The following is a 72,089-nucleotide window of genomic DNA, read 5'->3' on the forward strand; positions in this document are numbered from 1 at the left end:
TTTTCATATTTGTTCTGGTAGGCAGATGTGAATTAAACATGTTACTCTGTAATTAGAAATATACCCTTTAAAAACAAAATGAACACACGTACGTATGTGATGCAAATAGAGTGAACAGAAATTGAAGTAATCTAAAATAGCATTTTGAAATGGAAAGAAGACTGTCAACGGAACAGCAGGCAGATGCAACTGTGGACAGTCACCACAAGCACACTTGCTCAGGCTCTGCAGGAGGTTTCCAGCTCGTTGCACTACAGTAACCTTCAGGGCTCTTTGCATTGGAATTTTGGCAAAACAATTCCTTTTGTACAATAATTTGAATTGTCACTACAAATTTTCACTACAGTCAAAATCCCTTTATTTTGGTGGTAATCTAAGACAGATTTACATGTAAAACATTACAATCTTTCACATATATTTGAAAAACTATGTAGTAAAATGTTCATTGTTTTTAAATTAAGGATAAGAAACAAAGAAAATATTTAAATCAGGTTAATACATATAACATGTATTTATTTATGCCCTAGGTTTTACAGCAATTTATTTGTGTGGTTTGCCTAAAATGAACAAATTTTTTTTTATTTAAATGGATTGTATGTATCTGTACACAGGAATATATATATGCACACAAAGCATATGTCTATGTTTTGTGTGCATATGTATGAATATATATACATATATGTACAGTTTATTAGTGTAAATATAAGCATTGCATCAGGAAATATTAATTTGCATACATATATAACAAATGCTAAAATAATATAATACACTTTATTACCATTATATACAATTTGAAGCCCTGGTGGCACAGGGTTTAAGCTTTGGCTGCTAACCAAAAAGGTTGACAGTTCAAATCCACTAGTCACTCCTTGCAAACCCTATGGATCAGTTCTACTCTGTCCTACAGGGTCGCCATGAGTCAGAGTCAACGCGGCAGCAGTGGGTTTTTTGGTATGAGTCTGAATAGCCTGGACGGCAATGGGTATATACAATTTGAAGTCCGGGTGGTGAAGAGCGTCGCTGCTAACCAAAATGTCGGCAGTTCAAATCCACCAGCCACTCCTTGGAAATCCTATGGGGCAGTTCTACTCTATCCTATAGGGTCACTAAGTGTTGGCATCAACTCCACAGCAACTTTTTTTTTTTAATACAATTTATTAGGATTTAAATAAACAGATATACCATAAAAAGTTAAAAAAATAAATAGTATCTGCATGAATTTGGAAAAATTCTGTAATAAAAATACTACTTTGTTATTCATGGTAAACTTATTTTTTTTTTTTCATTTTAGAACATTCTGAGTTAAAAACAACACAGAATGCTTAAATGTATGAACTACATGTTATGAGCAAGTGTTATAAAATTCAACATAAACATAATATAGCCAAGCATTGTAAAAATTAATTAGTGCTCAATACTATGTACTAACTGGTACTTACAAAAATATGTTAAATATTAAGATTTTTTGGACCTAAAACTATTCTTTAATATTAACATCCATATTCTAACAGCACGAACATACACATTAATTATAAATATAAAAATTTGTTTCTGAGAATATATTTTCAGTGACTGATTTTTATAGACTGTATTTTATGAACAGGAGCCCTGGTTGAGCAGTGGTTAAGTGCTAGCTGCCAACTGAAAGATCTAACGTTTGAACACAGCAGCTGCTCCACAGGAGAAAGATGTGGCAGTCTGCTTCTGTAAAGATCTACAGCCTTGGAAACTCTAGGGGGTAATATTACTCTGTCCTATAGGGTTGCTATAAGTTGAAATTGACTCCACCGCAATGGGTTTTATACTTTACGAGTAAAAATCGAAAATCATTTTCTAATGCCTACAAAATGCATCACATATATCTCGAAGTTAATGGAATACTCATTTGAATACAACCCACTGTTAAATAGGAATTGCTGAATCATACTAATAAATTAATCAACCAAGCAGTATAGGATTTATTGGGCAGATGGGCCTCAGCAATCCTGTTTTAATACTTATGGTCCATTAAGCAGCAGGTGAGCAAAGCATTCAAAATATTTTAATATTGCATCTAATTAGAAGTAGAAGAATATGAAATAATCTGGTGATCATCTTCAGTAATACATTGTGCTCTTGAGAAGTAAATGAACCTTATGGGATTGTCAGCTAGAGTCCAAATTCACATATAATTTTAAGCACATCAGTTAATTTCTTGAGTTTTTTTTATACCTATAAAATTAAGACTTTATCGATTTTAAAGAATCCTCCAAATCTATTATCTATGGTTATGTCATTACATGAATATAGGGGCTTTATAAATGTGAATACTTTCTTCAAAGAAAGATGGTAAATTATAAAATTATACAGTGGAGCTGACTTAATGGCAACTAAAAACAACAAAAAAAGACAAATGCCATAAAATTTGCGTTTTATATATATAATATTTTTACTCTCATATTTTGCTAGGTAATCTTTATGGTGAATTTTTTTTTATTAAAATATTTAGAATATCTTCAAAAGCGACAATACAATTTCCAACACTTTAGAATTCACCACCATTCTTTGAAGGAAGATTAGCCATAAATATTGTTGTTGTTAGTTGCCTTCCAATCGATTCTAATTCATGGCAACCCCCGTGTGTTCAGTGAAAAACTGTCCCATACAGTTTTCCAGGCTGTGACCTTTCAGAGAAGATCACTAGGTCTGTCTTCCAAAGCACCACTGGATGGATTTGAACCGCCAACCTTTTGGCTAGTAGTTGAGTGCTTAACCGTTTGCACCATCCAGAATACCTTTAGGAAGAGAAGAGAAGCAAAGGCAAATAGGGTAAAGGTAGATATCAAGTTATTGGCAAGAACCAATAAATGTCAAAGTTACAGAAGCTGAGACAAGTATCTTCCCTGAATTTGGACTTCCAACCTCCTGAATCGAGAAGATAGATTTGTGTCCTTTAAAACTACCCACCTGTGATATTTCTGTAACAACAGCACTAGATAATAAAGAAAAGCAGCATAAAATATTTCCATTCATCCACTTTGTGCTTCAACCATTCTACCATGAGGAGTACATTCTGGGTAATTGTTGGGCTCCAAGTTAAAGACATAGGGCAGAACTTCACCGAACCCCCAACTTGAAGTATAACTGCCCTTGCCAATCTGCAGATCTGTGAGCAAAACAAATGCCTGGTAAAATAAACACTGAAAAATATTCATTATATTTAGCAATATATATACCATTTGAGTGCAGTGATGGTGGAGGAATCAGATTTAAGTAGCCTGAAGAGTAAGAGATAGGCAAGGATAAGAAGACAGTATGTCTTACTTTCTTAGTGCTGCTGTAACAGAAATATGAGTCTGAGTGCCACAAGTGGGTGGCTAACAAACTGAAATGTATTTTATCACAGTTTAGGAGTTTAGAAGTCCTAACTCAGGGCACCAGCTCTAGTGAAAGCCTTTGTATCTATTTAGGATCTGGAGAAAGATCCTTGTCTCTTTTCAGCTTCTTGGCTTCCTTGGAGATCTTCGTGTGGCTTGGCATCTATCTTTTCCATCTGTGCTTCCTTACCCCGGTTCCTAGTCCGCTCTTTCATATCTCAAAAGTGATTGGCTTGAGACACACCATACACTGATATGGCCTGATTAACAAAGAAAACCGTATTCCCAAATGGGATCACATCCACAGGTATAAAACACTGATAACCAATTTCATTGCATCGAGTCTATTCTGACTCATAATGACCCTATAGATCAGAGTAGAACTGTCCCATAGGGTTTCCAAGGCTGTAAATCTTTACAGAAGCAAACTGCCCCAGCTTTCTCCCATCTTTCTTTCAGATAGCAGCTGAGTACTTTAACCACCGCACCACCAGGGCTCCTATCCACAGGTACAGTGGTTAATATTTGCAACACATATTTTGGGGGGATACAATTCAATCTATAACACAGTGATTTTAGACAGCAATTTGAATAAGCTTTCCTGTGAACAAGAGAAGGTTAATAGGAAAGCAGGGTGAGGGGGATTGCCTTTTTGTGTGTTTTTGTTGAGTTATATAATGATAGAGATTTGAGCCTGATGAAAGGATATTAGGAAGGATCAAATTGTTAGAGAAAGTCAATAATATAGAAGAGAAAATGTATTATTAATAAACAAATTTGCAGAATAAACAAATGTAACAGGATCCAAAGCCCTTGTGGAAGTTTAGACAAATGATAAGAAAGGAAGTCCCTCTAATCTAACAAGAAGGAAGCAGTACAGATGGTGGGGATGTAGGCATTCTATGGGTTGGGTGGGAAGAAGATGAAGAAGTTCAAGGCTAATGATTTATTTTATTTCTAAGATTGGGGGTGGTTGAAAGTAAGAGAAATTACAGGAAAGAGAAGAAAAAGTGAAAAAAAAAATAGTTGCACAATGTGCCTAGTAGGATATCTGGGCTGTTTGTTGGGACCATTTCAGGTCGTCAAACACGGGTTTATAGTAAAATAATTTGACTTTATTCTGAAACAATACAGTCCTTTGTAACTGCACAATTTTGAAGGCACAGAAAAATGTGGACTGTGGTTGTCTTAGCCATCTAGTGCTGCTATAACAGAAATACCACAAGTGGGTGCCTTAAACAAAGAGAAATTTATTTATTCACAGTAAAGTAGGTTAAAGGTCCAAATTCAGGGTGTCAGCTCCAGGGGAAGGCTTTCTGTCTCTGTCAGCCTTGTCATCAATCCTTCTACAGACTGGGAGCTTCTCTGCGCAGGGACCCCGAGTCCAAAGGACGCACTCTGCTACCAGCACTGCTTCCTTGGTGGTATATAAGGTCCTCTTGTCTCTCTGCTCACTTCTTTCTTTTATATCTCAAGAGATTGCCTCAAGACACAATCCAATCTTGTAGGTTGAGTTCTGCCTCACCAACACAACTGCCTCCCATCCTCCCTAACATCATAGAGGCAGGATTTACAATATATAGGAAAATCATACAATACCAGGAATCATGGCCCAGCCCAACTGATATACATATTTTTGGGGAGACATAACTCAATCCATGACAGTCATGTTCTGCAAGACATGTGTTCTACTACCAGGGAGGTTTTAGGGAAGTAGGAAGAAGATTCTTAAAATATTTGACCATGTAATATAAGTTATACGGAGAAATGAGAAGAAAGGAATTGATTGGTAGAAAATATAAGGGTCAACAAACTATAAAAAGAGAGTATTTGTAAAATAGCCGTTTGAGTAATAAAGGGTAGAATGCATCACACACTGCTTGCACTTTAAACAGCTGCTCTTCTCATAATACAAAACAAGCAAACTAAAGATAAATTAAGTGATCAAGTTCTTAACAGAATGAGTCACAGTTCTTGCCTCTGCTTTACTCTCATATAATTTTCTCCTAGTTTAATTACATTGTGTTCTCATATTATGTTCCATAATTTGACAGGTTTTAAATTCAAAATAGAGAAAATACAAATAATTGGTAACTAGCAGAGCATTAAAGTGATCTACGTAAGTTTAGCAAACATCTAGTAAGATAAATTTGTTAATGCGGTTAGTAATATTTTCTCCCAAAAGACTATTTTCAATCAGTGTCATGAGTTTTAATACTATTTTATATTTATGTGTTACTAATCCTTATCTCTTAAAAGTTGTTGAGATACTAAAGTACACTATTTTGGTTAAATGTGATTGTCAACAACGCAAAAATTAGTTTCACGTGTCTTTTTTTCAGAGTTCCCTGGATTTGAACAATGGGCCTATCTCATGTGTTTAGGGCCATTTTCCATTCTTCACACACCCTGGAGTTATTTTACATATATATATATATATACATATATATATACATTTTTTAAATTGTGCATTAAGTTTACAATTGAAGTCAATTTCTCATACGAAAACTTTTACACACATTGTTATGTGACTCTAGTTGCTCTCCCTATAATATGATAGCACACTTCTCCTCTCCACCTTATATTTCACCTGTCTATTCAGCCACCTCCTGTCGTCTTCTGCCTTCTCATCTCATCTCCGGACAGGAGCTGCTCATTTAGTCTCATGTGTCTGCTTGAGCTAAGAAGCACACTCTTCACCAGTATCATTTTATGTTTTGTATTCCAGTCTAATCTTCCTCTGAAGAGTTGGCTCCGGGAATGGTTTTAGTCTGGCTAACAGAGAGTCCAGGGCCATGTCTTCTGAGGTCCCTCCAGTCTCAGTCAGATCATCAAGTCTGGTCTTTTTACTAGAATTTGAGTTCTGCACCCCACTTTTCTCCTGATCCATCAGGGACTCCCAGAGTTATAATACTGACATGCAATTATGTTCCTTTCAAACATGTCTGTTTTCAGAAATCAAGGCTTGACTCAACTATCCATTATTGAGCAAGCAGGAACTCTAAAAACTTACAGTAGTAATATGTATGTCCAAGACATCACCATTTTAGGAAAAAACATTTAATTGTTATCCAAGTCAGTGACTTATTCTTGCTGAGTGATATTTTACTTGTGCTGGTAATGTTTACCAAAAAAAAAAAAAAGAGTATATGCTTTAAAGAAAAAGCAAAGAACATCCTCACTTCAAAAACTACATATACAGATAAAGATACAAAGAATATACACACATATATATGTATGTGTGTGTATATATATATATATATATATATATATATATATACATATATATGGAAACCCTGGTGGCTATTCTAGGTGTTTTAAATATTCTATGGATAAAAGGAGGCGATCCCTAAAAATAAAATAAAACAAGACAAAAACAATAAAATAAAAAACAAAAAACAGGTTATTTTAATGAAGCCCAATGGTTGAACAGTTAAATTCTAAAACTGGTCTGTATAAAATAAATTCCATCCTTGAGTTGTTTCTCAAATGATAGGATCATGGGGTGACTCCTTACCTGATTACTAATAAATATTTTCTTGTGTTGGCAGGGAAAATTACCATGTTAAGTTCAAATCCAGTAAAGACTATGAATATCAAAGATTTCATTTTCTACCTTGACCATAAGTATACAGGGAATGAACAGGAAAGGATGATTTTCTTTCAAGTTTGGAGAAAGTTATATGTACAGGCCAAATTTTCTACTATAGCATAGTTACATAATAATATTTAATAATAAAATATTAATTATATCTTCTCATTACTGTCTCCTCTGAGAGAGTCCGATTATGGGATATAATTCCTTGAAGTTTTTAATTACCATAGAATTTGCAATTAGTCATTAGATTTAAAGACAAAAAGCATTCTTAAATCAAGTGAAGGTGTCATAAAAGTCAAATGGAAGTATGAATAGTTTCAAAGCACTATGAGTGAAAGAATAGAAATTTTTCCTGAGAGTAAGCTGGAAAACCCATGTAGCAATTAGTAAGTCATCTACATAGCAAAGCTGAAAAAAATATTTAAGTGTTTATGTTTCTTTTTAAAATTAATTGTATTTTATCTCTCCTTCATCAATGAAATAACTAAGTGAAGAACCAGTTCTATAGAAAATATGGGGATGTGGGTGTATGGGAGCAAGACGTGGCTCAAATGCCACAGACTCTTGCTGTTCTTACTGATATTTAGTAGATTTTCTTGAATGAATGTTTCTTCTTTACCAGTTTAGCTGTTGTTTTACTAGGGACAGAGTCCACAAAGGTCCTTATTCTGCCTTTCTGAAAGTTTTGATCAAGTATTGTTTCTTTTTGCTTTTGTTTTCAAGTTTCAACTGTTCATTGCTGGGCCCAGCCTCATTTTGCACTACTCTTTCTGTTAATATTTTTGCTCTGGATACACCAACTTTTCTTCATAATTTCAGTTTCTTCCTTCTTTATGGTTTTCCGTATGCTCTTCTCTCTGACTGGAATGATCTTTATCCTTATTAACTTCTAATCATTCTTCAGATCTCCACTTAAGACAGCATTGTTTCAGGGAAGCCTGCTCTGGCCCAGGCTAGGGAAGGTGTTCACCCTCATTTTACCTTTGCAACACTTTTCTTTGAATGACAGCTCTAATTCATTTTTTGTGTTGGTATAGTTACTTCTGTTTTCTGGAAAGACCATTAGCTTCTGTAGGGTAAGATCATTTTGTTTTTTCTTGATCCTTTCTGCATTTCTACGATATTAGTTTTTCTAAATTGCCAGGATCCAGCACATACATAATAAATGCAGTGAACACTTGAACTAATGTGAGTCATTATAACATCCCAGATAATGAGATCAGCAATTGTCCCCCATTCTCCATCCAGACCTTGCTCAAAAAGGGTGAACTAAAAGATCTTATCAAAAAAGCCACGTCCAAGTGCACAAATAGAAGGGAATCTCAACTCTAGAGTGAAGGTCGAGTATGAGTCCTCATTTTCACTGTCTCTAACTTAATGTCTCTTGAAATGGTGAGAACTAACTAGGTGATTATAAAAATTACTCCTACTGAAGTGGAAGCTGCCATCAATGTAGGAGCCAAAAGTAATATACCTTTCTCACCTTAATTCAAATAGCCATAAACTCTAGAGCATTAAAACTGATTTTTCCAATTTGAATCATATTAATTAAATGTTGAATATTCATATTTAGCATCCACTTTCTACCAATCACTATGCCAGGTCTAAGAAAGATCAAGCTTATTAAGACACATTATCTTATTCAAAGGCTTTATAGTTTAATGTAGGTGATACAGATACAAATACACACACACACACATTGCCAAAGTCAATTTCAACTCATTGCTGCCTATGTGTTACACAGTAGAACAGCTCTATAGGGTTTTCTTGGCTGTGATCTTTACGGAAGCAGATTGCCAGGATGTTTCCCTGCAGCACTGCTGGGTGGGTTCGAACTGTGAAACCTTAGTTTAGAAGTCAAGCTTCAGAAAGAAATAACTACTACATAATTTATTTGCTTATTTAGTAGGGATAGATATGTACAAAATGTTGGGCTTATATGATGTTATTTTTGTGTAATTCTGGTGCCAGAAAGAAGTAAGATCATAATCTAGACTTATATGAGTTAAGAGGCATAACATAGCTGGTGACAGTTGGTATCAGTCTTAAAATTTATACAGGTAAATGGGAGTGGAGTGCCTAGGAATTCATACAGTCTTGGATATGGAATGAGCAAAGTTATAAAGGAATTTGGAGTATGGTATATTAAAATAATTAAAAGTGGCTCAGTATTATGGGAGCAAGCATTACAGGTGAGTGCGGGATAACCTAAGATGTCTTAAACCCCATCTTAGTAGGACTCAAATTGTCATAGAAACCAAGATGTATCAGCTGGAATTACAAAGAAATGTTCCTAAACTTTTACTTCAGAATATGAGTTTGAATCAGGCCTTCTGCCTTAAAGTAGTGATGGAGAATTTTGTCACGGTATTATTACAGAGGATGTCAAGATTTCATTCTTTGCATGGAAAATACTATAAAAGATTTATATTGTTCAAGTTTCTCTTAAATATGCAGAGAGGTTGTCATCCACACTCATATTGTGACTTAGCCACACTTAATTTTCTGGAAGTAAATTGAAATAAACAGAATATATACAACACTCTGAACAGTGGGAATCATGACTGTGCAATGGAAATATGTGCTTAAACTGCATAATAAGACACCATAAGGGAAGAAGTCATAAGAAGAGTAGTTGGCATGAAGGTTTGGCAATTTTTCCACTATAATTACTTCATATATTACATTTCTCTTTTATATAATTCAGAATGCCACGGGGTACAAGCTGACAGATACAGCAGAAAATTGGTCTATGAATCAGATGTGGGTTCTAATCGCAGCTCTTTCATAACAATTTTTGTCACTTTGGACAATCCCTAATACTCAGGGTTTGAGTTTCAACACTCTAAAATGGCAAAATAGTATGATTCTGGGTAATTTATATTATTGATTAGCAAAAATTTTGTTGTTGATTTTTAAATATGTGTATACTTCCTAAGTGCTAAAGCAGGGTATGTATCATAATAACATAATAAATATTATCACTATTATTATTAATTTACTTTTGACCTTATCAGCATTTTTATTGTTAAAAAATAATTTACTGAGGTGAGATTCACATAACATAAAATTAAATATTTTAAAGTGGACAAATAAGTGCATTTAGTACATTCACAATGCTGTGCAACCACCACCAATATCTAGTATTAAAATATTTCCATTATATCAAAGTAATACTCCTTACTCGTTAAGCAGCTTCTCCCCATTCTTCCCTCCCACCAGCTCCTGGCAACCACCAATCTGCTTTGTATGAATTTATCTATGATGGGTATTTCATATAAATGGAATCAAACAATACGTGACCTTCTGTGTCAGGCTTCTTTCGCTCAGCGTAATGTTTTGGATTCTCATCCATGTTGTAGCATGCATCGGTCCTTTTCATGGCCAAATAAGATTCCATTACATGGATGTATCAAAGTTTGTTTACCCATTCATCTGCTAATGTTCATTTGGGCTGTGTCAAGGATTGAAATATGTCCCCCAAAAATGTGTATATCAACTTGGTTAGGCCATGTGTGGCTGTCCTCCATTTTGTGATTGTAATTTTATGTTGAGAAGGTTAGGGTGGGATTGTAATACCACCCTCACTCAGGTCACTTCCCTGGTCCAAAGTAAAGGGAGTTTCCCTGGGGTGTGGTCTGTATCGCCTTTTATCTCTCAAGAGATAAAATGAAAGGAAAGCAAGCAGAGAATGGGAATCTCATACCACCAAGAAAGCAGCACTAGGAGTAGAGCACATCCTTTGGACACAGGATCCATGTGCCTGAGAAGCTACTTGACCGGGGGAAGATTGAGGACAAGGACCTTCCTCCAGAGACCACACAGAGCGAAAGCCTTCCCCTGGAGCTGACACCCTGAATTTGGACTTTTAACCTACTAGACTGTGAGAAAATAAATTTCTCTTTGTTAAAGCCATCCACTTCCGGTATTTGTGTTATGGCAGCACTAGATGACTAACACAGAATTTGGTACTGAAAGAGTGGGATGCTGCTCTAAGAGATACCTAAAATGTGAAAGCAGTTTCAAAATTGTGAATAGATGGAGTTGCAACAGCAGTGGAGGACCAGCGCAGCAGAGAAGTGGCAACAGCAGAGAACCAGCAGCAGCAGAACCAGGAGACCAGCACAGGACGGTGCTGGAGCTGACCCATGGAGCGAGAGAGCTGAGTGCCTTTATGGTTTCTTAATTTTGAAAAAATCTTGGGTTAAACTCACATTTTTGCTGTTGTCAGGGTTTGTTTTCATTTAATAACCTCAGGGCTAATGATGGTCAGTTTTTTTGTTTTTTATTTGTGTGTGTGTGTCCATGTCTCTGTGTGTGTGTGTGTGTGTGTGTGTGAAACTCTAGAAAAGCTATGGAATGTTTTTCAAATTTAACAATACAATTTATATTGTATCTTGAGTTCTGCAAAATATACTTTGAGTAATGCTACTGGCACAGCGGTTTAAGAGCTTGGCTGCTAACCAAAAGTCGGCAGTTCTAATCCACCAGCAGCAACTTGGAAATCTTGTGTAGCAGTTCTGCTCTGTCCTATAGGGTCACTATGAGTCAGAATTGACTCCAAGGTACCTAACAACACAACAAAAACCATTGACATAAATAAAACTATGCCCCACCAATGTATTTCTCTCTTCATTTTTCTTTTCCTTTAACTATCTGTCTAGTAGAGACTGGAGAGCTTTTAAATGTACAGGTAGCAGTATGAAAGATGTATAAGTTAATTTCCATTATCCTAATTATTACTATTTTATCCATATTATTTATCCTCATTTCTACAGTTCATATTATAGGATGATAGCTAACACTGAGTGTTTCCTGTGTGCTAAGAAGTATTGAAAGCCTATGAACAGATTATACCATTAACTCCTAAAGTAACCCTATGGGGTAAGTAGTAGTAGTATTCTTATTTGGCAGTTGACGAAACTGAATCATAGAGAGTACATGTGAACTTCCCAAGCCTATATAACAACAAAAACAAAAAAAAAAACAGGTATTGAATCCAGTATGCTATACATAAATAAGAATGGGTGCTCGATAATTTGTTGAATAAAAGAAAAATGAAACTGTTATTTTGTGGCATTATTCTATTTTTCATGTTTAATGACATGTCAGATGATAAAATCAGTGCAACCAGGAGGAATTCATGTGACTATGGATTTTAATTTTCCATCAACTATTACAATTATATCCATAGTGAGCCAATCTGTTTAACGGAAGATTGGTAGTCACGGGAAAAATGGCCCCATCAGTAATAATTTTTAAGCGTGTTCTCTCTTCCACCTACTCCCAATATAGTCAGTCATTCCCTCGTATTGTCTTTCCTGAATGCAGCTGAAACAAGATAAAAGAATGTTTTAGGGTTGTCTTCCAGCATCTGTAGTAGATGTGTGCACGCATACACACACACAGTCCTCAATCAAAAAACTTTTAAACATCAAAGAACAATGGTAAGCAGATAATCCACTTTCTGGCCATCTTCAAATAACTACTATTTCAGTTCTCCCTGCTTCTTCATTCACTGTGTCCTTGTGACAAGCATATTTTCTAATGCACTTCTAAAGTTATAAACACAAAGCCAAATAAAAAGCCTAGAATAAATTCTGAAATGAACAGAACTTCAGATCTGCACTATCTCAGGTATTATGTTCTCAATGACTGGCTTCATGGAAGAACAATACAAAGTGATGGAATGGAAAACAGAAAAATAGTTCACAGGATGATTTTATATTTTAAAAATAAGTATTCAAAACCAGATTCATTGTTCTCGTAACTGAAACGTGTCAGAAGGCTGGAGACAGGGGCAAATAAATAAGCCTTCCCACATTTCAAATAGAGAAAATGGTATGTATTAACAAGAGCGTTTGGCACGACTGCCTCCTGCCTTTCTAGCACCCTTTGAACAAGTTCTTAAAATGATGAAGCATTTACTAATGAAAGTCTTCATAATATTTCAATGCTGGAATATTTTAAACTTCAGGTAGTACAGTCAATATATACATTTTCTAGTGATTCTGCTAATAATTTATACAAATAAAAGTAGGGAAAATGTCATATTTTGGAATCAAGTGACTTTTTTGTCATTATTAGTGAATAATTTTAAAATATGCATTTTAAAAGATAAAAGTAGATGAACTAGCATACATTTTTAAACATCAGTTTGATTCACATTCTTAAATATTAGAGAAAGTCTTAATAGACTAACCTATCCAACTCCAATTTTTTTTATTGGTATAATAGTGAATGGGGTAAACAAATTTACTAGACTAGATTTATCTAAGCTCATTTTCATTGCTAATTTAAGGGCTGAAATCTAGTATTTATCACCATTGTCTTTTAATGACACTGGGTCATTAGGTTACTATGTCATTTCATTAGGGTCAATAAATCATTTTTTACTTTGACAGAAGAACGACTGATGTGCATTGTATATTTCAGGTCTTGCTTTTCTCACATCCTTACTGTGTGGAAAATTGTGTGACTGAGAGTTTTACTTCCATCAATACCTACAATCAATATTGCTGTTTACTTGAACCAGTTTTACAATTTTGATTTGCAGTGTCTAATTTCTCTTCATATTATTAAGACTGCACTAATCATATTTAATAGTAACATTTTTTGACATTACCTTGAATTTAAATGATTATTTTGTACTTAAATTTTAATTTAAAATTCCTATGCCAAATCCTATTGGGTCAGTGGGCCACCTGGTTCTTGTAGGTTTTATCAAGTAATTGATACCAACATAGAAGATAAGCTTTGCAATTTAGGAGCATATGCTCTCAAAGGATAAAGAAAAATAGGTTATTTATAAAAGCCTACCTTGGGACAACTCATTATATTAAAGTAGTCTGGCGTCTAGCTCTTAGACTATAATCTTAAATACCTGGTTTTATCAGCACAATAAGCATAACAACAACGATAATAAAAGCAAAGCACACAGCAACAATTATTATCATTTATTACTAATTATAAACCCTGGTGGCATAGTGGTTAAGTGCTACGGCTGCTAACCAAAGGGCTGGCAGTTCGAATCTGCCAGGTGCTCCTTGGAAACTCTATGGGGCAGTTCTACTCTGTCCTATAGGGTCGCTATGAGTCGGAATCAACTCGACGGCACTGGGTTTGGTTTTTGGTTTATTACGAATTATGCACCCTTTACAGACATCAGCTCTGTAACTCAAGGAGGTGAAACAACTGTCCCAAGACACTTTACTTTCATCAACTAAGCAGTAAAATAAGCCTCAGGATGTTTTGTTTTTTGTCTCCATCTCTATTCACTTTCTGTGATGATGAACTGGACGTAAAAAGGGTCATTTCCTACTTCTATTTCTAATCCAATAATCATCAAAGAATAAACTATCCCGTGTTGAAACAACAGACTCAGTCTCCTTCACTCCAGACTTCAGGGAACTCAAGGTACACACCTCAGTTTGTGTCACAGCATATTTGTGACCATTTTCTCATTTCACTGGAGATGAATATTGTCTTTAAGGTCCAAATCAGATCATTTCTAATGGTTTCCCATTTCATGTTTCCCATCTCACAATGGCCTACAGAAGCCTAATCAATCCCTTCATCCTACTTTATTTTTCTTAGTAACATGTACTTCCTAACTTATGATATTCTTATTTTGTTTACTGTCTCCTTCACTAGATTACTACCTGTATACCATCATGAACTGTAACTGTATCATCTACTGTTACATTTAACCTGTAGAGAAAGCTGCCTAGAACATGGTAAGCACGCAATAATTATTTGAAGGAACAATAAACCAACTAGGGAAGACAATACTTTTCCCTTCAATAATCATATTAAGCTTTCCAATCCAATTGCAATAAACTATCATAAATTCGTAATGCACGGAATAAAATAGGAAGATTAGAATGCACTACATGCCCTTTCATTTGCTGCCTCATTTTGTCTAAAATCATTCCAAATCACTTATGTCTACAGCCCTCCCGTCAATTTTTTTTTTTGTTGTTAACATGGTTAAACAGTCATTAATATTTTACAAACTTGGAAAGGAATTTATATTAAAATAATGTCTGTATCAGAAAAAAAAAAGCTGGACAAAAGTAATTTTTATACTTTATCACAAAATTTGTTTGAGTGAACTTTTTGATCATGTTTATTTTGAAAAAGGTGTTATATGTATTATAGAATTTGTATAAACACCAAATATAAATGGGTGATTCTAAATTGCTTAGGATCTCTCTAATAATTTACTCTATAAAAAGAAAAAAAAGAACCTTATATATTTTTTTAAGCTGGTTTGTCAACTCAATTTTAACACTACACAGAGAGTTCTCAGACATTTATGTAATTTAATGGCCTGCTATTATTAAGTCAGAGATGTTTTATTTTATGTTGTGATTGCCATAACCATTGCATTAACATTTTGATAACAGGCAATCCCACTGAGAATATGATCAATATAACTTGAGTACATTAATCTATACCTCTCTCCTAGAAATTGGTTATTGATGCATGATAAATATAATAACTATAAAAAAATAACTATAAGAAGTCATTAAACATTTGGCGGAATTGCCGTGAAACGGAGATGGGGACACATGGAATTGAGCTTGTTGAGGGATACTTCAATGCAGGAGAAATGACATGTGTCATTTTGTTCCACAGTAAAATGATACAGTACATGGAAATGGCCTAGTGAGCAGCATGTGTGCAGATATGACACGATCAGACCCTCTGGTTGTGTTCCTTGTTACTATATGTAACACAATAATAATAGGTTTATTAACATGCAATCAACTGTTACAGGGGATACATCATCTGGAATAAAAGAAAGAAAACAATATGAAAAAAAACCAGAAATCACATTTGCTGGTAAACTGTATTTTCCAACAGTCTAAAGCAGCAATCTGCAAGTTAGAGCAATACATACCTGAGGCAGACAAAAACAAAAAAGAAAATAAACAAACAAAAATCACAGAAACATGCAGAAAGAAAATATTAGAACCTCCATGAATATGCATGTTTATCTATACATTAAAAAAAAATACCCTAAAAATATTTCCTATTCTGATTGGCACAGGCATGTTCGTTCATTCCATAGGTTATTTATGCGTCATGTATCATGTACAAAATATCCTGAGGGAAGAGTGGGAGTTCCACAATAAGGAAGGTTGTCCATGGTACCCAGACTTCTTTGTGGTACCCAGATTGGTTTGTTACATTTCAATATACTTTGAAGTTTTTCACTGTGTGTACAACTAAGTTCATTTAAGAATATATTCTGGATTTAATAAAATTAAGCCTAAAGAAATTAACAAAAAAAAAAAAAACATTTGAGTGGAATTAACAGTAATGAGGAAAAGAAAAATGAGAAGAAAAATGACAGAGCTGATATTTTCCACTTATGACTTCATCAATCACATTTGAGGTAAAAATGATGATAGTCTTATTTGATTAAAAGTAAGCGCAAAAAACTCAAAAACAATCACGACAATTTGAAATATAGATGTATGTATATATACCTTATCATTACTGATTAAATTATGCCTTATACACTGTGCTTTGGGATATTAATTAATCACTATCTATAGCCATGTAAATTAGGAAAACATTACTAGGAAAACATTAAACAATAACTATTCTAAAAATGAAGATAAACACCTACAATTTTTCAGCAATACTTAAGGTGCTGCAAAGCTCAATCCAGTGTATTACACATTCTCAAAAATAATTTCCAAACACAATTATCTTCCACAAATAACTGGATAAATATCTATTTCTTTTGCTATTGTAAACATGGTCAAAATAATATTAAGAACACAATATGGCAACAAATTAAAATTTTGTTCTTTGTAAATACTGGCAAAAGATGATGCCTAAGAAATATTGATAAAAATTGCAAAATAAGCATTAAAACAAATTACTCAGTATATACATATATATATATATATGTATTCAACTTAAATTTAAAGCACAGTTACTTTTAACATTGAAAAAGGAAAACAGAAGAAGAATTGATGCGTTTAAATTTACGGGTTGGTGAAGCATACTAACTATACCATGGATCTCCAGAAGAACAAACAAATCTGTCTTGGAATAAGTACAGCCAGAATGCTCCTTAGAACCAAGGATGGTGAGACTTCATCTCACCTACTTTCGACATGTTATCAGGAAGGACAAGTCCCTGCAAAAGGACATCATGCTTGGTAAAGTAGAAGGTCATCGAAAAAGAGGAAGACCCTCAATGAAATGGATTAACAGTGGCTGCAACAATGGGCTCAAACATAGCAACAATTGTGAGGATGACGCAGGACCAGGCAGTGTTTGTTCTGTTGTACGTAAGGTCACTATGAGTTGGAACGGACTCAACAGCTCCTAAAAACAACTTTTAATGTGTTCTGCTCCTGGCATAACATATACAAAACTACTAAAGGAAGATGCGCTGGAGAATTATTCACAGTAAATGACTGGCTACTAATAGTGTGGCTATTTTGACTGGGATGGAAAGGAAGTGTACAATCTCTGAGGTAGGGCATATATTAAAGACATTCACTGTCAATAATAAGCAAGCTAAATAAGCTACTACACCAACGGAGTTGATAACTAAAGGGCACGATTGCTGATACATAATTTCAAGATTTGTATTATTGATAAAGAGCTTATTGGAAGGCTGTTGCAGGAGTCCACTAGGGAGATGTCTCTGAATTGGGCCAAAGTTTAACAGCGGTGATGGAGATGTCAGTTGTGAAATAGATTAGACAACAAAGCTCTAAGAGATGCTGACAGACTGGATCTAGAGTTGTGCAAAACATTGGAATCAAGGATGACTCCTTAACTGAAATGCTAGTTTTCATAACTTCAGTGGATGATGATGCCTCCAAGGATTTTAATTAAGGGTGATCAATCATATGGAAATTATGTCTCATTACCAACACAATGGATAGTGGAGCGATCTCTGGAAAATCCAGCAAAGTAGAAATAAGTATTCTCTCAAATTCCCTACATTTTTGTTTTCTTAAAAGTTTGGCTTCTCCCAAGAGACAAAAGGGCCACATAAACCAGAGACTCCATCAGCCTGAGACCAGAAGAACTAGAGGGTGCCCGGCTACCACCAATGACTGTTCTGACAGGGAACATAACAGAGAGTCCCTGATGGAGTGGGAGAAAAGTATGGAACAGAACACCAACTCACATAAAAAGACCAGACGTACTGGTCTGACTGAGTCTGGAGGAACCCCCAAAGCCATGGCTCCCGGACCCTATGCTAACCCAGAACTAAAACCATTCCCGAAGCCCACTCTTCAGACAAAGATTAGACTGGACTACAAAACATAAAATAATACTCGTGAAGAGTGTGCTTCTTAGTTAAAGCAGATACACGAGACCAAATGGGCGGCTCCTGTCTGGAGGTAGGATGAGAAGGCAGGAAGGGGCAGGAACTGGTTGGATGGACAAAGGAAACCCAGGGTGGAAAGGGGGAGTGTGCTGTCACATTGTAGGGATAGCAAATATTGTCGCATCAAAATATGTGTATAAAATTTTATATGCATGATTAACTTGGGCTGTAAACTTTCACCTAAAGTACAGTAAAAAAAAAAAAGTTTGACTTCAAAATTAAGGCTAGGGTGAACACACGAAGTGGCTATCTGTCTCAGACAAGGAGAAGAGCATCTATCATTTGATCATACTTATACATTTTTGGGACAGCTCCTACAATACAAACCACTGATTATTTATGGATCTTTTTGAGGTTACCAGTAAGCAGCATAGATTACATTCACCAAAAGCTCAGAAAAGGAACATTACAGTGCATTAATATAGCCTACTCTAAGGTTGCCATGACCCGAAGGCTGAAAACTTATTCTCTATTCTGTTTTTTATCCCAATATATTACCAATCATACTTCCCAATTTGTCCTAACAAACATTTACAAAGAGATAAAATGACATCATATGAAAACTGTTATAATAAAATTCCAAAAATATATACATGACCAAATCTGAATATAAATCTACTCACGTTATTTAAAATTATAGGTAGATATTTAAATCCCAAGAACAAATCCTCTTGGATGTTCAAGTACAAAATATGGACATCCAAAGAAATTAGAGCATATCAAAACAACACACACCATGTTTCTATATGGACAGGCTTTTTTAACACCAGTCTTTACACAGTTAATGTAAAATTTAATGCAACTTAAATTGTAATCACAACAAATACTTTGGAGAGAAATTTGCCACCAATATTTCAAAATGCATAAGACAAAAAATTTCAGAAGATGGACTAGAAGAATGTGAACACTAATAGAGACTAATATGTATATGGAAACTCTGGTGGTGTAGTGGTTAAGAGCTACGGCTGCTAACCAAAAGCTCGGCAGTTTGAACCCACCAGGTGCTCCTTGGAAACCCTATGGGGCAGTTCTACTCTGTCCTACAGGGTCGCTATGGGTCAGAATCAACTGGATGACAATGGGTTTGGTTTTATATATAAATATATATATATATATATATATATATATACACACACACTATTATAGCAATGAAAATCCAGATAGATAGTGCTATTAAGTGGGACTAATTATGAGTACTTAATAAGTCGAACAGACAAAATTCAATATCCAAATTAAACAACACACAAAATGAATGAACAAATAAATATCTAAATCAATGATATCCATTGCCATTTGAGTCAGTTTAGACTGATAGCGACCCTATAGCACAGAGTAGAACTGCCTCATAGAGTTTCCAAGGAGCACCTGGTGAATTCGAACTGCCGACCTTTTGGTTAACAGATGTAGTTCTTAACCATTATGCCACCAGGGTTTCCACAATGAATGATAGATAGCTATTTTATAAAATAAAATGAAATAAAAGCATATAAAATAATTTTGAAATAAAGATTGCATTAGAAAGAAAAATGCGTGATCACATTTAAGTAAACAGTCTGTGAAAGTGTCACATTATGAACATAATAGAATTTTTTTATTTTAAAGAGTTAAACTTATTTACAGTCTTTTGAAAATTCTATAACTTCTAGGATCTCAAAAGCAAAAAAAAAAACAAAAACAAAAAATTAACTGCTTGTGGAAAATATAAAAATAAAGAAGTTGGAGAAACTTTTATTAAGAAGATGACAACAGGCCAACTTTGATTCTGGGGAAGATCAAATAATCACATCCATCCTACATTTCTTATTGGATACAGCTTTATAAAACCTAGAAAGAAGGCATGGAGCTTTCAGACATAAGTTAACAACAGGTACAATGGGAAGAAGACCACAGTTCAAAATAATACCAAACTGACAGTGAGTTTACCACTTTTCCTCTCTGGTAGCTTGCCTGAATGAATGCATCAGCTTCAGGCACTGGGATGCAGCAGAGAAAGTTACTGGAGAAGTCCTCTGGTTCTAGCTTAAGGAGTGGGAAAGGATACTCTTAATTCTCAGAGAGAATGCAGAAATCTCATTCTCCCTCTCTCTGTCTCTTTTGCCTCTGTTTTTCCCTGCTCTAGCCCTTGGGCAACTCAAATAGTGGTGGTAGTAGCTGATGATAAAGCAGTCTCCAGGAGTCAAAACCAGGGCTTCAAACTGGTCAGTTCCAGTTTGAACCCCTGCTGAACTTTGCATTTCTAACAAGTTCCCAGGTGATGCTAATGCTGCTGGTTAGGGACCAATTCTGAGAACCACTAGTAGAGCAAAACCAACCCAAACCTGTTGCTGTCGAGTCGATTCACTAGTACAGCAGCGGTTCTCAAAGTTTATAATACATAAGAATCACCCGGGGATGTTGTTAAACTATAGGTTCTAACTCAGCACATCTGAGGTGGAAACTGAAGCTCCGGTGGCACACTGGTCAAGAGCTCTGCTGCTAACCTAAAGGCCACAGTTCAAACCTACCAGCCACTCCCCAGGAGAAAGAATGGCAATCTTGCTTCCATAAGGATTTCAGCCTTGGAAACTCTATGGGGCAGTTCTACTCTGTCTTATATGGTGGCTAAGATTGGGAATAAGCTCCAAGGCAGTGAGTATGGTTGTTTTGGTTGGAGTGGAAATGCAAATTCTTGCAGGGGTTCAAACCAAAACAAACCTGTTCAAAGCCTTGGTCAAAACCGAGTGAGCAGGTCCTTCTTTTCTATTTGGTAGAACTGTGCTACCAAAAGGGTGGTGCCAAATTCTGTTGCTTTTTTTCTTTCTCTATCCTTTCACTGCTTGGCTTCAAAAGTGGGTAAAACCCCCAAAAACCAAACCCATTGCTGTCAAGTTGAATTCCGACTCATAACAACCCTAAAGTACAGGGCAGAACTGCCCTATATATGGGGTTTCCAAGGCTGTAAATCTTTGCAGAAGTATACTGCCACATTTTTCTCCTGCAGTGCGGTTGGCGAGTTTGAACCACTGGCCTTTCAGTTAGCAGCCGAGCACTTAATCCCTGTGCCACCAGGAGTCCTCATAGAGCAGAGCAGAATAACTAAACCCCAGCTTTCTGGCCAGAGGACTGAAAGAGAACCCTGAGGGAACTAGAATGCACGTGATGATTGCAGACAGGGAAGAGATGAGTAAAGCTGCTGCATAAAACTTTTAATAAACTCCTGTGTTCACCCTAGCCTGCACATATGTGCATCTGATCCTATTCAGCATATCAAAGACTTTCAGATCTAAATTAACATATAGACGACCATCCAGATCCCAGACTGGTCACTAGTGGTAGACACCCGGAACAGTGTTGGAATATTATAATGAAGGCTGAAAATTGAACTAACTTTGGTACCATAGCCCACAGAAGACAGGTTAGAACTTGTGTCCTGCATCAAATTAGGTCAACTGCTCCTAAAAAAAAAAAAAAAAAAAAAAAAAAATCCAATATTCTCCACTAGATTTAAAAATATCCAAAGTTCTATGATGTATTACTTAAAATGCCCAGGATACACTCCATCTTAATGTTATGAATTGAAATGCTGTCCCCCATAAATGTATGTTGAAAACCTAAATTCTCTACGTGTGAATGTGATTCTGTTTGTAAGTAAGAATTTTTGTTGTTAATAAGATCATACCAGAGTAGAGTGGGTCCTAAATGTAATCTCTTCAGAGCAGTTTCTTATAAAAAGGGAAAACAGGCACAGACAGAGACATGGGCAGGGGGAGATAGATGACATGTGAAGGCATATTTACAAGCAGCTAAGAAAGGCTAAGAAATGACAAGAGATAAGGATCTTCCCCCAGAGCCCTTAGAGAGAGAGAAAGAGAGGCTTGTCTTGCTGATGCCCTGAATGTAGACTCCTAGCCTCCAAAATTCTAAGACAACAAATTTATGGTCTTTAAAGCCACCCACCTGTGATATCTTTGGTTACAACAGCACTAGGTAACTAAGACAATCACGGTTCCCTAGAGAAACAGAACTTTAAAAAATTAACTTACGTGATTGTGGAGGCTGATAAGTCCCAAATCTGTAGGTCAGATGACAAACTGGTTATTCTGACAGTCTTGCGTCCCAAAATCCACAGGTAATGAGGAAGAGATTCCTACCATCTTATCCCAAAATCCACAGGTCAGAGGACAGCAAGAGAGAAGTTCTGACAAGATGTCTATTTACAGTCTAGGGCAGAATACCAGAATCCATTACCATGAAGTCCATTTCAACTCATAGTGACCCTACAGAACAGAGTAGAACTGCCCATAGGATTTCCAAGGAGCAGTTGGTAGATTCAAACTGCTGACTTTTTGGCTAGCTGCCAAGCTCTCGGCAACTATGCTACCAGGGCTTCACGGCAGAATGCTCCCTGGGAAAACTTTCTTTTTGCTCTTAAGGCTTTCAACTGATTGGATGAGGCCATCCCACTTTATGGATTTACTTAATGCCAACAGATTTAATCATATGTCACTAATTTATAATAGCATCTAGACTAGTGTTTGATCATACAACTGGGCACTCTTGCCTAGCCAGGTTCACACATAAAATTAAAAATCATACATTCTACAATTAATCAGCATATGAAAAAATAGGAAAATCTGAACTCCCATTAGAAAAGCCAATCACGATATACCAATGCCAAGATGACATAGATGTTGGGTTAAATGACAAAGACATAAAAAAAAAAAAAAAAAAAAAATTGCCATTGAGTCGATTTCGACTCATAGTGACTCTACAGGACAGGGTAGAACTGCCTCACAGAGTTTCCAAGGAGTGCCTGGTGGATTTGAATTTCCAACCTTTTGGTTAGCAGCCATAGCACTTAACCACTTTGCCACCAGATTTTCCAAAGACATTAAAGCAACTATGAAAACAATGTTCTAGCAAGTAATTAAGCACACTATTGAGACTAACAGAAAAAAAAATAAAGTCTCAGCAAAGAAATAGAAAATACAAACAATAACCCAATGGAAATCTTACAACTTAAAGATGAAATAATTGAAATAAAAATTGTCTGTGGTTTGGCTAAAATTAGAATGAGATAATAGGAAATAGTGAGCTTGACGATAAATCAATAGAAATTATCTATTTCTATTTAGAGCCACAGGCCTAAAAGACAGTAACAAAGGTTCTAACATTTTTGTCATCAGAGTCCCAGAAAGAGAGGAAAAAGTAAAATAGTGAAAAAATATTTAAAGAAATAATGACTGAAAAATTCCCAAATATGCTAAAAGACAAACCTGTAGACTCAAGAAGCTCAGTGGACTCTAAACAGGAGAAACAAACAAAAAATTCACACTGAGACAAATCAGATTGGAATTACTGACAACTAAAGACAAAGATGATAATAGAGTAGGGGATATATTTGTGCCAAAGCTCCTACTATTGAATTCCTGTAAAATACATCCTTACTCTAATCTAACTTAATCTGGCAGAAGGGCTGTGAAGTAATTTTCTTATCCTGTTCCATTAATTCCAGATTATTTATTCTGCCTTCTCTTCTTTGATTCTAAGAAGCTATATATATGTATATACATATTTTAACTGAACTGTATGCAAGGATAAAGCTTCAACTGCACTTATTTTACTCCTATTTATCTGAAGTTATTTTTCCTTATACATCCTACAATCTAGTAAACAAATGATGATTTATTGTAATTTTCTATGTATTTAAAATATTAAAAATGCAGTGCTCTGGTTTATCATGAGTGAGTTACTGTTTAAGTCATAAACCCTTTACTATGAATGACATCTTTATGGAAATTTCTCTAAAAACAATGTATTCATTTGTCATAATTGAGGAGAGTCTTCAGAATAAGAGTAATTTTGAAACAGTTATATTTATAAAATAGATTCATTAAGTGTACAAAATGTTCTGGTTAGTATAACGCTAGTCTAGAAGGCTATACCAAACAAAAAAACCAAACTCGTTGCTGTTGAGTCAATTCTGACTCATAGTGACCCTATAAGACAGAAGAGAACTGCCCATAGGGTTTCTATGAAGTGCGTGGTGAATTCAAACTGCTCATCTTTTGGTTAGCAGCCATAGCTCTTAGCCACTATGCCACCAGGGTTTCCAAGAAGGCTATACTCAGGTTTTAAAAAAAAAAAAAAAGTCCACACTGTAAATTCTTTTTGTGACTTAAGATGTTATTACTGAAAATTCAAATATCTCATTTTCCTCTGATTTTCTGGGCATCTCCCCCAGTGCAATATAAATGCTTCTGGCCCAGGCACATCTCAGTAAAGCTTAATCCCATTGAAAAGATTAAGTGGATTTAAAAGAAATCTTAAGGTAGGAAGCGTAAAAGCTCTTCATATCTATAAGCCACCTAAGAATGTCCAAAGTTATATGAAGGACTGCAGAAATGTGGCCCTTATAATATACACAGAGGTAGTATTTCTTCTGACAGAAATAGACTGACTTTTGCTTCTTCGAACGCTCATCAAATCGTCTAAGCGGTTAAGCATTGCTCTTTTTTAACCAATCTCCATAACATAAACATACACACATGCGCGCGCGCACACACACACACACACACACATAGTCGCTTATTGATTTAATGATGAGGTGTGTTTAGGGGTGCAATAAATGTGGCTAAACACATCTTATGAGACCATGAACACTTTTATCTCTTCATGAATAAAGCATTCAATTTATGCAGGATGGAGTGCAAGTAGTTCCAAATGACACCTGGCATCCTGTGATGTAGAAAGACTACTGGTTGAATGGAATGGAATATTAATAATAATTAAAGAAATTCCTATCTTTGGGTTCAAAGAGTAATGGATAAAAGTAAAACTACCAGTATCAGATTTCTAAGTTCTTGTGTAAAGAATTATTAATTCTCTAACATATACTTTAAAACAAGGCTATAATGGAAGATTTAATTTAGTATAGAATTTTCATATTTTAAGGATCCTCCCAGATTATTAGTGTTGAAAATATTCAAAAGTTATGAAGTACTTTTAACCTAAGGAGATAGTTGGTGCCATGTACAATGATCCATTTATTGTAATATTGCTTTTCTTCTCTCATGCTAATTTTTATAGCATGAAGTAATATTTTGGCAAAGGTAATTTCAGTCCCACTTTTAAAAAGAAAAAAATATTAATTAGTAAGTTTTTAATATGTAATAGGCCTATAATGTTGAAAAAGTAGGTGAATATATTCCTTGAATTTCTTTGAGCACAATAACTTTCAAGTTAAAAACAAGCAGCTAACTTTTTTTTTTTTTTACGTGGATATAATTTTGAAAGAAGTTACAGGAAGAAAAACATGACTAGAGTTTAACAATGAAAGAGAAATAATTAGAATGGAAAAAAAGCAATGAAGAACAGTTTGTGTATTAAAAGAGGAACTAACACTTTCAAATCAATAGTTATTTAGTTCATAATTTTAAAATTCCCTGGAATGTAGGTGACGGTCTGTTGAAAATTTGTATTACTTTTTATGGTAATAAAAAGTTTTATTTCCTTCATCTACTATTATAATGAAAATCTGTATTTTTCCATTGTGTGGGGGATATTTCTTTATTACTCTTGAAAGAGAAAAAAATGGTTCCCTTTAAATGATAGTGTACTGCATGTTACAAGTGAGAATAGATATGTACTCTAAACATTAAGTAATTTTAAGGATTATGAAAAATTTCTTTCTTGAATAGGTCAAGAAGTAACAGAACACCTATCAGGTATTGTGAAATCAACATGCTCTGGATCTCCTGATACCACCAGAAAGTCTTTGTGGCAGATTATGATAGATGAATGTTAATTTCAGTGTGCCCTCATTGATATGTATGCTGAGAGTTTTTCAAAACTTGAAAAACCATACGCTTGAGGCCAAATGTTAAAGGAACATTGGCTCTCTCTCTATATATATTTTTTACCATGTGAAATTAGCTTAAATTGCCAAATCGTTTATAAAATTATATAATTATGGAAATCTCCTACAAAGAAATATCTTTAAAACTTGGAGGTTAAAAAACAGTGATTGACAGAAGTACGAAAATTTTACATAGAAAGATGCAAGCAGAAGAACACAGAAATAATCAACTTTTATTATTTCTTGGGCCTGATAATTGGTATCATACATCTTTGAAAGATAATGAAGAGTGATTAGAGTAATTTAAATTTTATCCACAAATAAAAACTCATAGGTCAAAGTCATTACTGAAAATTTACTTGTTTCCTCTTCTATGCATATACCTTTTTGAAATACAATGCTATCACTTAAGACTTGCTTTGATTAAGGAAAAGTGAGAGGCAATCACGAAGCATAATATTAGGGTTGAAATATTTAAGAGTCATTGCTTGATACCTGCCCTCTTCTTCCCCACCTTTTGGCTGCTGGAAACTATTTTTTTTTTTTTTTTTTAGTATAAGTGCTATAAATTGGAGCATCTAGTAAAGCTCAGCCATCATGTAGGGAAAGGCTGCCCTACAGCATCCCCCAGATTTGCAGCAAATTTTCCATGAGTAACAACTCAATGTCTGTGGTGTTAATCTTCTGAGATTTTTGTCTTTGTGCACCACATAATATATCCTATCCTGAGAGATACATTCAATAAATTATTAAGTTAGCTGATGTGTTTTTGTACTTAAATGCAAACTTAGACAGTAAAATATCCACATAGGAATTCTAATATCAAGTAGTACTGTGGAAAAATGAAAAATTAATTTTGAATGTTTAAAAAAATCATACAAAAAGCCAAAGTTGTTGGTAATTCAAAATCTCCATTGGCTCCATATGACAGATCAGTAAAAATAATACACCTTTGCATGGAATTTAAGAACCTGCTCAACATAACTTCCCTTTTTTTTTTTTTTGTTATTATTTAGAATGAAACCCACCAATCTTGATGCGCTTTAACATTTAACCAAAAGTGAAGAAAAACAAATGCTACCACAGAACTGGGTGGAGGCGTGGTGGGACTCTATATCTGCCTCGAATAGAGTCTGAGACAATTCCTCATCTGTAAGTTAAGTGGGAGGACAGTAGGATTTTTACCATTCACTCAATTTAAAAATCTGCTTGCAGGTATCTGTATACGTGCTCTATTTTACCACATCAAAACCAAAAACTACTGCTGTTTAGTCAAAATTCTGACTCATTGTCATGGATTGAATTGTGTTTCCCAAAAATATATGTATCAATTTGGCTAGGCCATGATTCCCAGTATTGTGTGATTGTCCACCATTTTGTCATCTGATGTAATTTTACTCTGTGTTATAAATCCTCTATGATGTTAATGAGGTGTGATAAATGGCAGTTATGTTAATGAAGCAGGACTCGATCTACAAGATTGAATTGTGTCTTGAGCAAATCTCTTTTGAGATATAAAAGATAGAAGTGAACAGAGAGACAGGGGACCTCTTACCACCAAGAAAGCAGTGTTGGGAGCAAAGTGCATGCTTTGGACCTGGGGTTACTATGCGGAGAAGTTCCTATCTAGGGGAATAATGATGAGAAGGACCCTCCTCCAGAGCCAACAGAAAGATAAAGCCTTCTCCTGGAGGTGACGCCCTGAATTTGTACTTCTAAACTACTAGACTCTAAGAAAATAAATTTTTCTTTGTTAAATCCATCCACTTGTGGTATTTATGTTATAGCAGCACTAGATAACTAAACACTTATAGTGACCCTATAGGACAGAGTAGAACTGCTCCACAGGGTTTCCAATGTTGTAATGTTTACAGAAACAGACTGCCACATCTTTCTCCTGAGGAGCACCTGGTGGGTTTAAACTGCTGGCCTTTCGGTTAGCTTAACCATTATACCACCAAGGCTTCTCACTTTATTGCACAGTGGTCTTTATTTCTGTTGCTTTGTTTTCCTGACCTATTCTTTTCTTCCATCTCAACGTTTCTAGGACTTATCAATATTTCAAGTCTCCATCAAAAAATGACAATTTCTGATTGGGGGGCAAAGATAGCTACTAGGTGGATGCTACCTCAGATCCCTGTTGCAACAAAGACTCGGAAAAACAACTGAATCGATCACATACATGACAATCTACGAACCCTGACCAACAAACACAGATTTAAAGAGTTGATCAGAGTGACAGAGACTGAGAACTAACAACCACGGGGAAGGAGCGACTGTTTTCGGAGGCTGGAGCCAGCGTCCCGGTCAGGGAACCTTGGTGACGGGTTTTGGACTGGGCACAGGGGAGCTGAGCATGGCATCCTGAGACGGCGCAAAAACGGGGTGCAGCCCTAGCCCCCTGAACTGACCTCGGGGGAAGCACAGACAGTGCATACAGGCAGAACAGCGACGTGGCTGACACGAGGAGAGGTCACCGGGAGACAGCGACTGGTTTTGGAGCCAGGAGTGCAGCGTCCCAGCCGGGGAACCTTGGCACTGGGCTTTGGACTGGGAGCAGAGGAACTAACCGCAGCTTCTGAGACAGCGTAAGCACGGGATGTGGGCCTGACCATCGGGGATAATCTCTACCCAGCCAGCACACACAGTCGATGTGCCCCTCGGGAATCTCAGATAAAACAGTCATCCCAAGCAAGATAAGTAACTTTGTCTATATTCTGGGGTGCTACTCTCTCCTGTTTATATGAACCCTCCCCTCCCCTTCCCAGGCACCTTCATTAACATTGGAATTTCCTAAGCCAGAGGGAAAACTGGTCCACGGTTTTTCTGTTTTCCTTTTCTGGTCTTTTCCTAACCCATTCTGCTGGCCTGAGAGAAGCAACTACAAAAAACCCAGGGACCAAAAATCCTTCCCTAATTGGACTAAAAACACAGAACCAGCTCCAGCCAAGCATATGTGATCCACAGTCTTGGGCTTTCATCCCTACAGGGAACAAGGTGGCTATTATAATGCAAAGGCATTTCTGATAGGGATCTGACTGCAATTGTTTTAGCGGATTTACTAGAAAGACAAGTTTCCCAGGTCTGATATCTCTGCGTGTTCAACAGAGCCCTCACTGACCCACAACAGAGAACTGAGGGCTGAAGCTCCCACCAGACCACCTAGCCTCCTGCCTTAGGGGTCTAAGGAGGGTGACACCTACCAATCTGTAAAGGTATTTGCATTGGGGGCCTAAGGTCTGGTGCACACAACTATCACCACCACTTCTCTAGGTGGATCCAAAATCAGATTCTACTCAAGAATAGTGAATGAACTCAGGCTTATATATCTGGTAACAGCCCAAACCAGCTGGTAATAGGACATAAGTGACTCAAGGGCTACAACAATCAAGACAGCTCAATCTAGTAGGCCAACTACATATATTGAAAGAAAACAAAACAAAATAAAACTCAGTGAGCAAATATAGAATAAATCACTACAATATCTTAGTGATGGCTGGGAGTCAGCAGTCGATATCAAACCACATAAAGAAGCAGACCATGATTGCTTCTACAACTCCCCAAACTAAAGAATCAAAATCTTTCCCAAATGAAGATACAATCCTGGAATTGCCAGATGCAGAATATAAAAAAATAATTTACAGAATGCTTCAAGACATCAGGGATGACCTCAGAAATGAAATAAGGCAATCTACAGAAAAAGCCAAGGAACACACTGATAAAGCAGTTAAAGAACTCAAAAAGATTATTCAAGAACATAATGGAAAAATTAATAAGTTGCAAGAATCCATAGAGAGACAGCATTCAGAAATCCAAAAGATTAACAAAAAAATTACAGAATTAGACAATGCAATAGGAAGTCAGAGGAGCAGACTCGAGCAATTAGAATGCAGAGTGGGAAATCTGGAGGACCAGGGAATTAACACCAATATAGCTGAAAAAAAAATCAGATAAAAGAATTCAAAAAAATGAAGAAACCCTAAGAATCATGTGGGACTCTATCAAGAAGAATAACTTGCGTGTGATTGTAATCCCAGAACAGGGAGGGAGGACAGAAACACAGAGAGAATAGTTGAAGATTTGTTGGCAGAAAACTTCCCTGACATCATGAAAGACAAAAGGATATCTATCCAAGATGCTCATCGAACCCCATTTAAGATTGATCCAAAAAGAAAATCACCAAGACATATTATCATCAAACTTGCCAAAACCAAAGATAAAGAGAAAATTTTAAAAGCAGCCAGGGATAAAAGAAAGGTCTCCAATAAAGGAGAATCAATAAGAATAAATTCAGACTACTCAGCAGAAACCATACAGGCAAGAAGGCAATGGGATGACATATATAGAGCACTGAAGGAGAAAAACTGCCAGCCAAGGATCATATATCCAGCAAAACTCTCTCTGAAATATGAAGGTGAAATTAAGACATTTACAGATAAACACAAGCTTAGAGAACTTGCAAAAAACCAAACCAAAGCTACAAGAAATACTAAAGGAAATTGTTTGGCCAGAAAACCAACAATATTAGATACCAGCACAACACAAGGTCACAGAACAGAGCATCCTGATATCAACTCAAATAGGGAAATCACAAAAACGAATTAAGATTAATTAAAAAAAAAAAAAAACGCTCCAAACAGGGAATCATTGAAGTCAATATGTAAAAGATCACAATAATCAAAAAGAGGGACTAAATACAGGTGGCATAGAACTGCCATATGGAGAGGGATACAAGGCGATATAGGACAATACGACTTAGGTATTTACTTAGAAAAATAGGGGTAAATATTAAGGTAACCACAAAGAGGTACAACAACTCCATAACTCAAAATAAAAACCAAGAAAAACGTAATGACTCAGCAAACATAAAGTAAAATACTATGAAAATGACGAACACACAATTTACAAAGAAAAATGTCTCAGCACAAAAAAGTACATGGGAAAATGAAATTGTCAACACGCGTAAAACGGTATCAAAATGACGGCACTAAACACATACTGATCTATAATTATGCTGAACGTAAATGGACTAAACTCACCAATAAAGAGACAGAGAGTCTCAGACTGGATAAAGAAACACGATCCGTCTATATGCTGCCTACAAGAGACACGCCTTAGACTTAGAGACACTAACAAACTAAAACTCAAAGGATGGAAAAAAATATATCAAGCAAACAATAAGCAAAAAAGAGCTGGAGCAGCAATATTAATTTCTGACAAAATAGACTTTAAAGTTAAATCCACCACAAAGGATAAAGAAGGACACTACATAATGATAAAAGGGACAATTGACCAGGAAGATATAACCATATTAAATATTTATGCACCCAATGACAGGGCTGCAAGATACATAAAACAAATTTTAACAGAACTGAAAAGTGAGATAGACATCTCCACAATTATAGTAGGAGACTTCAACACATCACTTTCGGAAAAGGACAGGACATCCAGTAAGAAGCTCAAGAGAGACACGGAAGACCTAATTACTACAATCAACCAAGTTGACTTCATTGACTTACACAGAACTCTCCACCCAACTGCTGAAAAGTATACTTTTTTCCTAGCGCATATGGAACATTCTCTAGAATAGACCACATATTAGGTCATACAACAAACCTTTGCAGAATCCAAAACTTCGAAATATTACAAAGCATCTTCTCAGACCGCAAGGCCATAAAACTGGAAATCAGTAACAGAAAAATTAGGGAAAAGAAATCAAATACTTGGAAACAGAACAATACCCTCCTGTAAAAAGACTGGGTTATAGAAGACATCAAGGAGGGAATAAAGAAATTCACAGAATGCAACAAAAATGAGAATACTTCTTATCAAAACCTCTGGGACACAGCAAAAGCAGTGCTCAGAGGACAATTTATATCGATAAATGCACACATACAAAAAGAAGAAAGAGACAAAATCAGAGAACCGTCCCTACAACTTGAACAAATAGAAAGTGAGCAACAAAAGAATCCATCAGGCACCAGAAGAAAACAAATAATAAAAATTAGAGCTGAACTAAATGAATTAGAGAACAGAAAAACAATTGAAAGAATTAACAAAGTCGAAAGCTGGTTCTTTGAAAAAATTAACAAAATTGATAAACCATTGGCCAGACTGACTAAAGAAATACAGGAAAGGAAACAAATAACCCAGCGAAGAAACGAGATGGGCCACATCACAACAGACCCAACTGAAATTAAAAGAATCATATCAGATTATTACGAAAAATTGTACTCTAACAAATTTGCAAACCTAGAAGAAATGGATGAATTCCTGGAAAAACACTACCTACCTAAACTAAACTAACACAATCAGAAGTAGAACAACTAAATAGACCCATAACAAAAACAGAGATTGAAACGGTAATCAAAAAACTTCCCCCCCCAAAAAAAGCCCTGGCCCGGATGGCTTTACTGCAGAGTTCTGCCAAACCTTCAGAGAAGAGTTAACACCACTACTACTAAAGGTATTTCAAAGCATAGAAAATGACGGAATACTACCTAACTCATTCTATAAAGCTACCATATCCCTGATACCAAAACCAGGTAAAGACATTACAAAAAAAGAAAATTACAGACCTATATCCCTCACGAACATAGATGCAAAAATCTTCAACAAAATTCTAGCCAATAGAATTCAACAACATATCAAAAAAATAATCCACTACGAGCAAGTAGGATTTACACCAGGTATGCAAGGCTGGTTTAATATTAGAAAAATCATTAATGTAATACACCATATAAATAAAACAAAAGACAAAAACCACATGATCATCTTATCAATTGATGCAGAAGAGGCATTTGACAAAGTCCAACACCCATTTATGATAAAAACTCTCAGCAAAATAGGAATTGAAGGAAAATTCCTCAACATAATAAAGGGCATCTATGCAAAGCCAACAGCCAACATCACCCTAAATGGAGAGAGCCTGAAAGCATTTCCCTTGAGAACGGAAACCAGACAAGGATGCCCTTTATCACCGCTCTTATTCAACATTGTGCTAGAGGTCCTAGCCAGAGCAATTAGGCTAGACAAAGAAATAAAGGGCATCCGGATTGGCAAGGAGGAAGTAAAATTATCTCCATTTGCAGATGACATGATCTTATACACAGAAAACCCTCAGGAATCCTCCAGAAAACTACTGAAACTAATGGAAGAGTTTGGCAGAGTCTCAGGTTATAAGATAAACATACAAAAATCACTTGGATTTCTCTACATCAACAAAAAGAACATCGAAGAGGAAATCACCAAATCAATACCATTCACAGTAGCCCCCCAGAAGATAAAATACTTAGGAATAATTCTTACCAAAGATGTAAAAGACCTATACAAAGAAAACCACAAAGTACTACGACAAGAAACTAAAAAGGACCTACATAAGTGGAAAAACATACCTTGCTCATGGATAGGAAGACTTAACATAGTAAAAATGTCTATTCTACCAAAAGCCATCTATACATACAATGCACTTCCGATCCAAATTCTAATGACATTTTTTAATGTGATGGAGAAACAAATCACCAACTTCATATGGAAGGGAAAGAAGCCTCGGATAAGTAAAGCATTACTGAAAAAGAAGAAGAAAGTGGGAGGCCTCACTGTACCTGATTTTAGAACCTATTATACATCCACAGTAGTCAAAACAGCCTGGTACTGGTACAACAACAGGCACATAGACCAATGGAACAGAATTGAGAACCCAGATATAAATCCATCCATATATATGAGCAGCTGATATTTGACAAAGGCCCAGTGTCAGCTAATTGGCCAAAAGATAGTCTTTTTAACAAACGGTGCTGGCATAACTGGATATCCATCTGCAAGAAAATGAAACAGGACCCATACCTCACACCATGCACAAAAACTAACTCCAAGTGGATCAAAGACCTAAACATAAAGACTAAAACGATAAAGATCATGGAAGAAAAAATAGGGAGAACGTTAGGAGCCCTAATACAAGGCATAAACAGAATACAAAACATTACCAAAAGTGACGAAGAGAAACCAGATAACTGGGAGCTCCTAAAAATCAAACACCTATGCTCATCTAAAGACTTCACCAAAAGAGTAAAAAGATCACCTACAGATTGGGAAAGAATTTTCAGCTATGACATCTCCGACCAGCGCTTGATCGCTAAAATCTATATGATTCTGTCAAAACTCAACCACAAAAAGACAACCCAATCAAGAAGTGGGCAAAGGATATGAACACACACTTCACTAAAGAAGATATTCAGGCAGCTAACAGATACATGAGAAAATGCTCTCGATCATCACCTATTAGAGAAATGCAAATTAAAACTACCATGAGATTCCATCTCACTCCAAGAAGGCTCGCATTAATCCAAAAAGCACAAAATAATAAATGTTGGAGAGGCTGCGGAGAGATTGGAACTCTCATCCACTGCTGGTGGGAATTTAAAATGGTACAACCACTTTGGAAATCTATCTGGCGTTTTCTTAAAAAGTTAGAAATAGAACTACCATACAATCCAGAAATCCCACTCCTTGGAATATACCCCAGAGAAATAGGAGCCTTCACACGAACAGATATATGCACACCCATGTTTATTGCAGCTCTGTTTACAATAGCAAAAAGCGGAAGCAACCAAGGTGTCCATCAACGGATGAATGGTTAAATAAATTGTGGTATATTCACACAACGGAATACTACGCATCGATAAAGAACAGTGACAAATCTGTGAAACGTTTCATGACATGGAGGAACCTGGAAGGCATTATGCTGAGCGAAATTAGTCAGAGGCAAAAGGACAAATATTGTATAAGACCACTATTATAAGATCTTGAGAAATAGTATAAACTGAGAAGAACACATACTTTTGTGGTTACGAGGGGGGTAGGGAGGAAGGGTGGGAGAAGGTTATTTACTGATTAGTTAGTAGGTAAGAACTACTTTAGGTGAAGGGAAGGATAATACTCAATACACGGAAGGTCAGCTCAACTGGACTGGACCAAAAGCAAAGAAGTTTCCAGGATAAACTGAATGCTTCAAAGGTCAGTGGAGCAAGGGCAGGGGTTTGGGGACTGTGGCTTAAGAGGACTTCTAAGTCAATTGGCAAAATAATTCTAGTATGAAAACATTCTGCATCCCACTTTGAAATGTGGCGTCTGGGGTCTTAAATGCTAACAAGCGGCCATCTAAGATGCATAAATTGGTCTCAACCCACCTGAAGCAAAGGAGAATGAAGAACACCAAGGTCACACGATAACTATGAGCCCAAGAGACAGAAAGGTCCACATGAACCAGAGACTTACATCATCCTGAGACCAGAAGGACTAGATGGTGCCCAGCCACAACCAATGACTGCCCTGACAGGGAACACAACAGAGAACCCCTGAGGGAGCAGGAGATCAGTGGGATGCAGACCCCAAATTCTCATAAAGAGACCAGACTTAATGGTCTGACTGAGACTAGAGGAATCCCGGCGGTCATGGTCCCCAAACCTTCTGTTGGCCCAGGACAGGAACCATTTCTGAAGAAAAGTCATCAGACATGGAAGGGACTGGACAATGGGTAGGAGAGAGATGATGATGAAGAGTGAGCTACTTGTATCTGGTGGACACTTGAGACTGTGTTGGCACCTCCTGTCTGGAGGGGAGATAGGAGGGTAGAGAGGGTTAGAAACTGGCAAAATTGTCATGAAAGGAGAGACTGGAATGGCTGACTCATTAGGGGGAGAGTAAGTGGGAGTAAGGAGTAAGGTGTATATAAGCTTATATGCCACAGACTGACCTGATTTGTAAACGTTCACTTAAAGCTCAATAAAAATTATTATAAAAAAAATAAGATGGATTAATAGGTGGATAAGGGGATGGTGAACAGACATGTGATAAAGCAAATACAGTAGATGCTAGAATTTCGGTGGTGGGTAGAAAAAAAAAAAAGGCAATTTCTCCCTAAAAATTTTCTTCTTCTCTCCCATTCAAATCTTCTGATTTCCAATAGCACATTATCTCTGTTCATGTCATTTATTCTTTTCTAAGTCATTGATTATTTATGCCTACAGTCTGTTGTTGCTTTTTGTTGATAGCTAACATCAAGTCATTTCTGACTAACAGCAACCCTAAGTACAATAGAACAAAACTCTGCTCGGTCCTATGCCATCCTCACAATGGTCACTATGTTTGAGCACATTGTTGCATCCACTATATCATTCCATCTTCTTTAGGGTCTTCCTCTTTTTCATTGACCCACTAAATTACCAAGCATGATTTTCTTTTCCAAAGATTGGTCCCTGCTGATAACATGTCCAAAGCAAGTGAGATGATGTCTCGCCATCCTCTTTTTTTTTTTTTTTTATAATAACTTTTATTAAGCTTCAAGTGAACGTTTACAAATCCAATCAGTCTGTCACATATAAGTTTACATACATCTCACTCCCTACTCCCACTTACTCTCCCCGTCTTGAGTCAGCCCTTTCAGTCTCTCCTTTCTTGACAATTTTGCCGGCTTCCCACTCTCTCTATCCTCCCATCCCCCCTCCAGACAAGAGTTGCCAACACAATCTCAAGTGTCCACCTGATATAATTAGCTCACTCTTCATCAGCATCTCTCTCCCACCCGCTGACCAGTCCCTTTCATTTCTGATGAGTTGTCTTCGGGGATGGTTCCTGTCCTGTGTCAACTGAAGGTCTGGGGAGCATGGCCGCCGGGATTCCTCCAGTCTCAGTCAGACCATTAAGTTTGGTCTTCTTATGAGAATTTGGGGTCTGCATCCCACTGATCTCCTGCTCCCTCAGGGGTCCTCTGCTGAGCTCCCTGTCAGGGCAGTCATCAATTGTGGCCGGGCACCAACTAGTTCTTCTGGTCTCAGGATGATGTAGGTCTCTGGTTCATGCGGCCCTTTCTGTCTCTTCGGCTCTTAGTTGTCATGTGGGCTTGGTGTTCTTCATTTTTCTTTGCTCCAGGTGGGTTGAGACCAATTGCTGCATCTTAGATGGCTGCTTGTTAGCATTTAAGACCCCAGACGCCACATTTCAAAGTGGGATGCAGAATGATTTCATAATAGAATTATTTTGCCAATTGACTTAGAAGTCCCCGCAAACCATGCTCCCCAGACCCCCGCGCTTGCTCCGCTGACCTTTGAAGCATTCATTTTATCCCGGAAACTTCTTTGCTTTTGGTCCAGTCCAATTGAGCTGACCTTCCATGTATTGAGTGTTGTCTTTCCCTTCACCTAAAGCAGTTCTTATCTACTGATTAATCAATAAAAAAACCCTCTCCCACCCTCCCTCCCTCCCCCCCTCGTAACCACAAAAGTATGTGTTCTTCTCAGGTTTACTGTTTCTCAAGATCTTATAATAGTGGTCTTATACAATATTTGTCCTTTTGCCTCTGACTAATTTCGCTCAGCATAATGCCTTCCAGGTTCCTCCATGTTATGAAATGTTTCAGAGACTCGTCACTGTTCTTTATCGATGCGTAGTATTCCATTGTGTGAATATACCACAATTTATTTAACCATTCATCCGTTGATGGACACCTTGGTTGCTTCCAACTTTTTGCTATTGTAAACAGAGCTGCAATAAACATGGGTGTGCATATATCTGTTTGTATGAAGGCTCTTGTATCTCTAGGGTATATTCCTAGGAGTGGGATTTCTGGGTTGTATGGTAGTTCTATTTCTAACTGTTTAAGATAACGCCAGATAGATTTCCAAAGTGGTTGTACCATTTTACATTCCCACCAGCAGTGTATGAGAGTTCCAATCTCTCCGCAGCCTCTCCAACATTTATTATTTTGTGTTTTTTGGATTAATGCCAGCCTTGCTGGTGTGAGATGGAATCTCATCGTAGTTTTAATTTGCATTTCTCTAATGGCTAATGATCAGGAGCATTTTCTCATGTATCTGTTGGCTGCCTGAATATCTTCTTTAGAGAAAAGTGTGTTCATATCCTTTGCCCACTTCTTGATTGGGTTGTTTGTCTTTTTGTGGTTGAGTTTTGACAGAATCATGTAGATTTTAGAGATCAGGCGCTGGTCGGAGATGTCATAGCTGAAAATTCTTTCCCAATCTGTAGGTTGTCTTTTTACTCTTTTGGTGAAGTCTTTAGATGAGCATAGGTGTTTGATTTTTAGGAGCTCCCAGTTATCGGGTTTCTCTTCATCATTTTTGGTAATGTTTTGTATTCTGTTTATACCTTGTATTAGGGCTCCTAGGGTTGTCCCAATTTTTTCTTCCATGATCTTTATCGTTTTAGTCTTTATGTTTAGGTCTTTGATCCACTTGGAGTTAGTTTTTGTGCATGGTGTGAGGTATGGGTCCTGTTTCATTTTTTTGCAGATGGATATCCAGTTATGCCAGCACCATTTGTTAAAAAGGCTGTCTTTTCCCCAGTTAATTGACACAGGTCCTTTGTCAAATATCAGCTGCTCATACGTGGATGGATCTATGTCTGGGTTCTCAATTCTGTTCCATTGGTCTATGTGTCTGTTGTTGTACCAATACCAGGCTGTTTTGACTACTGTGGCTGTATAATAGGTTCTGAAGTCAGGTAAGGTGAGGCCTCCCACTTTCTTCTTCTTTTTCAGTAGTGCTTTGCTTATCCGGGGCTTCTTTCCCTTCCATATGAAATTGGTGATTTGTTTCTCTATCCCCTTAAAATATGACATTAGAATTTGGATCGGAAGTGCGTTAAATGTATAGATGGCTTTTGGTAGAATAGACATTTTTACTATGTTAAGTCTTCCTATCCATGAGCAAGGTATGTTTTTCCACTTAAGTATGTCCTTTTGAATTTCTTGTAGTAGAGCTTTGTAGTTTTCTTTGTATAGGTCTTTTACATCCTTGGTAAGATTTATTCCTAAGTATCTTATCTTCTTGGGGGCTACTGTGAATGGTATTGATTTGGTTATTTCCTCTTCGGTGTTCTTTTTGTTGATGTAGAGGAATCCAAGTGATTTTTGTATGTTTATTTTATAACCTGAGACTCTGCCAAACTCTTCTATTAGTTTCAGTAGTTTTCTGGAGGATTCCTTAGGGTTTTCTGTGTATATAATCATGTCATCTGCAAATAGTGATAACTTTACTTCTTCCTTGCCAATCTGGATACCTTTTATTTCTTTGTCTAGCCTGATTGCCCTGGCTAAGACTTCCAACACGATGTTGAATAAGAGTGGTGATAAAGGGCATCCTTGTCTGGTTCCCGTTCTCCAGGGAAATGCTTTCAGGTTCTCTCCATTTAGAGTGATATTGGCTGTTGGCTTTGCATAGATGTCCTTTATTATGTTGAGGAATTTTCCTTCAATTCCTATTTTGGTAAGAGTTTTTATCATGAATGGGTGTTGGACTTTGTCAAATGCCTTTTCTGCATCAATTGATAAGATCATGTGGTTTTTGTCTTTTGTTTTATTTATGTGATGGATTACATTAATGGTTTTTCTGATATTAAACCAGCCTTGCATACCTGGTATAAATCCCACTTGATCAGGGTGAATTATTTTTTTGATGTGTCGTTGGATTCTATTGGCTAGAATTTTGTTGAGGATTTTTGCATCAATGTTCATGAGGGATATAGGTCTATAATTTTCTTTTTTTGTAATGTCTTTACCTGGTTTTGGTATCAGGGAGATGGTGGCTTCATAGAATGAGTTGGGTAGTATTCCGTCATTTTCTATGCTTTGGAATACCTTTAGTAGTAGTGGTGTTAACTCTTCTCTGAAAATTTGGTAGAACTCTGTAGTGAAGCCGTCCGGGCCAGGACTTTTTTTTGTTGGGAGTTTTTTGATTACCGTTTCAATCTCTTTTTTTGTTATGGGTCTATTTAGTTGTTCTACTTCTGAATGTGTTAGTTTAGGTAGGTAGTGTTTTTCCAGGAATTCATCCATTTCTTCTAGGTTTTCAAATTTGTTAGAGTACAATTTTTCATAATAATCTGATATGATTCTTTTAATTTCATTTGGTTCTGTTGTGATGAGGTCCTTCTCATTTCTTATTCGGGTTATTTGTTTCCTTTCCTGTATTTCTTTAGTCAGTCTAGCCAATAGTTTATCAATTTTGTTAATTTTTTCAAAGAACCAGCTTTTGGCTTTGTTAATTCTTTCAATTGTTTTTCTGTTCTCTAATTCATTTAGTTCAGCTCTAATTTTTATTATTTGTTTTCTTCTGGAGCCTGATGGATTCTTTTGTTGCTCACTTTCTATTTGTTCAAGTTGTAGGGACAGTTCTCTGATTTTGGCTCTTTCTTCTTTTTGTATGTGTGCATTTATTGATATAAATTGGCCTCTGAGCACTGCTTTTGCTGTGTCCCAGAGGTTTTGATAGGAAGTATTTTCATTCTCGTTGCTTTCTATGAATTTCCTTATTCCCTCCTTGATGTCTTCTATAACCCAGTCTTTTTTCAGGAGGGTATTGTTCATTTTCCAAGTATTTGATTTCTTTTCCCTCGTTTTTCTGTTATTGATCTCTAGTTTTATTGCCTTGTGGTCTGAGAAGATGCTTTGTAATATTTCGATGTTTTGGACTCTGCAAAGGTTTGTTTTATGACCTAATATGTGGTCTATTCTAGAGAATGTTCCATGTGCGCTGGAAAAAAAAGTATATTTTGCAGCAGTTGGGTGGAGAGTTCTGTATAAGTCAATGAGGTCAAGTTGGTTGATTGTTGTAATTAGATCTTCCGTGTCTCTGTTTAGCTTCTTACTGGATGTCCTGTCCTTCTCCGAAAGTGGTGTGTTGAAGTCTCCTACTATAATTGTGGAGGTATCTATCTCGCTTTTCAGTTCTGTTAAAATTTGATTTATGTATCTTGCAGCCCTGTCATTGGGTGCATAAATATTTAATATGGTTATGTCTCCCTGATCAATTGTCCCTTTTATCATTATATAATGTCCTTCTTTATCCTTTGTGGTGGATTTAAGTCTAAAGTCTATTTTGTCAGAAATTAATATTGCTACTCCTCTTCTCTTTTGCTTATTGTTTGCTTGATATACTTTTTTCCATCCTTTGAGTTTTAGTTTGTTTGTGTCTCTAAGTCTAAGGTGTGTCTCTTGTAGGCAGCATATAGATGGATCGTGTTTCTTTATCCAGTCTGTGACTCTCTGTCTCTTTATTGGTGCATTTAGTCCATTTACATTCAGGGTAATTATAGATAAATAAGTTTTTAGTGCTGTCATTTTGATGCCTTTTTATGTGTGTTGTTGACAATTTCATTTTTCCACACACTTTTTTGTGCTGAGGCGTTTTTCTTAGTAAATTGTGAGATCCTCATTTTCATAGTGTTTGACTTTATGTTAGTTGAGTCGTTACGTTTTTCTTGGTTTTTGTCTTGAGTTATAGAGTTGTTATGCCTTTTTGTGGTTACCTCATTATATACCCCTATTTTTCTAAGTAAAAACCTAACTTGTATTGTTCTATATCGCCTTGTATCACTCTCCATATGGCAGTTCAATGCCTCCTGTATTTAGTCCCTCTTTTCCCTCTTTTTGATTATTGTGATCTTTTACCTATTGACTTCCATAATTCCCTGTTATGTGTATTTTTTTTTTTTTAATTAATCTTAATTTGTTTGTTTTTGTGATTTCCCTATTTGAGTTGATATCAGGACGTTCTGTTTTGTGACCTTGTGTTGTGCTGATATCTGATATTATTGGTTCTGTGACCAAACAATATCCTTTAGTATTTCTTGTAGCTTTGGTTTGGTTTTTGCAAATTCTCTAAACTTGTGTTTGTCTGTAAATATCTTAATTTCGCCTTCATATTTCAGAGAGAGTTTTGCTGGATATATGATCCTTGGTTGGCAGTTTTTCTCCTTCAGTGTTCTGTATATGTCGTCCCATTCCCTTCTTGCCTGCATGGTTTCAGCTGAGTAGTCAGAACATATTCTTATTGATTCTCCCTTGAAGGAAACCTTTCTTTTCTCCCTGGCTGCTTTTAAAATTTTCTCTTTATCTTTGGTTTTGGTGAGTTTGATGATAATATGTCTTGGTGTTTTTCTTTTTGTATCAATCTTAAATGGGGTTCGATGAGCATCTTGGATAGATATCCTTTCGTCTTTCATGATGTCAGGGAAGTTTTCTGTCAGAAGTTCTTCAACTATTTTCTCTGTGTTTTCTGTCCCCCCTCCCTGTTCTGGGACTCCAATCACCCGCAGGTTATCCTTCTTGATAGAGTCCCACATAATTCTTAGGGTTTCTTCATTTTTTTTAATTCTTTTATCTGATTTTTTTTCAGCTATGTTGGAGTTGATTCCCTGGTCCTCCAGATGTCCCAGTCTGCATTCTAATTGCTCGAGTCTGCTCCTCTGACTTCCTAGTGTGTTGTCTAATTCTGTTATTTTATTGTTAATCTTTTGGATTTCTACATGTTGTCTCTCTATGGATTCTTGCAACTTATTAATTTTTCCAGTATGTTCTTGAATAATCTTTTTGAGTTCTTCAACAGTTTTATCAGTGTGTTCCTTGGCTTTTTCTGCAGATATCCTAATTTCATTTGTGATATCATTAAGCATTCTGTAAATTAGTTTTTTATATTCTGTATCTGATAATTCCAAAATTGTATCTTCATTTGGGAAAGATTTTGATTCTTTTGTTTGGGGGGTTGGAGAAGCTGTCACGGTCTGCTTCTTTAAGTGGTTTGATATGGATTGTTGTCTCCGAGCCATCACTGGGAAACTAGTTTTTCCAGAAAATCCGCTAAAAAAAAACTGCAGTCAGATCCCTATCAGAGTTCTCCCTCTGGCTCAGGCTATTCAGATGTTAATGAAGCCGCCTGGGGAGGGTGGGGGAGGGAACAGAGAGATAGGAGAGTAGCACCTCAGAATATAGCCAGAGTTGCTTATCTTGCTTGGAATGACTGTTATATCTGAGATTCCCGCGGGCGCGTCGCCTATGTGTGCTGGCTGTGTGGAGATTGCCCCCAGGGGGTCTGGCCCGCTGGAGTCACGGTCAGATCCTCCGCTTCCAGCCCCACGCCCAGCGTCAAGGCTCCCCTACTGGGACGGTGCACTCTCAACTCCAAAATCAGTCGCTGCCTCCCGGGGACTTCTCGTCCCACCAGCCGCGTGGCCGTGCCGCCCCCGTGAACCAGGTAGGCCCCCTCCCGGGGTTAGTTCAGATGGGTGGAGTAGCTCCCCGTGCTTGTGCCGCGACCAAGTGTCCCGGCTGGAACGCTGTTCTCCCCACTCCAATACCAGTCGCTGCCTCCCGGGGACTTCTCCTACCGGCTGCGTCCCACGCCGCCCGCGCGACCCGGCTGGTCCCCTTCCCGGGGTTAGTTCAGGGGGTGGAGCAACTCTCCGTGTTTATGGCGTACCTGCGAGCAGTCCAAATCCCTGCGGGACGGTTCCCCGGCTCGGATGCTGCTCTTTCTGCTCCAAGATCAGTCACTGCCTCCCGGGGACTTCTCCTACCGGCTGCGTCCCACGCCGCCCGTGGAACCGGCTGGTCCCCCTCCCGGGGTTAGTTCAGGGGGGTGGAGCAGGTCTCTGTGCTTGTGCCGTACCTGACTGGTACGCTGGCTCCAGGCTCTGGAAACTATCGCTGCTTCCCCGTATTAGTTCGTTCTCCGTCTCTAAATCCGTGTTTGTTGTTCAGGGTTCGTAGATTGTTATGTATGTGATCGATTCACTTGTTTTTCCGTGTCTTTGTTGTAAGAGGGATCCGAGGTAACGTCTGCCTAGTCCCCCATCTTGGCTCCCCGTCGCCATCCTCTTTCTAAGGAGCATTCTGGTTGTACTTTTTCTAAGACAGATTTATTCGTTCTTCTCGCAGTTTATAATATATTCAATATTTTTTGCCAACACCATACTTCAAATGCATCAGTTCTTCTTCAGTCTTCCTTATCCATTGTCCAGCTTTCACATGCATAGTCCAAAAACCCATTGCCATCGAGTCGATTCTGACTCAAAGCTACCCTATAGGACAGAGCTGAACTTCCCCACGGGAGCAGCTGGTGGATTTGAACTGCGACCTTTTGGTTGGCAGCCAAGCTCATAACTACTGCACTCCCAGGCTCTGCACACATATTAAGCAATTGAAAATACCATGGTTTGGGTCAGACGCACCTTAGTCCTTAAGGTGACATCTTTGCTTTTCTACACTTTGAAGAGGTCTTTTGCAGGTTTGCCAAAGCAATATGTTGTGTGATTTCTTGAATGTTGCTTCCATGAGTGGTGATTGTAGATCCAAGTAAAATGAAATTCTTGACAATTTCAATCTTTTCTCAATTTATCATGATGCTGCTTATTGGTCTAGTTGTGAGTTTTTTTTTTTTTTTTAATGTTGAGATGTAATCCATTCAAAAGGCTATATATTCAGAGTTTACCTACTTAATATATTATACATTCCTAAAGTGTGCAAGGAAACCCTGGTGGTGTAGTGGCTAAGAGCTACGGCTGCTAACCAAAAGGTCGGCAGTTTGAATCCACCAGGTGCTCCTTGGAAACTCTACAGGGTAGAACTGTCCTCTAGGGTTGCTATGAGTCGGAATTGACTTGGCGGCAGTGGGTTTCATTTTGGTAAACTCTGCAAACATGTATAAGATTATCTGTACACCATACTACTCACTAAGCCTTTGACACTGTATGTGTTCTAAATGTACTTTTTAAGAACAATGAATAAAAGAACAAAAGGACTCATGGCAAAGTAATGAAAGGAAAAGCAGAAGCAGGGTTTCTGTAGAATTATTTTCTATAAGAATTTATTAGAAATGGGTCACTACTTCTATCAAATCGATAGATATACTTCTTTCTCCTACATAAACCAAGTATACTAGTAGTGGTAACTAATACTTCTGTTGCCAGACACCCAACTTATTCCTTCTCTTCAAAACCACAGCTATACTTCAGTGTTCCACTGTTCTCACTACTCTGAAACTGTAAAATGGCCAAATTTTTGATACATATAAAACACTCACTTAAAACTAAGACATAAAAAGTTTAGAAAATAAACCTCAAAATACAGGTATTTCATTGTCTTTCCTTAAGTATCTTAAATGTAATCTGTGCTTCTAATCGTTTTATTTTGAAATGACCCTTTCATTGCTGTTAATGAAATCATTGGGGTAATATAGCAGATATTTAATGGCAATCTAATTTTTACAAAAATCTAGTCCAAAATTAGTTCATAAAATACAGTTTATTCCAATTATTATTAACTGAGTAACTGAGTACTTTATATATTTCCATTATTTATCAACTTTTTTTGCCCTGGCCTACACGTAAAAACTTTCATTGTATTCAAAATTATCATATTAATAACAATAAAAGAATCTCTCATGGACTTAAGTTTGACATAATTTTGCCCATTGTTAAGTTTGATATAATATAAAATATTCTTCCACTGTAATTCTGAAATAAAATTATTTGGGATTTTTTAAAATTTGCCACATTAATGTTGATAAATCTATATAAATATGTGCAGTTAATATAAGCAACAATATTATTCTACTGCATTACTATTCAATGCAATACAGATTGCATTGAATTGTTCAGAAAAGTTCAGAAAAGATAAAAAATTAAGTAGTTTAGTCAAATTTTAGATCTATAAATATAAAAATAATTTGTCTTTTTTATACTACCATATTGTATAAACTATCTAAATCTATTTTAGTCATGTCATGTGCTCAGAGCAAGAAAGGAATATAAAAAATTTCCTCAGTAAATTACCTCCTTCTTAAGCTACACTATAATAAAAAAAAAATTAATACCTATTTAAAATTAAACATTGAAACATTTCCATTTATTAAATTTTAAAATTGTTATATATAGTTACACACACGCAAATATATGTACCCCTCCTTGTTGTTGTTAGGTACTGTCCTGTCAGTTCTGACTCATAATGACCCTATGTACAACAGAACGAAATACTGCCTGGTTCTGTGCCATCCTCACAGTCGTTGCTATGCCACAGATTTATAGATTGCCTCCTTAGTCACAGACATACAGATCAACCATGTAAAAATGTGAATAACAAAAAAATAACCACATTATATTTTAGATGTTACACTTAACCTACCCATTGCCCTCGCCCTGATGCCAACTCAAAGAGGCTCTGTATTACAGAATAGAACTGCCAGATAGGTTTTCCAAAGCTAGGGTCGCTATGAGTTAGAACTGACTGACAGCAACAGAATTTCTCATCTTTACAGAAGCAGACTGTCACATCTTTTCCCTCAGAGTAGGTGGTAAGTTCAAACTGCCAGCCTTTTGGTTAGCAGCTAGCTGAATGCTTAACCACTATGCAACCAGGGCTCCTTTGCACTTAACTAGCTTTCAAAAATCTAAGCAATTGTAAATTGTCCCAGTGCCAGACAAGACTGAACAGCTTCAGTGAAAGAAAGTGGAATTCATAGTTTTTGTTGTCAGGTGTCTTCCAGTCAGTTCGAATTCACACCAAACCTATGTACAACAGTACAAAACACTGACCGGTCTTATGCCATCTTCACAATTGCTGCTATGCTTGAGCCCATTGTTATAGCCACTGTGTCAATCAATCTCATTGAAGGTATTCCTCTTTTTTGCTAACCTTGATTCCTCCTGATAGCACATGCAAAGTACTTAAGAGGAAGTCTAACCATCCTCCTTCTAAGGAGCATTCCAGCTGTACTTTTTCAGAGACAGATTTGTTCGTTCTTCTGGAAGTCCATGCTATATTCGATATTCTTCACCAACACCATAATTCGAATGCATCAATCCTCCTTCAATCTTCCTTATTTATTTTCCAGCCCTCACATGCATATAGGGTGATTTAAAATACGATGGCTTGGGTCAGGCACATCTTAGTCCTCAAAGTGACATCTTTGCTTTTTAACACTGTAAAGAGTTCTTTTGCAGCAGACTTGGCCAATGCAATAAGTCATTTAACTTCTTGCCTGCTCATTTTATGAGCATTGCTTAATGGTCCAGTCGTGAGGATTTTTGTTTTATTTATGTTGAGGTGTAATCTATACTGTAGACTGCAGTCTTTGATCTTCATTGGTAAGTGCTTCAAATCCTCTGCACTTCCAGCAAGGAAGGCTGGGTCATCTGCGTTATCGCAGGTTGTTAATGAGTCTTCCCACAGTCCTGATGCCCCGTTCTTCTTCACGTAGCCCAGTTTCTCGGATTATGTGCTCAGCATACAGAATAATTAAGTATGGTGAAAGGGTACAACCCTGACGCACACCTTTCCTGATTTTAAACCATGCAGTATTCCCTTGTTCTTCACCTTTTAAAGTTAAATTTAGCCCTTTTTTTTCTTTTTTCCAAAAAGTCTTGCTTCTTCCAGGATATTTCTATACTTGACTCAAGGCTACATCTCTCCTACCTTGGTTTTTCAGAGGCACTTGTTACCTGCAGTGGCAGTTTGGAAACACTGCCTACTTGTGCTTTAAGCAAGACATAAAGGGTCCAATTTCTAATTATGACTGAGCAAAATATTTCTCAAAAGTATGTAGTCCTAAAATACTCTTTCTGAATTATTTAGATTACAGTATTTTACCACTGGGAAGTAATACATATCTCTACTTAGGGAAAAAAAAAAAGATTAATAACATAAAAATGAAAGAATCTTAAGAGACCATCACTTGCCAGTGGAATCAACCAGAGACTACATCAAATTGAGAGATTTAATTTTTGCAAAGTATTTAATTTTGCAAAATATCTGGAGGACAGTTGCCCTGTAGAATAACGAGTGTTTTCCAATTGGGCTTCTCCGCAGACAAAATAACTCAGTTTAACTGGATAGAGGACAGAAACCTGATTTTTTAACAGTCCCCTTAGGTACATAAGCTGTATTTCAATCCAGGGCTAGCATGTAAGAATGTGAATACACAATCTCTTAAAACAAACAAAAAACATATATATATATATATATACCCTGCTTTAGTGTTTTTTTTTTTTCCTCCCATATTTCAATTTTTCTATCCAAATTCTTCAATAAAGTAGGAATGGGTTTCCTCTCAAACACTTGTCCCTTCAAATGCAGGTTTCGAGACTGAAACTGAGCAAACTGAAAGAGTTAAACACACACACACACGCAAACACACACATGCACGATGGTTGTACCTTATTATGCACAGGATATTGCCTAATGCGCATGCGTACCTGCTTTTCATAAGCAGCCTTTTATGTGTTTTTGAAATGTCTCCCAAGTGAAATAAGACCCCTACATATTTTAATGATACCTGGGGTAGAGCACTGAATATAATGCAAATTCACATGAATTGCATTGGTTATTTCCATGAAATTAATTTCAAATATTCCTTGTCAGCAGCTCATAAACTCTTACATTTCTGGAATGATGTCTTGTATATTTCAAAAACTGCAAGTTCCATCTATACTGTGGAAGTTCAATGCATAGTTAATATGGAATAATTTTTAAACAAATACCTATGAAAACACTTACTGGTATTTAATAATAATCACAACAGAATGTCTGTAAACAGATGTATGAAATAGATTGTAATTAAATCAACAAAACTGATTCTGCATACTTACGATAGTAGACTCCTACCTACCAAATTATTAAAAGGATAAATCTCACTACGTAAACCATGGTTTTGGATATGAACTGCATAATAAAAAGGATAGATTATTCAGAGATTTGGAAAAGATCATGAATATTATGTATTACAATATCCTAGTTTGCGCTGGAGAAATTCTAACAGTTATGCTATTTACGTATAATATATATCCTCCAATTTACCCTACTCCTTAAAAAATGTATTTGAGGAAACTTACAATAAAGATTAATACAAAATAAAGTCATCATGAAAGGAAAGGAGAAAATCACAAAAGCAATGCACTCAATGCCGGGGAGGAGTGGAAATAGTTATGAAAACATACAAATCAAGTTAGGACAGTTATTGAGTCAGGAAACGCATGTCTGACTTTCAAGTTACTGGCAACTAAATTATTCTTGAAAATATGAGGGTATTATGTCCTTGTCAGTACCTGGAAAGAGAAAGGATATCAGTTTATGTGGACAGAGAAATCGGTAAACCTGAACTCAAAGAGGATTTTTTTTTCCATAATATAACATGTACTATTTTCAAATACAATGTTTTTTTAAAAGATGTCAATATCTCTTTATATAATTGTATCTTATATTTACAATATTCCATTAATTGCCAGCTTTAATTATAATAAATTGTTTTAAAACAAAGTCCTATCAATAAACTTTATTACAGTTCTGGCTTCAGAATTTATAATCAATCACCGTAATCTCCCATATCACAGTTTAAAAATTAAAAAAAAAAAAAAAAGTGAAGGAAGATACATCTTCCTCTTAGTCACTGTTCAGCCTCATCATAACCCTGCTCATTCTCTCCTAACTCCAAAGGCTCTGTGTGCAGCAATATCAGCTGTAAAATGTGGCAACTAGGTTCTTCTCAATAATCCACAGTCTCTAGGTCACCTTTGTCCTTCAGGTCTTTGAATACTATACATTTCAAAACCTCACCTATTACATGCTATCACATGTTCTACTTCCCAATATAGAAAAAAAAAAGTCATACACAAAGGAACACACACACACACGTATAAATAAAACCAAAACCAAAAACCTTGCTTCTCTGGCCTACCTTGCAGTTAGGGTACATGTACGTGACTCAGGTTCTACCAATCAGATGTCCTAGTGGGAAACTGGGATTCGGAAGTGAGTAACCTGAGGAGGCAACGAATGTGGAGGACACAAGTGGCAGGTAAAGTTGTTTGCTTCTATAATTTCCAAGAAGCAGTGACAGAGTTTCTGACATCCATTTTAGACTCTTAAAGGCTAGGTGGTTTTGGAGTTTCTGCTAGAGCAACCACCGAGGTGTGGTTAGTCATAATTTCTGTCTATAGACCTACAGAATCTGACTCCTGGCCTTCATAGAGACCACATGCTATACCTTAATATTTTTTAAATAAACTGTTTTTCTTCTTAAGCCACCCAGAATCAATTCCCCTTTCTTGTAAATAAGTATTCTGATGGATACATGGTTATAGCAGATTACAATAAAATTATTACCAGCTTTGATGAGTATGCTACGTTGTAGCTAAATTCCCCCACCTCTTATAAACATGTTCATGGAAGGCCATATCATTCTAATCATAATCCTACACACCTGTTGTAGATTTAGTTGGCTCACATCAGTATTTCACATTTATCCATATCCATAATTTTTTTTTCCCTAGTTATGCCACCTTTATATCTTAAGATATTTTGGAGACTGACTCTCCTTCTTACATTTGATGGTCAAGTTCAAGTTTGTTCACATGACATTAATATATACTTCACCAAATCACTGATTTTTTTTTCCTTTGTTTTGTTTGAAGACCAGGTTATGATCATGGCAATTCACTTTGCACAGTGCACTACTTTGTGTATAATTTACAACTAGCTGTTGACCTAGTCAAAACACATTTACTACCCTTCAGTTGTACTATATTTTTAAACAATATTTTATTGTGTTTTAGGTGAAAGTTTACATAGCAAATTAGGTTTGCCTTTAAAATTTTTTATACAAATTGTTCCCATGCCTTTCGTTACAATTTTTATAATGTTGTCAGCATTCTCATTATTCCCATTCTGTTTATTTCCATTGATCTAGCTTCCCTTCCCCTCCTTGCAGTCTCATCTTTTTTTTTTTTTGGGTAATCATTGAATATTTGGTCTCGTATAGTTAATTATTTAAGGGAGCACATTACTCATGGGTGAAATTGTTCATTTTATAACACGATCTTTTATTTGGCAGAAAGGTAACTTGCAGAAATTACTTCAACTGCAATTGTATCTTAGGGCGACACTCTCAGAGGTTCCTCTAATCTCTATCGGTTCTGATCTTTTTTAGGAATTTGAGTTTTGTTCTATATTTTTCTCCCATTCTATCCAGGACCTTCTATTGTGTCCCTGGTCAAAACAGTTGGTTCTGACCCCTAGGTGGGGTTCAGGCACCAACTAGTTCTTCTGGTCTCAGGTATGAAGAGTTTGTGGTTTGCATAGGCTATTAGTCTCATGGACTAGTTTCTTCTTTGAGCTTTTGATTTCCTTCATTCTATTTTGCTCCCATGAGACCAACAGTTGAGTTGTATCTTAAATGGGTATGTACAAGCTTTTAAGAATCCAACTGCTACTCACCAAACTCAGATGTAAAACATTATCTTTGTGGACTATGATAAGCCAATTACTTGTCGTAAATTTTATTCAAATAATGTATGAGTCTGAAATGACAATATTAACTTTTGGTAATGCCTGGTTCTATGGTCCATGAGGCCTTACATGATATGGTTCCTGCCTACTTCAGGATCTCAATGATCAGGGATCTTTTTTCTGGAAGATTCTTCCCTCATATCTTCACATAGTTATCTCCCTCATTTTTCTTGCTCTCTGATTATGGTCACTTCCTCAGAGTTCTTCCTTATTAACCAATCTAAATTAGTTATCAACCACCACTTCATTCTCTTCCTTTTATTCTGCTTTATTTTTCTTCACATCATGTGATAAAACCAGGTGTTATACTAGACCGAACTTTATTTTTATAATAGTATCCTCCAGTAAAATTTTACCCTGAAGTAAAATGAAGACAGAGACTATTTTCTGTTCATTTTGACCACCCCACCCCCTGCAAAAACAAACAAAACAAACACAACCTAGAACCACATCTGACATACTTATCTGTTGTATGAACAAATGATTAAATGAATAAAATTCTATTTTAAATATGTATCAATCATCCTTTAAATAATTCAAGCATTGGTGTTAAAATCAAGGAATACCCTTTCCATTTTTAAATGCAGGATTCCACTTACTTTTTTCCAGTTATGTGGAATCTTGATTATTTACGATGTCTCAAAGATTTTATAACAAGAGACTTAGTTACCATTCTCTTACTAATACAAATTCAGTTTTTATAATTTTGAAGTTCAGTAACCTAAGGAATAGAGAAGAGTTCTTCCAATCATCTTATCTTTCCTAGCATGAAATCCCATAAATAATGATTACCTGAGGCAAGAAGGCTTTCCTAGAACATCTTCAGTGTGACTTAGAAACAGACCCAGGACAGTAAAAAAAAATCACTTTTTGTAGTATTCTAAAGAATCACTTAAAAAATACTAAATAAAACAACTTGATTTGTGTCTGTATCTCCTGTTCTTAGAGCATCTTAGTTTTAGGTAGACACTCTTAGCATGCCACACCTATTAAATACCAGCCTTTAAAGGAATGTTAGAAACTTCCAAATTCATAATCACTCTTCCAATTCACAAATAACAATCCATTGATCAACAAAATGTCCCCCCAGTCAGCCTCTCCCTTCACCCTGCCGCCACCCCAAACACTCTACTTTTGCTGTGCGTATTCTCATTAGGAAACATGCGTTTGCTCTCAAAAACAACGTCAGTACATAGTAGAGGTGTTGGTGCATTATAACTTTAATTGCGATTAAGGGCCTACATTCTCCAGTTATGTTAGGGAAATAGAGGCTGCTGAAACTTAATGATACTGAAGGTACCCGTTTTGGGGCAACCTGATTTCCAAATAGAATGCTAGGTTCAAGCTCTAAACTCATTAACTATTCCTGTAAAATCTGTATTTGGATATCTACAACTGCTTTTTCTAATGTATTTATTTGCATTCAATACTTGGAAATTATTTTTACTTGATTTTATTAATATTCTTATTATTTATTATCAAAATTAGTAGGACTTTTAGAGAAGTGATGTTTTGATTATTGTTATAAAATTATAATCTCTAGTATTAGAATATTTTGAAGTATTGATTAATCTGATATTTTATTAGTGAGGTTGTATTATTTCTACATGTTATTTTATAGGAAAAAAGTAAGAGATGCTTGGAAAATCTGGAATGGTATCTATACAATTTTCACATATATATATAGCAGTTGTTTAATTTTAAATAAATTTATTTTACATTGAACCACTCTTATTAGCAGTAATATTCATAAGAAAGGTAGCAAAATTTAAAGTAAATGTTAACATCCAACAGAATATTTCAAACGTGTGTTCATTACAAAAAAAAAAATTTTTTTTTTTTTTTTTTTATAAAATGGCTTCCTTTTATAGATCACCACGTATGTAGATCTGATTGCAGAATAAAGTGTCTGCTTTGTGGCTGGAAGCAGGCTTTAAAATAAAGTTGGAAGAGTTGAAAATAGTGTCCTGAGCATGTGTACGATGTTATTTTCTTGTGTTTCAGAAAGAGCAATCTCAATATAACTCTGTGAATGCTTGCAGCTGCGTATTTTTGAAAGACCGCATAAATGTGCACTTGAATGTGTAATCATTCTTGCATATGCCAGTATTTTATTTGAAGTTCTAACTGAGACAGGGCTAGAACTTGATCTTACATATCATCAGAGCGCAAATGACACTGCGTGGCTTCTTCCTTTTAATGCCCATATCTGCTAAGTAGGCTCTATAGATTCTACAGGAGAGAACTCCATCCTTAGATAAATAACATTAACTTTTACCTGTAATTTTGTATTTCTAATTTCATGCAGTATGCAAGTAATCAAATATTTTTATACGAAATGTTAAACTTTCCAACAAACTATTTTCAGAATATCAAAATGAAATAAAATTATATAAAATTAACTAAAAAGACATTAAACTGAATAGTCCTTGTAAAATTTCTTAAAAGTGAAGGAAAAAGCAAATTAAAAAAAAGAAAAAGAAGTTGATTCTATGTAAGTAAATTTTAAGTAAGTTCCTATATATAATTTTAATTTAACCAATTAACTAGAGAGTGGGAAACTTTGTCTCAGGGCATTTTAATTATATAAACACTGTAAATCTATAATTTCTGGAGCTGAACAAGATAATAAAATTTTAGTATTAATAAGTGATGGCACAGACAAGAACAAAACAGTTCATTAAAAATGAATTTTCATGAAGATATCTGCACAATTCAGTTTTACATTCTAGGTACAAGGTCTTGTTAATACTTCATTACCCTATACCTGGTAGATTTTCATTAATGACTTTAATGGTGCTTGTATATTACTAATTCTTGGACCTATTTGTATAGTTACATGAGTTGATTTGGCTAATTTCTTAAACTACTGCATTGATCAGTAAGTGTTATGCAATTTAGTTTATTCTCCTGTGTCATTTATTTTAGAGTCCAAATGTGCTAAGATTTAACAGTATTATCATTTGTCATTACTTTTGTTCATATTTTCGCCTCTTAATATCAGTACTTTGGTTTCTTCTGACATTCAAAATTTTAACTACTCAATAAAATATAGTCTGCTATATGTCCCTTTTATACCTTATAAAGGATCCTAAGCTTACATTATTATGTGTATATTATGTTGTGTATACTAAGTTGTGTATACTATCCTGTTACCTAAAAGTGATGGGATGCAGAAAACTCAGTACAATGATAATTTAAAATTTTTTCTCAGAAATAATGTGTATAAACTGCTCAATATTGCATGCATCATTAGTAGTATATTTCTTATCCTAAATATTTTCCAGTGCAACATCTAAATACTGCAAGTATTATTTGTAATTTAAATAAAATCTAGTAGATATGCTATATCATTTTTGTCACTCATAACTATAAATATGTTATAACTTTTTTATAATTATAATACTTTATCCATCTGTATAGGAACTACATATGGAATAAACATTTCACACAAATATATGTATATATATACATATATTTTTTATATTTTTATATACTGAATAATTTACTTAGGCTTCTTGAGCTGCGCTTTGAAATCTTCTGTTCGGCCCCTTTACCTCGTCATTTCTTCCATTCACTTTAGCTACTCTATGTTCAAGAGCAAGTTTCAAGTCTCTTCTTATATCCATTTTGGTCTTTTGTTTCTTTCCTGTGTTGTTAATGACCTTCTGTTTTATTCATGTATGATGTCCTTGATGTCATTCCACAAATCATCTGGTCTTCAGTCATTAGTGTTCAATGTCTCAAGTCTGTTCTTCTGGTGGTCTCTTAATTCCTGTGGAGTATACTCAAGTTTGTACTCTGGCTCTCATGGAATTGTTTTATTTTTCATCTGTTTCAACTTGAACTTGCTTAGAATCAATTTACTGTCCTGCAGTCAGCCCCTGGCCTTGCTCTGACCTGATGATATTGAGCTACTCCATGATATCATCGATTTGACTCCTGTGTTTTCCATTCAGTGAGGTCCACACGTATAGTCCTTGTTTATGGTTTTGGAAAAAAAGCATTTCCGATGAATATGTCCTTGGTCTTGGAAAACTGTATCATGTGATCTCAGGCATAATTTCTATCACCAAGGCCATATTTTCCAACTAGTGATCCTTCTTCTTTTTTTCCAACTTTTGCTTTCCAATCACTAGTAATTTCACGTTACATTAAGGTACACATTATCATTTCAATAAAAGAATATTACATTTATCCATAAAAAATAATAACCCAAGAGAAATGAGATAACCAATATTTCGCATCCACACTAAACTTCCAAAGTAATATGCCTCATTATTAGGGGCTGTAAATTTATTCAGGGAACCAGTATCACACTGCATAAACATAATTAATTTCCTTACTTGTTATTCATTTCATCTGCTATGTATAGATAAAAGACCTATATACACACAATTGCATATAGTTAAATAAAGGTTTCATATTATAGCATAACTGTTTTCAACCAAAAATATCTACTTTGTTTAACAGGCCTTTATAACTAATTTTATTTACCTTACTAACTTATATGGTTATTGTTACCTAGTCAATTCAACCAGTCTGTAAGGAAACTCATTTGTGAAATTATTGTGAAGACACTAGTGAAATCATTGCAAAAACCAAAAAAAAAAAAGCAGCCTTAAAAAATTTTACTTGTGAATGCAAATGTTTCCCGTGTGGTATTATTGCTAGTAGATTACCAACCATAAAGAATAGTTTGCTATTTATTATGCAAAAAAAGTAAAGCAAGCACAAATTGCTTCCAGAGAAATTAATGAATACGTATTTCCTTCTGATGAAGCTAAAATATATATTTAAACTTATAACTGTTAAATGTCATTCTTACCCCCTGAGCAGATGAATGTAGATCCACTCATATGACCTTCACATGACCTACCATTTTGACATGGTCTGTCCCAGCATTTGCTGATACCTTCACATTCTTCAGTTTAAGTAAAGAAAATTGAAAGATTATAAAGGTCAATATGCAAAATACACAGAAAAAAGTAGTAAAAAAATGAATATATACAAATATAAATATATGTTCATTTGTTCATTTTAATGACATGTATGTATATGAACAAATATATATAAAGTCTTGTCATTTTGATGACTATAAATTATTGAACATGGTCAATCATCTTATAAAACCTATGTCAAAAAATTCAGTTTTGTTAATTACTACATTATCAACATCCCAAAGAGATATGATTTTGTTTTTTCTCTCTTTTTCCCAACGCTTCTGGAAAAGGTCTCCAACTGGCTACAATTGGTACTGGGAGACAGTATGAGTTCTCAGAAAAGGGTGATAATTCACAAAAAATAAGGAGTCTTTAAAATATTTATAAGTGTATACTATTAGTTTCTTGCCTTTATATGTGTAAAATAATATGTCTCACCATTAATTCTTTTCATTTTTCTGTCAATACTCTGTAGATACTGTTCTACTGGCTGTTTTTGGCATTAGACTTTAAAGAGAGAAAGTTTTATTCTGTAATAATCCCTATTTTATTTTTACAAATATTTTAACCTCAGGATATTCAACTGCATATATCAATGTTGATCTCACAATTTCATTTCTTGTACAGGTTAAAAATTGATTATATTTTAACTTAGATTATTGTTCTTAATTTTAGTTTATTTTAATAATACTATCAGTATGTTGGCAGTTCACTGTGTCTTATCTCTTAATTACAACTTTTTTTTTTTATTTCCTATATGTTCAGTAAAAATCTTACAAATGTATTCCTCACATATGGATCTGCATTTTGTAATACTGATTCCACCTTTTACTGCTTTTAATGGAGATTGCATTTCCTCCACTGTATTAATATTTAACTTACTTCCTATTTCATTCATATACCACTTTGTTTTTACTTTTCTCTAATTCCCCATATATTTTTTAAATAATGTACACGCTTTTTTAAGGGAAGAAAAAAATTGTGGTGACATGCCAGCTTCTTAATTTCTTCTGGATATTATACAAAATTATACTTCTCTGATTTATTACTAGAATTGCTACCTTTGTTTATGTGCAGAATTTTGTATGTTCCTCACATTGAATTTTTATATTAAATAAAATAATTGTTGAGGCGGGGCCAAGATGGCGGACTAGGTGGACGCTACCGCGGATCCCTCTTGCAACAAACACTCAGAAAAACAAGTGAATCGATCACATACATAACAATCTACGAACTCTGAACAACAAACACAGACTTAGAGACGGAGAACGAACAAATACGGGCAGACAGCGATCATTTTCAGAACCAGGAGCCAGCGTACCAGGCAGGTGACCTTCGGAGCCCAATTTGGGGCAGAGCCCAGGGGGGCAGACGGCACAGACAAGGCGCCCAGCCCTAGCCCCTGAACTCATCCCGGGAGGGAGGCTAGCCGGTTGGCGCCGGCGGCGTAGCGGCGCAGCCGGTGGGAGAAGTCCCCCAGAGGCAGTCACTGATCTTGGAGCGGGCAGAGCAGAGTCCCAGCCGGGGAGCCGTCCCGCCGGGAGTTTGGCGGGGAGCGGGCGTGGCGCGAGAGTGGGGATCAGCTATATTTCCCTAAAGGGACCGTGGGGGGGGGGCCAGACGTTCATGTGGGCGACGCCCACCCAGTTCGCGCGTGTGGAACGGCACACAGGAGGGAGAAGTCCCCGGGAGGAAGTGACTGGTCTCGGAGCGGGGAGAGCAGCATCCCAGCCGGGGAGCCGTCCCACTGGGATTTTGGCGGGCGCGGGCGGGGCGTGAGCGCAGGGACCAGTTATATTCCCCTGAATTGACCCCGGGGGCGGGCCCAGCTGTTCGTGCAGGAGACGCCCACCAAGCTCACGTAAGCAGAGCGGCGCGCCGGAGGGAGAAGTCCCCGAGAGGAAGTGACAGGTCTTGGAGCGGGGAGAGCAGCGTCCCAGCCAGGGAGCCATCCCGCCGGGATTTTGGCGGGCGTGGGCGGAGTGTGAATGCGGAGATCAGCTCTATATTCTGAGGTGCTACACTCCTAGCTCTCTGATCCCCCCCACCCTCCCCAGGCGGCTCCCTTAACATCCGAATACCCTGAGCCAGAGGGAGAATTCAGATAGGGATCTGACTGCATTTTTTTTTAGCTGATTACCTGGAAAAACTAGTTTCCCAGTGATGGCTCGGAGACAGCAGTCCATATCAAACCACATAAAGAAACAGACCATGACAGGTTCTCCAAACCCTCAAACAAAAGAATCAAAATCTTTCCCAAATGAAGATACAATCCTGGAATTATCAGATACAGAATATAAAAAACTAATTTACAGAATGCTTAAAGACATCACCAATGAAATTAGTCTAACTGCAGAAAAAGCCAAGGAACACACTGATAAAACTGTTGAAGAACTCAAAAAGATTATTCAAGAACATAGTGGAAAAATTAACAAGTTGCAAGAATCCATAGAGAGACAGCATTCAGAAATCCAAAAGATTAACAATAAAATTACAGAATTAGACAACGCAATAGGAAGTCAGAGGAGCAGACTCGAGCAATTAGAATGTAGACTGGGAATTCTGGAGGACCAGGGAATCAACACCAACATAGCTGAAAAAAAATCAGATAAAAGAATTTAAAAAAATGAAGAAACCCTAACAATCATGTGGGACTCTATCAAGAAGGATAACTTGCAAGCGATTGGAGTCCCAGAACAGGGAGGGGGGACAGAAAACACAGAGAAAATAGTTGAAGAACTCCTGACACAAAACTTCCCTGACATCATGAAAGACGAAAGGATATCTATCCAAGATGCTCATCGAACCCCATTTAAGATTGATCCAAAAAGAAAAACACCAAGACATATCATCATCAAACTTGCCAAAACCAGACAAACAGAAAATTTTAAAAGCAGCCAGGGAGAAAAGAAAGGTTTCCTTCAAGGGAGAATCAATAAGTTCAGACTACTCAGCAGAAACCATGCAGGCAAGAAGGGAATGGGATGACGTATACAGAGCACTGAACGAGAAAAACTGCCAACCAAGGATCATTTATCCAGCAAAACTCTCTCTGAAATATGAAGGAGAAATTAAGATATTTACAGATAAACACAAGTTTAGAGAATTTGCAAAAACTAAACCAAGACTGCAAGAAATGCTAAAGGAGATCGTTTGGCCTGATGACCAATAATATCAGGTACCAGCACAATACAAGGTCACAAAACAGAACGTCCTGATATCAACGCAACTCAAATAGGGAAAGCACAAAAACAAACAAATTAAGACTAATTCTAAAAAATAAATAAATAAACAAACTAATACACATAACAGGGAATCATGGAAATCAATAGATAAACGATCACAATAATCAAAAAGAGGGACTAAATATAGGAGGCATTGAACTGCCAGATGGAGAGTGATACAAGGCGATATAGAAAGATACAAGTTAGGCTTTTACTTAGAAAAATAGGGGTAAATAAAAAGGTAACCACAAAAAGGAATATGAATTCCATAACTCAAGAAAAAAGCCAAGAAAAACGTAACGACTCAACAAACATAAAGTTAAACATTCTGAAAATGAGGATCTCACAATCTACTAAGAAAAACGTCTCAGCACAAAAAAGTATGTGGAAAAATGAAATGGCCAAGAACCCACATGAAAAGGCATCAAAATGACAGCACTAAAAACTTATTTATCTACAATTACGCTGAATGTAAATGGACTAAATGCACCAATAAAGAGAGAGTCACGGACTGGATAAAGAAACACGATCCATCTATATGCTGCCTACAAGAGACACACCTTAGACTTAGAGACACTAACAAACTAAAACTCAAAGGATGGAAAAAATATATCAAGCAAACAATAAGCAAAAAAGAAGAGGAGTAGCAATATTAATTTCTGACAAAATAGACTTTAGACTTAAATCCACCACAAAGGATAAAGGAGGACACTACATAATGATAAAAGGGACAATTGATCAGGAAGACATAACCATATTAAATATTTATGCACCCAATGACAGGGCTGCAAGATACATACATCAAATTTTAACAGAATTGAAAAGTGAGATAGACACCTCCACATTTATAGTAGGAGACTTCAACACACCACTTTCGGAGAAGGACAGGACATCCAGTAAGAAACTCAATAGAGACACGGAAGACCTACTTACAACAATCAATCAACTTGACCTCATTGACTTATACAGAACTCTCCACCCAACTGCTACAAAATATACTTTTTTTTCTAGTGCACATGGAACATTCTCTAGAATACACCACATATTAGGTCATAAAACAAATCTTTGCAGAGTCCAAAACATCGAAATATTACAAAGCATCTTCTCAGACCACAAGGCAATAAAACTAGAAATCAATAACAGAAAAACTAGGGAAAAGAAATCAAATACTTGGAAAATGAACAATACCCTCCTGAAAAAAGACTGGGTTATAGAAGACATCAAGGAGGGAATAAGGAAATTCATAGAAAGCAACGAGAATGAAAATACTTCCTATCAAAACCTCTGGGACACAGCAAAAGCAGTGCTCAGAGGCCAATTTATATCAATAAATGCACACATACAAAAAGAAGAAAGAGCCAAAATCAGAGAACTGTCCCGACAACTTGAACAAATAGAAAGTGAGCAACAAAAGAATCCATCAGGCACCAGAAGAAAACAAATAATAAAAATTAGAGCTGAACTCAATGAATTAGAGAACAGAAAAACAATTGAAAGAATTAACAAAGCCAAAAGCTGGTTCTTTGAAAAAATTAACAAAATTGATAAACCATTGGCTAGACTGACTAAAGAAAAACAGGAAAGGAAACAAATAACCCGAATAAGAAACGAGAAGGACCACATCACAACAGAGCCAAATGAAATTAAAACAATCATTTCAGATTACTACCAAAAATTGTACTCTAACAAATTTGAAAACCTAGAAGAAATGGATAAATTCTTGGAAAAATACTACCTACCTAAACTAACACATTCAGAAGTAGAACAACTAAATAGACCCATAACAAAAAAAGAGATTGAAACGGTAATCAAAAAACTCCCCCCCAAAAAAAGCCCTAGCCCGGACGGCTTCACTGCAGAGTTCTACCAAACCTTCAGAGAAGACTTAACACCACTACTACTGAAGGTATTTCAAAGCATAGGAAAAGACGGAATACGACCCAACTCATTCTATGAAGCTACCATCTCCCTGATACCAAAACCAGCTAAAGACATTACAAAAAAAGAAAATTTTAGACCTATATCCCTCATGAACATAGATGCAAAAATCCTCAACAAAATTCTAGCCAATAGAATCCAACAACACATCAAAAAAATAATTCACCCTGATCAAGTGGGATTTATACCAGGTATGCAAGGCTGGTTTAAAATCAGAAAAACCATTAATGTAATCCATCACATAAATAAAACAAAAGATAAAAACCACATGATCTTATCAATAGATGCAGAAAAGGCATTTGACAAAGTTCAACACCCATTTATGATAAAAACTCTCACCAAAATAGGAATTGAAGGAAAATTCCTCAACATAATAAAGGGCATCTATGCAAAGCCAACAGCCAATATCACTCTAAATGGAGAGAATCTGAAAGCATTTCCCTTGAGAACAGGAACCAGACAAGGATGCCCCTTATCACCGCTCTTATTCAACATTGTACTTGAAGTCCTAGCCAGGGTAATTAGGCTAGACAAAGAAATAAAGGGCATTCAGATTGGCAAGGAGGAAGTAAAGCTATCACTATTTGCAGATGACATGATCGTATACACAGAAAACCCTAAAGAATCCTCCAGAAAACTACTGAAACTAATAGAAGAGTTTGGCAGAGTCTCAGGTTATAAAATAAACATACAAAAATCACTTGGATTCCTATACGTCAACAAAAAGAACACCGAAGAGGAAATAACCAAATCAATACCATTCACAGTAGCCCCCAAGAAGATAAAATACTTAGGAATAAATCTTACCAAGGATGTAAAAGACCTATACAAAGAAAACTACAAAGCTCTGCTACAAGAAATTCAAAAGGACATACTTAAGTGGAAAAACATACCCTGCTCATGGATAGGAAGACTTAACATAGTAAAAATATCTATTCTACCAAAAGCCATCTATACATATAACGCACTTCCAATCCAAATTCCAATGTCATATTTTAAGGCGATAGAGAAACAAATCACCAATTTCATATGGAAGGGAAAGAACCCCCAGATAAACAAAGCTTTACTGAAAAAGAAGAAGAAAGTGGGAGGCCTCACTCTACCTGATTTCAGAACCTATTATACAGCTACAGTAGTCAAAACAGCCTGGTACTGGTACAACAGGCACATAGACCAATGGAACAGAATTGAGAACCCAGATATAAATCCATCCATGTATGAGCAGCTGATATTTGGCAAAGGACCAGTGTCAGTCAATTGGGGAAATAATAGTCTTTTTAACAAATGGTGCTGGCATACCTGGATATCCATTTGCAAAAGAATGAAACAGGACCCATACCTCACACCATGCACAAAAACTAACTCCAAGTGGATCAAAGACCTAAACATAAAGACTAAAACGATAAAGATCATGGAAGAAAAAATAGGGACAACCCTAGGAGCCCTAATACAGGACATAAACAGAATACAAAACATTACCAAAAATGATGAAGAGAAACCCGATAACTGGGAGCTCCTAAAAATCAAACACCTATGCTCATCTAAAGACTTCACCAAAAGAGTAAAAAGACCACCTACAGACTGGGAAAGAATTTTCAGCTATGACATCTCCGACCAGCGCCTGATCTCTAAAATGTACATGATTCTGTCAAAACTCAACCACAAAAAGACAAACAACCCAATCAAGAAGTGGGCAAAGGATATGAACACACATTTCACTAAAGAAGATATTCAGGCAGCCAACAGATACATGAGAAAATGCTCTCGATCATTAGCCATTAGAGAAATGCAAATTAAAACTACGATGAGATTCCATCTCACACCAACTAGACTGGCATTAATCCAAAAAACACAAAATAATAAACGTTGGAGAGGCTGCGGAGAGATTGGAACTCTCATACTCTGCTGGTGGGATTGTAAAATGGTACAACCACTTTGGAAATCCATCTGGCGTTATCTTAAACAGTTAGAAACAGAATTACCATACAACTCGGAAATCCCACTCCTCGGAATATACCCTGGAGATACAGGAGCCTTCACACAAACAGATATATGCACACCCATGTTTATTGCAGCTCTGTTTACAATAGCAAAAAGCTGGAAGCAACCAAGGTGTCCGTCAACGGATGAATGGGTAAATAAATTGTGGTATATTCACACAATGGAATACTACGCATCAATAAAGAACAGTGACAAATCTCTGAAACATTTCATAACATGGAGGAATCTGGAAGGCATTATGCTGAGTGAAATTAGTCAGAGGCAAAAGGACAAATATTGTATAAGACCACTATTATAAGATCTTGAGAAATAGAAAAAACGGAGAACACATACTTTTGTGGTTACAAATGGGGGAGGGAGGGAAGGAGGGAGAGGGTTTTTTATTGATCAGTCAGTAGATAAGAACTGCTTTGGGTGAAGGGAAAGACAACACTCAATACAAGGAAGGTCAGCCTAATTGGACTGGACTAAAAGCAAAGAGGTTTCCGGGATAAAATGAATGCTTCAAAGGTCAGCGGAGCAGGGGCTGGGGTCTGGGGAACATGGTTTGAGGGGACTTCTAAGTCAATGGGCAAAATAATTCTATTATGAAAACATTCTGCATCCCACTTTGAAATGTGGCGTCTGGGGTCCTAAATGCCAACAAGCGGCCCTCTAAGATACATCAGTTGGTCTCAACCCACCTGGAGCAAAGGCAAAGGAAGAACACCAAGGTCACACAACAACTAAGAACCCAAGAGACAGAAAGGGCCACATGAACCAGAGACCTACATTATCCTGAGACCAGAAGAACTAGTTGGTGCCCGGCCACAATCGATGTCTGCCCTGTCAGGGAGCACAACAGACAACTCCTGAGGGAGCAGGAGACCAATGGGATGCAGACCCCAAATTCTCATAAAAAGACCATACTTAATGGTATGACTGCGACTAGAGGAATCCCGGAGGCAATGCTCCCCAGACCTTCTGATGGCACAGGACAGGAACCATCCCCGAAGACAACTCATCAGACATGAAAAGGACTGGTCAGCGGGGGGGAGAGAGATGCTAGAGTGAGCTAATTAAATCAGGTGGACACTGGAGAGTGTGTTGGCAACTCTTGACTGGAGGGGGGATGGGAAGATAGAGAGAGAGGGAAGATGGCAAAATTGGCAGGAAACGAGAGACTGAAAGGGCTGACTCAATAGGGGGAGAGCAAGTGGGAGAAGGGAGTAAGATGTATGTAAACCTACATGTGACAGACTGATTGGAATGGTAAATGTTCACTTGAAGCTTAATAAAAATTAATTAAAAAAAATAATAATTGTTATGGGTAAAAAAAAATCTTAATATTTGCTTACAAATATTGTAGATTAATTATATGTTTGTCTTCTTGCCATTTCCTTGGCCACTATTAAAATCTGCTTCCCAGACCTTCACTTGATAGGGTGAATGCCACAAGTTTTGTACCAATACACCAATATTCTAAGAAGAGTGGAGCAATAAAAAGAGCCATTAGTATTCCCATCTAAAAAATAATATATAGTGCATTTCCTGTGTGGTTGTGGACTCTGTTTGGCCTCTGTGTTCATTCCAGGTTCATACTGTGGGATGTCCCTTGCTGTAGCCACTTATTTTCTGAAGGATAAAGCCTTTCAGGTAATGAAAAATCCACATGGTCAAAGAGAAAGCTATTCATATTTTACGATTTTCATTCTGTTAATTATAGCTTCTGTGGAAATCCTGGCTCCTGTCCTTTTGTTTTCAACAGTATGTTCTAATTGTTTTCACTTACAACATAACAAAGCTACTTTTCTTGCAGTTGATAAGATAAAGTCAGCAGGTGTCACTTAAACAGGCTCAAGAATATGTAACATTTTGAAAATGAAAATTTTACCACAGATGCTTATAACTATTAAAATAGATAAGACTCATTTAATTAAAAAAAAAAAAATAGCATCATAAAATTATGTGTAATGAGTACCCGTCTATGCTTCTTTGGAAATATCTGGGCTTAGATACATTCAGCTTGCACTTTTGCTGATGTCACTCAATTATTCATTCATTTTTTGGCACATACACATGAACACTTAAACCATTATAACAAATGATTTTAAATGTATAATTAATTCTTATGATCTTATTATGTTTGATAACTTGATTTAGGTTAACTCAGTGAATACATGCATACATGCATGAATAGATAGGTTGGTAGATTAGCTAGATAGAAAGAAAGACAGATGGATAGATTAATGGATTGATAGGTTTGTTAGGGTATGTTTATAAAACGTCTGAGTGACAGGTTATGTAGCAGTAAGTCTGAAAACCTCACATGGTAACATGTTTGATTAATTCATATTTGTGTAGTGTTCTCACAGTAAATGTTACTCCATTCCTAATTAAATTTAAAAAATAAAATAAACTGTGAAATATTATCTTAGAAGCAGGCTAAACTTTCCCACCTCTCTTTTTTAATATGCATGAACTCAACCCTATGGAGCAGTTCTACTCTGCACACAAGTAGTCGTTGTGAGTCAGAATCAACTCAATGGCAACAAACAACATACTCATTGTAGGTGATTTGCTATTTTATGACTACATTAATCTCCATAATATGTAGATATGTCTTACTCTCACTGCTTCTTACTAATGGTACCTTGCATTTTACACAGCCTTTTAGGACTTATTTTTATCCCAATCACCTTTCAAGGCTCAGTTCAAATATTACATGCTCTAATCTTAGAGGCAAAAACTACCTACCAGTGTCTTACTCATCTTTGTTTTTGCAATCTTGGGTATAAATGATTTTTAACTGAATTAAAAAGGGGGGAGTTATACATGTTTTGAGTTTAAAATCAAGATACAATAACCCACAGAAATATGCATATGTCTTCAAAACTTAGCATATTATGTATTTAATATTGTGAAAACTATATGATCCATGGGAACCCTGGTGGCGTAGTGGTTAAGTGCTATGGCTGCTAACCAAGAGGTCAGCAGTTCGATTTCGCCAGATGCTCCTTGGAAACTCTATCAGGGGCAGTTCTACTCTGTCCTATAGGGTCGCTATGAGTCAGAATCAACTCGATGGCAGTGTGTTTGGGTTTTTTTGGTTATGTGATCTATGTATTTAAGATATATAGAGATGAAAACGAACAAAATATCCTATCTAATGAGTAATACTACTTTTTCTTTGAAAGCATTAAATATATTTTGGATGGACAAGCAAAAAGAATACCAGAAAAAAAAAATCATGAATAAGATGCTACTTATATTTATTGTGCAGCTTCACATTAAACTTGAGCCCCACATTTTTAAAGTATTTGTGGTCTTGGGTTGCTTGATATTTGATGTAATTAAAAAGTAGATAATGGAGTTTTGCAGTTTTGTGTTGGTTTGTTTGTTTGGCTAGCTGGCTGGTTTGCTGGTTGATTTATTGTTGGTTTTTAACTTCAGTGGGTAAGTGCAAGAAAATGAAATTAAATAAAGCCTGGAGCAGCAAATGGAGTCTTATGCTCTGGTAATATTACCACCTTATATTAATATAGGATATCTCCTGGGAAGCTCAAGATCCTTTCAATATTTCTTCTAACATTAATGTTGGGCAAGTAGACAAAGTGGAAATAGAATGTCAACCTATATAACTGGAAAATTGAAAAAGAAGGTGCTTTACAGAGATTACCATCTCCAGCTGAAACAGGACTAGGAACCAGGTCTCCTTTAGCTACACTGGCAAAGGGTAGGCAATGTTCACATTTATATTGTTACTGCAATTTACCTTGAAATATTCAAGGTACATGAGCTCAGCATAAAGATATCAATGCCAGTATCTCATATAGGATGAACATACTGGGTCATTTCCCTTAAGAAGTTAATTTGTACCACTTCTGATGAAAAGCTGCTAATCCTCCTTATTACAAGACGGTTATTTTATAACACTTTATTATAAATGCTTGACCTTTAGAAATCTACTTCTTTTGGATAAAATCCCAGATGTGCATACAATTAGACCCAACACTGAATATTTTTTGTTGCCATATCACTAATTAAATTCCTGCACATAACCTTTTTCTTCCTGAAATGCAACATTTAGTAAATTATTTCATAATTATGCAAACAATGTTTCGTATAGCTTTTGCATTTCAATGAGTTTGGGGGAAACCGAAATTTAAAATTAAATCAGAATCTGAAAGAAAAGCCTTTGTACTATAGCTAAAGAGCCACCATCCAGTCATAAAAACACACTCTACTTCCAGCGAGGCTACAACGCTGCTCCCAAACATTATGATACGTTACATCTGAGGAAGCACATAAGAAACTCTCAGAAAATCTCTTGACATTATTCCTAGCCTTAGGCTGATAGCAAGCTGTAGAAAAATGAATTTTAAAGAATACATACGCAATACATATTACATATATGTAGGGTCGTTAAGAATTGGAATCAACTCGACGGCAGTGGGTTTGCTTTTTTGGTTTTATATATAGTCCAAGCACTATTCTTAAACATTTAATATATGCTAATCCAGATGAGTCCTTTGAATTCAATACTGCTCACTCCTGTCCTCAATGCACACACTGTTCAAAAATAATTATTCAATTTCTGCCTCATTTTAAAGTGTTGCTGTTATTGTTGTTTTCCTAAGCACCCTTCTTTCTGACCTTCCTGGTTAGCCACAAGTAATCCTCTACAGTTATAAAAATTATTAAAAAATTATTCCCCTTCTTTACTCTTTCAAAATGAAAATTAAAAATACACCTAAAGACAATTAACGATGATCATATTTGTTATTAATGATGCAGTAACAATAGAAATAAAAACATAAATGAATACAGTTATCAAGTAAATTAGAAACTGTACCTTGAAAATGCCATATTGACTCATAAATAAAATTGGAAATCAAGTCTGCAACAACAATCAATTTAGAAAATAACAGAAATAAGAAAACAGCATTCTTTTCTTTTATCTATTTCTTTAATTGGTTTTATAGTGCTGTTTAATAGTATTTGGCTAAATTTTCAGATCAATGTACAACACAAATAGTTACAGTGGACATCCCTTTCCTGTTCCTAGATTTTGAACCCACCCACAGACACCTTGGAAGACAGGCCTAGAGATTTGCTTCTGAAAGGTTACAGCCTTGAAAACCTTATGGAGCAGTTCTACTCTGCAAATATGGGGTCACCATGAGTTGGAATCGACTCAATGGCAACCAACAATGACTATTAGGAATAAATAAGATACACTCTTCAATAGAAAAAAAAAATGACAAAAAGTCCATACAAATCATTCCAAATATAAGAATTGCACATCGTAAATGCAAACTTTTTTGGTAATCCAAAAAATGAAAATCAATATGAGATACAATTTTGCCTATCCGATTGGATAGAAATTTAAAACCATACTAACAATTAATATTTGGTATCATGAATGTGTAAAATATTCGTAATCTCACACATTGTTGGTGGGTGTGTAAATGAGAACATTTAATTTGGTTGCAGCAACCAAAGAAACATGTGTTTGTCCTTTGACCTAAGAATTCTATTTCAAGGCATTTAACCTAAAAAAAAATTATCAAATAGAAGAACAAAAATAAATTTCAAAAATAATCACCACTAGATTATATATAATGACACAAATATGGTAAATAGGAATTTAGTGCTTTTACTCAAATAAATTCTATAAAGTCATGAAAAGAATGGTGTCTATCTTACTGCTATACAGTGATTTTCACAATTTATAAGTAAAAAAAAGGAGAGATTATAAATGTACATACATAAAATCTGTATCATTATTTTATCAGGTGAGTCACTCTCTCCATGTCATGAAATGGATAGTTAGTGGACAAAAAGAAAAGGACAACACTTCTGGCACTAAGTTCTGTAAATTCAGAGAAGGCTATTCTGTGTTAAAGAGTGACCCAATACTCTGAGAGTTAGATGAGCTCTCTGGTGACATGTCTTTGTGGCCACTAAAAGAGTGATGTTTCTGAGAGCCTAGAACCATTTTCATGGGGACCTAAATTCAGGCAACATAACACTGAAGCAGTGGAATACTACTCCTCCCTTGATCAGAGATCTAAACTAGTTGAGTGGTTTAAGAGCCCATATGGTTGAATATGGTAAATGTGATGACACTGAGCTGAACCTAATCCTTCAGTGTGCCTTATATGCCTAGATAGATACAGTTCCATGAGAATCTGACTATAAATGCATAGGGAATACAAGGAAAGGAATAGTGGGTTTAAGGTATTAGCTCAGTGACTGATTTAAAATATATATATAAATAAATAAAAATGTTTTTGAAGGAAGACTACCATTGTCACAGTGATATTTGGAAAAAACCACTGCCATAGGCACCACGCTTATATAATAGCTCCTATGTCCTCCTCTCAGTTGTATATTAATATGACAATACAAAATGAAATCAATTACATAAGATATATGATCAAGTGTATGTGTGTATCTGTTTTAAGTGATCAGAACACAAATAGGCTACTCTGCCAATTTTTTTTCTGTAAAAGTGTCTGGGAGGTCCTAACAGAATTGGTGATTATGGAGGCTAGATTCATTCATCCTTTATTTAAAGTAGAGACATGGAAATGTGGAATGAACCATGAGAGTAAATTCCAGCTAATGATGTCAGTTTTGTACTCTCGGTATAAAGCTGCGTAGCTCTTAAGTGGATGGGATAGTCTGGCACTGTGATCACTCATGGAATTGCTCTGAGGTATGCAGGAGCTTCACTTTTCCGGACATTGTAGAAGTAGGAATGCACCCAGGTGTGTTTTATACCTCCTTTTTTCTGTCTTTTATGGACTTGTACACTGCTTTGGGAGAATGAAAATAAAACGGGATAGAAAGGATTAAGGGCAATTTAGTAATAAGATTCTTTTCCCTACCTCTGTCAGTTCCAGGTTTAATTAAAAAAAAAAAAATCAGGGATGAAGTGGGCTTCACATGGACAGAAATATGCTTGTTTTTTCCCTAATGTTGTGAATTTATTGAGCAGATTCGCATTGTCTTATATCATCAAATCCTGTGGTATGAGTACAGCCATTCTGCCTCATACAGGGTATGACATCTGAGAAATAAGCCAATTAGAATAGTGGGAATGAGGCACCAGTAATCAAAAGTGTCTAAAGGGATCTAGGTTCCAGCAAAATGCAATCTTGGATGAAATATACTACTGAAATTCTACAGGAGTAGGAGTTAACACATAAGAGAAAGAAAAGGAGGTTTGTGAACAGATTTAGATGCCTGGAATTTGAATTTTTTTGTATTGCCAAGGTAATTTAGACTTTAAAAAGATCAGAAGAGGGTTATCTAGCTGTCATCTGGGAGAGTAAAAGAACCACAGAGCTGTGAAAGTTGAAGTAACAATTTGCAAGACTGTAGCAGAGAAGGTGTTTGCTTTAGGAGAGAAGTCCTCAATAGGCAATCACTAGAAAAGGAGGCAATATATTAAGGACAAATAGCTAGCAGTTTAAAATGCCTAAGTGATGTCAAATAATAGCACTGGAATTTGATTTAAACCACATAGGATACACCCATATATATGACCTTACCATATGAAGATATCAGCTCCTTAGCTCCAGGGGTAGGAAAGTCCCCAGAAAAAGATTAGACCAGATGTGTTCATCATGGTGTGCTGCATGGTAGGTCACAATGAATGGTGGTTTTTGTTTTAGGAACAACTCATATAAGCCCTCTCCATTAGAACAGTGGTTCTCAAAGTATGGCTCATGGACCAGCAGCTGAAATCAACCCAGACCTACTAACCCCAAGGACTACTGAATGAGAAATTCCAGGAGTGGAGCTCACAATCTGTATTTTAACAAGACCTCCAAGTGATTCTGATAAACACTCAAATTTTTGACTCCCCAGGATAGACGTATAGAGACTGACATTTAACCTGATAACTTGATGGTAAGGCTAAAATTCCTTAAAAAGTTGACGGGTACCAGAAGAGTGGCAGTTCTGCACGACTGATATGATATGAAATGATAGGTACCAAAAAAAAAAAAAAAAAAAAACCCAAAATGATAGGTAACACTCTTTTAAAAGTGGATACGAATGTCTGTTGGAAACATACTAGTTCACAGATGGAAAGGAAGAAACCAGATGTAAGGGGAGAAGCCTGATAGAGTGCCCTGGGGCTACTGACAAAGATGAAAATCTACAAGGCCAATTTGAACTTTTAACCTCCAGAGCTGTGAGAAAATAAATTTCTGTTCTTTAAAGGCACATCTAGTATTTGTGTTACAGTAAAAGGCAGTGTGTCGTACCAATGTTATACTAAATACATACGGTAGTATGAATATATGTACTATGGCTATACGAAGTGTATTCATAATATATACTTAATGATCTTATAATGTATAACCAAAATACATTCTTGATATATAAAATGATAGACTGTTATTTGATTATTTGTGTGTATGTGTGTGTATTTACCCACACAAAAGATATTGCACCAAAATATCAAGTGACATTTTCTTTGGTAATGGTATTAAGGAGAAGTTAAATTTCATTCTTTATATATTCAAGTTTATGGGTAATTGCTGCTTAACTTCGTATTTCCCTGATTTTTAAAGGATATCCTATGTTACAATAAAGAGTGGATGGTGTGTGTATAACCCGTTGCTGTCAAGTCAATTCTGGCTCACAGTGACCCTGTATATTTAAATAAACATATTTATTCCAACATGTAATTTTT

The sequence above is a fragment of the Loxodonta africana genome, chromosome 1, assembly GCF_030014295.1.
Source record: "Loxodonta africana isolate mLoxAfr1 chromosome 1, mLoxAfr1.hap2, whole genome shotgun sequence".
NCBI classification, from domain to species: domain Eukaryota; kingdom Metazoa; phylum Chordata; class Mammalia; order Proboscidea; family Elephantidae; genus Loxodonta; species Loxodonta africana.